Genomic DNA, 72,089 nt, shown 5'->3' with positions numbered 1-72,089 from the left:
GTGTTTCCCACTTCCTCAGACTTTGTTTGTTTGTTTGTTTGTTTTCAGAAAGCTCAGTTCATGTGCTCCACTCACCTGATCCTAGGATCAATGAGATGTCCCTAGGCCAAAGACAATCAGCACATCTCATCCCTCTAACTTCATTTACTTATTAACCTCAGTCAAAGCCAACAAAATACCACACGATTGTTGCTGGGAATGTGCAAACAGGTAGAAAGTGGAAAACCTGAAAGTGGGCTAAGCTGCTCTAGTCATCTTTGCCACCACAAGGAGATGGCCTAGAACTTACAAAGACCACTAGGCAGAGGCTGGGACCTTGGGAACAAACTACATGTAAAAGATTAAGAGAAATCCAGCTAGATGGCATCACTGAAGACCTGAATACAAGTGCCCAAAATCTGTTAAACTTTGCAGTTATTAAGCAGTATGTCACTCTCTATTCTTCCTCTTTATTCCTCCTTCCTCTCTTCCTTCTTCCTTTTATTCTAATCTAAACATATTTGAGCTGGCTTACAAAAAAAGAACAAGTAGATACAACATGAAGCAATATGAGTATTTTGAAAACAGACACTGCATCCTGTTCTTCTCCTTGTTTCTAAATAAGCAAACATGCCCTTATCTGAGGTTCCAAAAATCCATACTCTTCTGAAAATGAAAAATCTCTTCGTAACTCATTTGGTAACAAACAAGACCTGACCTGCATAGACACTAGACTACACTACTGTTCACTTATGCAACTTAATGTCAATATTTTTATGTTTTACTGAAAAGCAATCAATATTTTGATTGGATGCTACACAGACTCTATCGAAAGTGCCATTCTGCAAAAGGTACATAAACTATTACTAAACCTAAAAAAATACATAAACTCTAAAACCCCACCCAAAGGTTTTAGATAAAAGACCAAGGACTTCTAGTCACATTATAAACTGAATGAATAAATTGATTTAATATATAAGTGCTTAATCTCTCAGTAGGCTGGGACCTGAGTTAGCTAATGCCATTGTTGTGAACTACAAGATGAAAGCATCCATCATCCTAAAAATTGTATTGAAAGTAAGATTATGTTTGCATGACAGACAACAGACATGCATCAGATCAAATATCAGCTTGATAAACACCTAAAGTGAAAATTCATAAATTCGGGACAAAAGCAAAAGGAATCCAGAGTGTCAGTGAACAGCAGCAATAAAGAGCTTTGAGAACAGAGAGTGTGGAAGCAGAGAACCCACTGCCTGACTCTATGTGAAGTCATACCACATTCTGCCAACTCTCAGCACTGACTCTCAGATGAGGAAGAATTGTGGTGCCGAGTGCCTGAGTTATGACATTGAGTGTGCCTTGAAATCCATCTTCCATGTCCACTGGGGATTTATTCTAAGCCCTCCTCCCTAGTTTTCATATTATCTATATATTTTTGTTTACTTTTTAGTTAGCTCTGCAACCAGTACTTTTTTCTAATATGCTACACATTATCAGAAAGAGTACTGGAAACTAATTAAACATTATCCAAAAGTAGTAAACTTTGGGGTCATAACTCATCTATTTTCTTCTATCTATCTCTCACCTAAATCAAAGGCTTGTACACAGCATGTATTTCATATGTACTCCATCAATGAGTGAAATAAATGTACTAGGTTCTGATACCTCTGCCATTTGACAACTGACAGAGAAGCAAAACTAAAGAAACTAAAAACTCAGGGGTCGTTGGCTCCACTGATGCAGAAAGGTCCCCCACAGACCTCCCATCAGCTGTAGAAAAAACAAATTTATATCACTTATCCCTGAGAGAGCTGGGGGACGTGGGTCGAGTACAATAGAGCATTTGCCTAGCAAGCATGAAGTCCTGACTTCAAAGCCCCAATACTTCCAAAAAAAATTATCCCTGAGATATCTTTTAGCTCTATGGTTCCATGATGTTTTGCATGCAAAGAAAAAAAAAACACCAAAAAGGGTGCAGAGAGTGTATATAAATTACTTAAAACATGGCTAAGAGAGCATGGCATAATTCCTAAGCTTGAAGAAGGTTCTCCTGAAATTTGAAAGAGAAATACATGTATTATATATGATAGACCTCTCTTTCATATATATGAAAAAATATGCATCAAGTATCATACTATAGCTAAGAAATGGTACAAACCTGAAAAACTGTCCAGCTTAAAATAACCCACATTCAAATCTGAGAACTATTCAGTCCTGTCTTCCCATTAATAAAACTTCCAACGTCCAAACCAGTGGGAAGAGCCCAGCTGGACCTCAGATCTCTCTCCCTGGCCAAATCCAGCATCCAGTCAACTTTTTCTACCTCGGTGACATTGCTCACATCCCACCTACCTTTTTCACAAGAATAGTTCTTACCTGCCTCTCCTCCAGTCTTCTCTGCATGTAATTGCCAGGTTAATGCTCCCAAGGGAAAGCTTTGCTCCCACGGCTCTGTTTCAAACCTTTAATATCTCCCATTACCCCTCAGCAGCATTTTGCAAACATAATTGCAGTGATACCTCATTTTGCTGTTTTCAAGCTACCTCCTTCACTTTTTTTTTTTAATAGTACTGGGGATTCCCCATCACACTCTGCTTATTTATAGAGATGGAGTTCTAGCTAACTTTTTTTTTCCTGGGCTGGCCTTGAATTTTGGATTTCCTAACTCAACCATCCTAGTAGCTAGAATCATAGGCATGAACCCCATGCCTATAAAGGAGCCCAGTCACATGGCTCCTTTTCAATGTCCATTATAGATGCACTATTATCTACCTGTCCTTTAAAATATTAGAATCCCTTAAGCCTTGGTCAAGGTCCCCCTTCTTTTTCTACCATACCCTTAGAAGAAAGTGTTCATTAACACCTGGAAGTCAATGAATATCACTCTCTTTTTTCTTTTTAAGATTGTGGTAAATACACATAAGACAAAATTTACCATTATAAAACATACAGTTCAACAGCATTGAATGTATTCATGAGGTTGTACAACTATCGTCATCTAATCCCAGCACTTCATCATCACCCCTAATGAAAACCATACCAATTAAGCAGCCACTCTCTTTCTCCTCCATACCATGGCATCTGCTAACTACTAATCTGCTTTCTTCTCTGTGGATTTGCCTATCCTGGATATTTCATATAAACAAAATCTTACACTATGGAATCATTTGAGTCTGCCATCTTTCACTTAGCAAAATGTTTTTAAGGTGTAACCATGTTGGGGCATGATCAGGACTTCTTTCCTTTGTATCACTGGATACTATTCCATTATATGGATATTTTATATTTTGTTTATATTTTGCATTCATCTGTTGGCAGACCCTTGAGTCATTTTCACCTTTTAACTATTGTGAATGATGCTGCTATGAATATTAGTGTATAAATTTTTGCCTGAACACAAGTTTTTAATTCTTTGGGGTACATATCCAGAGTTGCATTGGTGGGTCACAATGGCATTTCTGTTTAAATTATTGAGAAATTGACAAATTGTACTCTACAGTGTTTGCACCATTTTACATTCCTACCAGAATATATGAGAGGTACAACTTCTTTGCATCCTTGGTATTTTCTGCTTTGTAAATTATAACTCCCATGTTTTGGAAATGAAGTGTTCCCCCACCCCAAAAGGCTCATGTGTTGAAGATTTCATCCCCAGTCAGTGGTACTGAGAGATGTTGGATCATGAAGGGCTAACTTCACCAGTGGGTTAACCATTATTGAGTTCATAGAGCAGTGTACTATTAGGAGGTGGGTCTAGCTGGAGAAAGTAGGTCGCTGGGGACATGACTTTGAAGGGTGTTGTCTTGTTCCCAGATGCTTCTTCTCACTCTGCTTCCTAGCCAACATGAGGTAAGTAGCTTTCTTCCACCATGCCTTTTGGTCATGATAGTTCTGCCTTGCCACAGGTGGAGCCAGATGGCCATCAACTGAAACCTCTGAGAGCATGTGCCAAAATAAATCTCCCCTCTTTTAAAGTTTTTTTCTCAGGTATTCCATCACAGTGACAAAGAGTGCACAGCACAATAGCCATCCAAGTGTGTGTATAGTGGTATTTCATTGTGGTTTTGATTTTCATTTGCCTAATGACAAATAATGTAGACCATCTTTGCATGTACTTACAGCCATGAGTATGTCTTCTATGGAAAAATTCCTTTTTCAGTCCTTTTCCCATTTTTAAATTATCTTGTTTGTCTTTTTGTTGTTGAGTTGCAAGAGTTGTTTATATATTCTGGATATGAGTCCCTTATCAAATATATTATTTGCAAATATTTTCTCCCTTTCTGCAGGCTGCCTTTTCCCCATTTTGATAGTGACCTTTGATACACAAGATTTTAGCTTGACAAAGTCCAAATTATCCAATGCTTTTTGGGACATTGATAAACCCAAGATTAGGAAGATTTGTTCTTGAGTTTTCTTCTAGAAGTGGAAAAGCTTTAGCTCTTAAATTTAGAGTTTCTGAGTTCCTATTTTGAGTTCATTTTTTTGCAGGACATAAGGCCAGAGTCAAACTTCATTTCTTTGCATGTGGATTTCTACTTGTTCCATCACCAGACAAAGACCGTTAGATGATCCTGTGACACGTGTCACAAATCAGTTTGCCAGAGATGTACAGGAAATGTCATTATGTCTTCCATAGCCTTCTCCTGTGAGCCTAAGACCAAATATGTACCCAGAAAGCCATTCAAGCTCCCCACCCCCACCTCAACACTCTGAAAACAGACCTCCAGGTCTCTAATCTCTCCAAACATGCTCATATCTCATTGTTCTTTCTGAGCACAACCATTCTCCTAGTTATGGATGCAAGACACATCTCCTCTCCCACACTCTCCTTATCCAATTCCTGTCAACTGAGTCTCTATAAAAAATATCTTGAATCTAATTCTGTCAAGTTCCTCTGCCATTCATAGATCGAATCCTTGTTTTCAACTCCCTATACCACTGAAATGCTCTTCCTATGTCAATTCTTGAACTCTTTTACTCTATTCTTCAGGGACTTCATTTGAAAATGACAAATCAGATTGTTCCTGTCTTCTCCACCCCCAATCCCTTCCTCAAGCTCTTGTTTAAAATTCTTCAAGCTGCATGATGGTAATGGTGGTGTGCAAATCTATATAGAACCCGATTCCTTCCTTCTCTGTAGCTCCATCACACACTGCTTTTTACCCTTCACCCAGGTTAACTACTACTAAACCTTCTCTGTAGCTCCATCACACACTGCTTTTTATCCTTCACCCAGGCAACTACTACTAAACCTTCAAGTATTGCCTCAAATGTCAGTGAGTCAACTGATCCCAAATAGTCTCCTTGCTAATTATTATTACTGTACATGGTACATTTCCTTTATAGGGCTCTCCACAATTTGAAATTATATATCTGTAGGATTGTTCTATGTGTGTTTCCCTGTAGTTTCAAATCTCTATGAAGTCTGTATTTTTCTATACTGAAAAATTCAAGATCCTCCATGATGCGACCTTTCTGATCTTATTTATAACTATTCTTCACATTCTCATCCTCAAATTCTAACAAAATCCTGGAAATTCTGTTCATACTGCTACTTAGCTCTTTCCTCTTACTCTGTGTTTCTACTGTTATCACTCTAGCCCATTCTCACTTGTCATTCATTCATTTATATTTAACTTATGGAGTATGTACTATGTACCAAACCCTATACTGGAAGTAAAGAAATAAAGCTACACAGCAGAGTAAGCCTCAGTTCCAGAAACAAAGCAAGCATGGACACAAGTCTATTGATAAGTAGTTATAACTCCAGATAACAGTTGATATTAAAATAACTTGTACTACAAATTGTTATTAGAACACAGAAGGTAATGGACTCTGCCTGAGAATGTCAGCAGTGCTCCAGTACAGAATGGGTGATTTCAGCAAGGTCTGGAAAGATGAGTACGAGTGGAACAAAGGTAAGTCATAATGAAACAAGTCCACAAACCTGACATGTTCCAGAAACAAGTGCTCCAAAGTGTCTGGCGCACAGACCCGGACAGAACGTGAGACTGTAGATGGATCTGTGGTGCCTCCTATAACTAATCCTTTTCCCTGATGTTCACATCCTCCCTTGAGTTTGGGTAGAACGCATGACTTACTACTAGCCAAATCAATATGGCAAATGTGAAGGGATTTTGCTCATGTAATTAAGGCCCTAAATCAGTTGATATGACTAATTAAAATGGAGATGGGGAGAGGACTGATTTGTCCAGCTGAAAGTCCTTGAAAGAGAGACTGGATTCTCCCTGACAAAAGAAGCTCTCCTCACAAGACTGACAAAGAATGTGGCCCGCCAAGTTGGAGAAGTCCATATGATAAGGACTTCAGTCCCCCTCCAGTTGACAGTCAGTGCCCTGGGTCATGTAGCTACAGAGAAAACTCTGCCAATCTTGGACAGTGATTCTTCCCTTGTCAAGCCTCCAAAGGCAAACACAACCTTGACAAATACAGGTCTCAGGGTCTCTGTGAGACCCTGAGCAGAAGACCTAGTGAACCATCCCAGACTTTTGAGCCACAGAAACTGTGCAGTGATAAATGTGAATTGGTTGAAACTGCTAAGTTTTTGGTGATTGGCTGTGCAGAAATAGACAATGAATATAAACTTGAAACTAGGTAAGATGTTTTTATGTTTTTATGGCTGTTGTTACTGTCATGTGTTTTTTAAGTGTTTTTGCAAAAAAATGACTTAATTATATAACCCTTTAGATATCTAACCCTTTAGATATTTCAGTGACAGAACACACTAGTTAGAACAAAATGAAAATGTGTTTCTAGCCAACTCACCAATAATGTAAATTGACAATGGCATGCTTCTACTTGACTGTGCTCTATCTCACAGTAGGATATGTAACTGTCTTTTTGGTTGCTTAGATTCTAATTCTTAGCATTTTCTTTGGCTTTTAATGAACCAGTTGCTCTCAGATGAGGAAAAAACAGTTGTAGAAAATATATCAGCTTTGAGGATCAAAATACAGCCATAAAGAAACAAATGGAAGAGCACATCTATTGCACATGGAACAGTCAATAGTTCTTTATTTTATTTTTTTTGCCATAGTGTGTTCCTTGCCTCTGCTGTTTGAGTCAGTATCTTCTCATATGAATAATCTTATAACAAGGAGTTGATGACCCAGCATCAAATAAGTCATTGCTATGACTGATACAATTTATATATAATAAATGTGAAGAAGGAATTGAGAACCTCTATGATCATTTAAAATGAAAATATTATGCTTTGAGTTGTATTGTTCATCTTGATTATAAAATAAATTTACAAGCAGCATGATAAACAAATATGGTGAAAAATATAACTTTATAACATTCTTTCCATCTAATACACTCATAAACATACATCGTTTAAGATAATTTTAAGCTAACATACCCTCTATACAAAAACCTAGCAAAGATAATTAGAAACCTATATTGCTTATGAAAATAGAATTCAAACTGAAATAAAATAATAAGGAAAAAATGCAACACTATATGAAAAGCTAATATTCTTTGAGCATATAATAAACTACCTCCAAAAAAAAGATAGGTCAGCATTAAAAAATAAATTATAACAACTAATATCTATGAGCTAATAAAAAAGAGGAAAGCTCAAAAGATATCAGGAAGCATCTGTTATTCCTACATATACTTTTAATGCTTAAAACTCTGAACACTAAGGCTAGTGGGATAATTATTCAAAGTGAAAGAGGCTTCTCAAATCAGTAGCTCACCTATATTTAACAGGTACAGGTACAGACACATTCCAGGTTAAATTCACTATTTTTGAGCAAAGTGTTCTTCTTTGGCTTTCTGAACTTTCACTCCAGTCTTTCCATGGTCTGGGCCACCAGCGTTTCTCACATGGGCTGCTGAACACTCTCCCAAAATGCCACCATTGCCCCTGGTTTAATTCCTCTGAAGTCTATTCTCCTCACTGTGGTCAGAATCATCTTTCTAAGTCTGATCATGTCACATGTCTGCTTAAAAACTTTGACTGGTTCCTCTTTGTCCTCAGAAGAAAATTCTAGTGCCCTGGCATGCACTCAAGGCTGTGGGTGATCTGACCTGACTCACTTCTGCAGCCCATATCCTGCCCTGCCTACCTGACTCTTGCAGGTCCTGAGCACACTATTTCTAGGCTTCTGACTGGGAGGCACTTCACCCCACTATCCCTCTTCACCAGGCCAATTTCTACTCCTCTTTAATCCTGATCCCAGGTCCTTCACCTCATATTTTACCTCCTACTGCTTCTAGGAAACCTTTGACCTCATGCTTCCGCTTCTGGTTGCAACAAATGCCTCTCTCCCTGCCTCCATTATGCCCTGTAACTACATCCAACCCCTGGCTCTCAGTATATCATTATTTCATTTATGTATCTTTGCTGCTCAGTGAGTGTGTGCTTCAATATGATCCTAGTGCTTAGCACAATGCATGTGACTACTGCTCCCTGAATAATGAATGAATTAATTAATTAAAATAAAGACAAAGGATCAAAAGCAAGCTTTGTCAGATGGAACAGCTCTACTGAAGTATGGGCTGGGATGGAGTCTTCCCTGTCCATTGCCCAAACCAGAGGAAAATGCTTTAAAATATCACCTACCACTAATCCTGAGAGAAACCCCAACAAAGCCAACCTTCAGATCCACCAGAATCATCTCATGCACACATTCAAAAGGGTGCTGTTCCCTTTTCAAACTTAAAAATCCAGGCCTATTGTACAAAATGAATGTTGGCTATATTTACCCAACAAAGCTGAAGAGGGTAGTGACATGTGAAAGTCTGCACATCTTCTAACAAGGAGGGTGGGCTGGTCAGAGTCAGCCATTCTCCTTTTTCTATAATAGAGAGGCAGGCATCCCTCTATCCCCTGCCTTTTTCTTTTTTAATTGAGACAGGGTCTCACTATGTAGTGCTGACTGGCCTCAAACTCACAATCCTCCTGCCTCAGCATCCCAGGTATGCAGCTCCATGCCTGGCAAACATTCCTCTGCTTATAAGGTAGACTCAAAAGCCTATCCATGTCATGCAAAGACCTCCCTGATCCACTCCACCTACTCTATACACCTACTCCATCAGTTTTTTCTGCACAAGTTCCTTTGGGTGCCCCCCTGTTCCTTTGGGTGCCCTCTGTTCCAGCTGTTCCCTACTATGACATTTAGACAACTTTGTTCTCTGTCAAAGTCAATAACTTTATTATTGAAAGAGAGTTCAATAATTTTTGCAATATTTAGACATCCAGATACTCTTCAGATTCCTTGGCAGATAAAAGTTCAGTGTGATGCTTGTTTTTTTTAATGAGAAATAAAATGTTTTCTCATTTTGCTAGTATTCAAATAATAGAGTAGGTGTCTTTTGACATAAGATGTGCTTCAAAGAAATTTTGAAAAGTTCAACTTGTCTGAATGTAAAATGAAGCATAATTGATTTTTGTCATTTTAATTTTAAGTGAGCTGGTTGTCAGATTTCACTTCAATAGGAGCCACAATATCAACACCAAGGACATGTCAACTGTCTTCAACCATTATTGTCAGTTTTCTATGTTTATAAATCCATCATACTATTATAAAAGCTATTATTTGATATGGGTGAGGGAGAGATTATGGTTAATCAAATTATAAATTTATTGTGAATCTCATAGATATCACATAGGAATTAGTAATCTGTAACAATCCCTCCATATATTCAACATTATTCAATAATCAGAAAACTTAAATACATGTAAGAGATAATACTGAACCCCTATGGAGGTCAAGACACTGTACTAGATATTGCATGTATAGAGACAATTCAAGACAGTTTCTGTCCTAGACACAAATCCTTCTAATTCTGTAATAATAATTATTATTATAGGAAATGAATTTTGGATGCATAGAAGAGAATACGGTTGCCTTTAGGTTAAGGAAAAATATCACATAGAAGATGATTTATAAGAAGTCTTTGAAGGTTTTGTAGAGTTTGACAGGCAGGGGCAACAGTGACTGCAATGGCCCAGGGCCATGAAAAGGCACAGCACTCTCTGGAACCTGAGACAGGGTAGTAAGGAAGCCTACAGAGAAGGACCAGGCTGCCATACTAAGGACCCTTTGCTGCGGACAAACAGATTTCATTTTGATGAAGACAACTCTGGTAGGCATGCACACAATGAACAAGAAGGAAGAGAGGAAGACAGAAAGCCTTGCAAATGTCTCAGTAAGACATGTTGAATGTCTAAACCACAGCATCTGGGATAGAAGTGAGTCAAGAAGTTTTTCTGTTGCTCATAATAAAAAAAATGTCTCTGTGTTATACAGTGGTGTTTGTTCTCAATTGAGCTATTAGGTTAGATTTCAGGGACCACCTTAACTAAGACATCTCTACCACGTATATTTCTCTTCTTCCTTTTGAGGCCAGCAGCAGTGTGTGTGTGTGTGTGTGTGTGTGTGTGTGTGTGTGTGTGTGTGTGTGTGTGTGTGTGTGTGTGTCAGTTTCAATTCATTAAACACATTGTTGCTGAACTGTCTAAAGCAAGCCACCACATGGCCAAACCCAGTCACAGTATGAATAATTTACTTCTTTAGTAGCAAGAACTGTTAAATGGCAAAGGAAAGGACCATAGTTCAGAAGGAGCTTTGGAGACTGCACAGTCTTCCCTTTGGGCCATAGTTACTCATGCCCCTCCCCAAAGCAATATGTAATCATTCTCATCCAAGAACTGACAACAGCCACAGCCAGTCACAGTATCATACAATGTCATAGTAATATTATGAAAATAATTTTGACTCACAGGGAATGTCCCAGAGCTCACTAAGCTCATTTTGAGAAGCACTGATGGAACTTCTCTTCCTTTAAGAGGTTCTAACAACAGTTTTTATAACCACACCTTTGAGTTTTCAAGAAACATGAATTTCAGCATACTATCTCCTAATCTTAATTTCTCTGTAACATAAATTTCATGAATCTGAAATAAGTATATGAAACTTGATAATTTAATACATAGAAAGAATTCTTTACTGGAAATGTTTATTGGGGCCATTAGACTCCTGAATTTTTCAACATTCATTCAATTCTCTAAACATATATCCAGGTCTCAGAAGGAGATCATACACAGTACTAACTTAACCAGAATTCTGTTACCTACAACTGCAAAACTAACATACCTGAACATTAAGGAGGTAAGAAGCATCCCTTTGCAAAGACCTACAGAGTTGGAAAGATAAAAGTTAGAATTCACGATTCACCAAATAAGATAGCCCTGATAAAACCTTAAGAGTTCAGTTGGAACCTTGAAAGTTTACACCTTAAAAATAAGAATAAACTTGTAATCATCTGACTCTCTTACTTGATTAAGGTACTACGTGATTGATCGCTCCCCTACTTAGCTGCCTGTTTCAGTGAAAGTAAATCTTTCATATTATTCCTTCATAATGATATACCTGAGGCTGAATAATTTTATAAATAAAAATGACTTTTCTTCATCTTCTTCCTCCTCCTTCTGCTCCCCCTTCTTCCCCTCCCTCTTCCTCCCCTTCTCTTCCCCTCCTCCTCTTCTTCATTCCTCCTCCTCTTTTCTTCCTCCTTCCCCTTCTCCTCTTCCTCCTTCCTTCTCTTCTTTTTCTTTTCCTCCTCCTTCCTCATCTCTTCTCCTTTTCTTCCTCCTTTCCCTCCTCCTCCTCCCCCTCTTGCTGCTGCCCTCCTTCTTCTCCTGCTTCGCCTCTGCTAGGGATGGAAACCACAACCTTGCACCTGCTAAGCAAACACTCTGTCATGGCTGTACATCAAATTCCCATCTGGATCTTTGAGACAAGGTCTCATTATACATCTCATGCTGGTCCTGACTGGTTGATATAACCATCTATACTTTAGAAAGGATCATTCCTGTAAAACAATGGGGTCAACAAAATCACCCTCCCGAAGGCTTCTTTTCTGAAACTTGGATTGGAAGTTTCACGTTCAAAGCCACATGTCCAGAGAATTTTAGATGCTTTTCCCAACATATTTCTATTAGGAAATTGAAAAAAAATGATTAGTGATATATAATGTATTTCAATAATTGATCAAAATACACTTAGTAATACCATAGTCAGCTTCATAAACTTTTTATAGTCATCATTTTCTCTTAAGAAACCATCCTTCTAGATCAAATATAGAGAGAAAAGGGGTAAAGAAGAATGATGGAGGGGATGAATTCAACTATAATATATTGTAAGAACTTTTGTAAATGTCACAATGTACTCCCAGTACAACAATAATATAATAAGAAAAAGAAAAAAAGATCAAATATAGGTCTAACAGAAAATGATTTTTTTTCACTGGAGATATTTTCTGGATGGAAAAATATCACAACTTATTTGACTAATAGAACTTAATGAAAGTATCTTATCTTTAACAAATATCATTATCTACAATGACATGTATTCAGTAAACGAGAAAAATAAATTTGAGTCAAAGCACTACTTTAATTTCTTGCCTTTACTTCTCTGAAAACTTCACCAAACCACACATAGATTTTACCTTTTGAAGAAATATTACGTGCTAGAAATGTAAAACTAGCCAGGTGTTGTGACATGCCTCTATAATCCCAGTACTCCGGATGCTGGGGCAAGAGATCACGTTTAAGGCAGCCTGGACTACAATAATAAGACCTCATCTTTAAAATAAAAAAAAAGGAAAATAAAATGTAAAACTGTACTTGATTGCTATATTTTTCTCATTAATACTTTTTATTTCTCAAAGAAATTTGCATATTCATACCTTTCAATCACCTGAATTTCATAGGAAAACATATCAACTTCTTTTAAAAATTTATAATTTTCTATATTCAAAACATTCAGCCCACCAAATATTTAAAATATATTCTAGTTAGTGAAAAATATGGTGGCTAAAAGTTGATTAAGTACAGAAATTATTAAATTAGATAAAAGCTATGATAAAATTTTAGTAACTGTAAGCTACAAGCATAAAGTGCTATTCAAAATTCTTCAACCTGAAAAAATGTTTCCACCATTTCACCGTATTTTGAGATCACATCCCATTGGTTTTTTATTTACTATGAAACCAAAGGGCTGGGGGCAGATTTGGGAACATTTAACTAAGTTGTTTGCCCTACAAATTCCACATTCTTATGGTTACTAACGAATAATGATTAAGAGCAGACATGATCTGAATATAATCTTCACAGGCTCAAACTGATGACTCTCCTCTCACACATGAACAGCTATGCATAAAACATGTGGCATCAAAATTATTCTTTCATTTCATATCTAGCTCATATTTTGATATTAGGTGTTATGAAAGGTAGGAAAAATCATTTCAGCATACTGTCATATAAAAAAGTGTACAATCCTGAAATACTTGCATGGATAGTCCCATCACCATAATCAAGAAAACATAGTCATTGCCCACAAAAGTTTTCCTCTTTGTCACCCTTCTTTTCTCATCCTACCCCCACTGCTTCCAGTCCAGGTGAACACTGACTCTCTCTGTCACTATAGTTGAATTTGCATTTTCTAGAATTGAGCAGAACTGGAGCCATATGGCACTAGCTTCTGTTCCTCAGTATAATTATTTTGTGATTCATTTATCTTGCTGTACATTTTGTAGTTTATTCCCTCCATATAGCTGAGTGGTATTCCATTATATAAACTATAATTTGTTTATTCATCCATCTGCTGACAGGTATTTGGATTATTTCCCAATTTTGGCTATTACAAACAGAGTGGTTATGAGCACTCATGTACAAGTCTTGTGTGGATATCTACTTTTATTTCTCTTAAGTATCTGGAGTGGAATGGCTTGGATATATAACTGGTGTTTGTTCAGTGGTTTAAGAAACTGTCAAAATGATTCCCAGGGTGACTGTACCATCTTATATAACTAGTATAAAAATTCCAGTGCTCCATAGCCTCACCAATATATAGTATGGTCATTTTTTAAATTCTCATTACTTTAGTAAATGTGTGATAGCATCTCATTGCGGTGTAGCTGCATTTCCCTAAAGACCGGTGATTATAAGCATCTTTTCAGGTACACATTTCCATCTTCATATTTCTTTGATGAAGTGTTCCTCTAAATCCTTTGCCCATTTAAAAAATTGTATTGTTTTCTTACTGTCTTGAGATTCCTTTATGTGTTCTTTTATGTTCTGGATACAAGATCTTTCTTAGATATGTGATTAGAAAACATTTTCTTATATTGAGTACATTGTTCTCCAATGATCTTAATGGTATCTTTCAAAGACCACATTTCAATTTTGCTGAAATCCATGTCATTATTTTTCACTTTCAGTGATATATATATACATACATACATGTATGTATGTAAGACATCTACCCTACCAGGTATGTTGGTCCACACCTGTAATCCCAGCACTTGGGGGGCAGGGGTAAGAGGATCACGAGGTTCTAGTCTGGTCTCCAGTGAGACCATGAATCCAAAAAAAAAAAAAAAAGAACAAATGAACAAAAATATCTACCCCAAACTCACAATTTCGTCTTATAATGTCTTCTAGAACTTTTTCTTAGGTTTATGTTTTACATAGTATGCACCAGGACTTTCATTTCAAACATAAATATCCACTTACTCTAACAAAACTTTTTTTTTTTAAGTCTATCCTTTTTTTAAAAAAATATCTTCACATGTTTGTCAACACTAAGTTGACTCTGTTTGTGTCCACCTCTGGACTTTACTGTGCTACACTGGTGTGACTATAGTTACACATTGTTTTGATTAGATGACCCTATAACAGATCTAGAAATTAGGAACTATAAGCACTCTAATGTGCTTTTATTTTTCCAAGGTTGTTTTCATTATTCTAGCACTTCTATGTTTCCAAATTTTAGAAGTCGCTCAATAAATTCTACAAAAAAAAAAAAAAAAACCAGATACAAAGCCTAAAATCCTTGCTGGGATTCTGAATACACGTCAGTGTGGGAAGAACTGACATTTTACAACACTGAGCGCTCCAACCCATGAACATATGCACCTCTCCAATTTGTTTACTTTCAGCTGTTTTGTAGAATTCAATGTACAAGTCTTTTACAGCCAAGTATCCCACATTTTATGCTACTGTAAATGGTAGTTTTATTTCATCTCCTCATTTGTTGTTACCAGCGTATAAAAATGCCATTTTTATACATTGACTTTGTATCCTGTAACATCATTAAACTCAGTAGTCTCAGATATTTTTTATTTTCCATAGGAATTTTTAGTCAAATGAATTAAACTTTTTACTTCCTCCTTGTAATCTGGAGGGTTTTTATTTCATTTTTCTTGCCTAATTGCCCAGGCTAGAAACTCCAAAACAATGCTTAATAGAACAGGGCTTTGTCCCTAAAATCATTTGGTTTTTCACATTAAATATGATTCTGGCTGTTGGTTTTCTTTGAATGTTCTTTGTCAGTTTAAGGACAAATACATTTGTTTGAGCTTTGCGGAGTTTTTAATCAGGAATGAGTGCAGGGTTTTGTCAAATGTTCTTTCTGCAACTATGAGATAATCTTGTTTTTCCCATGATAATCTGTTAATTCTGTGAATTATACTTAACTTTCTAAAGGTAGCCCAAATTTACATTCGTGAGATCTTGGTTATGTGTATTTTTTTTTTTTTAATAAATCACAGGATTCAAACTGCCAAAACTTGTAGAGTTTTGCTTCTCAGTTCATGAAAAATATTAGTTTGTGTTTTCTTGTCATGATGCTGCCTTACTTATTAGAGTAATGCTGACCTCAGTGATTTAGGGAATTATCCCTTTCTTTTCCACTTCCTACAAGCAACTGTTCACAATTTGGATGTTTTCCTCTTTAAATATTTTAAATTCATCAGTGTAGCTTTCTCGTATTTGGCATTTTCTTTGTCAGAATTATCTGTAGAGTTGGTAGAGATGTCATTTCTCTCATTCTTGAGATTGGTTATGTCTCTTTCTTATCAGTGTGCTTTATCAATTTTATTGATCTCTAAGAACTAGCTTTCTGTTTTCTCAACGGACCTTTTCCCTATTGCATTCATTCCCCCCCGCCCCTTATTTTGGGACTCACTTATTTTTCTAGCTTAAGGTGGTAGCTGAGGTCATTGATCTAGAAGTCTTTTCTTATACACACATTTAATGCTAAGCATCCCCTTGAAAGTACTGTTCCAGTTGAGGCCCACAAATGTTATCATTTGCAGTTAGTATAGTAGTACTTTATTTCCTTTTTATACTTAAACAATTTGGTTGTTTGTATTTAAAATGGATTTCTTATACTTGATGTGGTTGGATTTTTAAAAAAGATTCAGTCTGATAAGAGTAACTGGTAATTTAATGTAATTAAGGATATGGCTGAATAAATTTACCATCTTAGTGTTTATTTTCTATTGTCTCATCTATTTTTTGTGCCCTTCTTTCTCTGCCTTTTAGTTTTATGGGTACACTATCACCTTTCATCGTTTATTCGTTATTTATAAACTTTTTCTTCTTCTTTTTGTGGGTTTACAGCTTACATTTTTTAACTAATCACTGTCTAATATTATCCCTCACTCAGTTAATCTAAGAACCTTGGAGCAGGACACTTTCATTCTATCTTCCCAACTCTGATGATCGTGGTATATACTAACCAATGTGTTACCCACACAATAACTTATATTTTGCTTTCATTTATTATCTTTGAAATAGCATTTGAAATAAAAATGTCTTTTTTTTGTGGTACTGGGGTTTAAACTCGGGGCTTTGTGCTTGCAAGAAGTAGGTGCTCTGTAGCTGAGCCACACCATCAGCCCTCCTTTTTTTTTTTGGCTCTAGTTATTATCTTGCCCAGGACCATTGCCCTCCTATTTTCATGTTTCCAGCTATAGCCGGGGTAACTGGGTGCCCACTAAGCTCAGCGTTTTTTCTGTTGAGATGGAGTCTTGTTAACTTTTTTGCCTGAGCTGGCCTGGAATGGTGGTCCTCCCAATTTCAGCTTTCCATGTAGTTGGGATGATAGGTATGCCCCACTGCACCCAACTTTTGGTTGAGATGCGGTCTCATGACATTTTGCCTGGGCTGGCCTTGATCCTCCTGATACCAGCCTCACAAGCAGTTAGAATTACAAGTGTGAGCCACCAGCACTTGGCTAAAAAAATGTCTTGTATTTGCTCACATATTACCTTTTTGGTGTTCTTCATTCCTTTGTATAGTTGCAGGTTTCTATGTAGAATCATTTTCTGACTAAGGGCATTCTTTTAACATTTCCTGTAGTTCTTTTTGCTTATGATTAACTCTTATAGCTTCTCTAGTTTTGAAAAAAGATTTTACTTCATTTTTGTTTTCTAAAAATATTTTCATTGGATACAGAATTCTAAATTGAGGGTTTTTTTTTTTTCAGTACTTTAAAGATGTTGCTCCACTGTGACATTCTTATCTTTTTTCTTCTTTGTGTGTTTTCTTTGGCTTCTTCTAAGAATTCTCCCTCATTTTCTGGTTTTAAGAAATTTGGTAAATTTTTCTCATTTCTTATGTTTATGGTTCATTGACTTTCTTAAGTCTCTTTTTTTCCCTTCACTCAAGGATCATTCTGGCTTGGGTTGGCTAATGTCCAAAATGTGATAACTATTTTGCACATTTTGTCTTTTTATTTAAATTTCTAGTGGGAAGGTAAGTTTAATCCCTGTTACTACAATTTGGCCAGAGGCAAAAGTTCAATTTCAGATTTCCTATTTTTCTGAGCATAAAAACTTTATTTTATTTATTGTACTTAACTTTTAGACCCATGATAAAAATGTTTCATTTACATTTATAAAATTACTAAAATTGTCTTATTTTTCAGAATTCTTTAATACACATTATGTACACCTACAGAAGAAGGCAATATAGAAAATATTAATAGATTTAAATACAACATGTAGACAAAACCCACTAATATTTATGTCTTCTCAACCTGCTTGATAGTGACATAAGGAAACTCGTTGCAAGTCATGACGCTTTCATAATCTGCCAAGAAAAGGTCACCATAATCCCTTTATACGCTTTAATACACAGGTGTCCTCAGAGCCATACTGGCTCCTGAGAGTTCTCATTTTTAGAAGCAATTGTTAGTATGTATTTATTAGATGTATCCCATCACTTTGGAAAACCATACAGTTAATATGTAAGCTAAGTTGAATTTTTAAAAAACGCTTTAGTAAGTATTTTCATCCCAGGAACCAAAATTAGGCAGCAGAGCTATATACAAATTTAAACCTTTGGGCAAGGGGCAACAAGAACTTAAACAGGTAAGCAGCCGTCCTGAATTGATACCACCAAAAGTATAGATAGCAGTAGGTAGATGTTTATATCCAATGGCTGCTGAAGAGGTATAAATTCTTTTCATGGTTATTATATAAATAATAATGGTATGGTAAGAAGAATAATGTAAAATATTACTTATAACACACAAAGAACTGGAGAGTTACTGATACAACCACGGGACAAAATAATCCACACTTCCAACTTGAGAAAAAAAAAGGTAATAATACTGTAATATTTAGTATCTAATATGAAATTTTACTGATTTTATGTTGAGCTATGGTGATTAAAACTTTACAGTATGATTGTGCATGTTATTAATTCATGAGACAAACAAAGACATACAGGTCTTAAGTCTTATAAGCCCTTAAAAGTTTTTCTCAGGTAAAGTTAGCTAAAACAGTATCAACCAGAAATAGAGAGCTAACAGAAGTACAATAGGGTAACTAACATAAATGCAAAAGATAACAATGTATCTGTACAATTCAAACTTTCAAAAATTACCACATATACAAATAATAAATAATAGTCATACTGATGTCAAGTTAACAAAATAATTATTAGTCAACTGTTTTATTAGTCAATGGCTTACAAAAAAACAACTGCTATTTTAAAATGACTTTCTCCATAAAAATAGAAGGCACAAATTTTTTAAACCTCAACTACCTAAAAAAATTTGAAGGCAACTTGTCAATCAAAAATATATGTTTAAAAAAGTGACTTAAAAACATATGTAACCTATTCATATGCACAATGTTCTTCTCTTATGAAAAGCGTACTTTGTGTATAGCTAAATCTTTCAGAAAAATAAAGATACTGTTGACTTTCCTATTAGGCAGATGACATGTTGTACAACTTCAATATAAAAATATAAATATTTTTGACAAAGATGAAGAGTACTTGGGGTAAAATCCCATTAGTTTTTTAATTGGAAAAAAAAAGTTTCCCTTTAGAGGCCATTGAAATACTGATTCTATATTGTTCTTTGTTGCCAGAAATTTCTCAAATCACAAAACATTAAAGTATTCACTGAGTTTTCAAAAGTGGGCCCGCAGTCTTTTGTTTTCTTCTCGTAGTCTTTCAATTTCAGCCACTAAACCTTCATTCACTGAGTATCTTTCCAGCAAAGAGTGCATTTCATTCTAGAAAATGAGAGAAAGTCTTTTTAAATAACTGGTTTTTCACATTTATTTAGCAGGCTATGTTTTACATACTTTCAGATATCATTTCTCTCATGTTTAATTAACTAGCTGAATGATATTTCTTGTACTTAACCACAAAGATTACTGGTAAGATTAATATAGCTGGAAGATTTATATTCATACATTTGGAAGGCTTTTTACTTACTTAATGGAGGAGGGTCGAAGGATGGAGAAGCTATGAAAAAGTAGCCTTAACAATCACAGGTTTGAAAGGACATGACCATCTAAAGTCTATTTTACTTATTAAAATTTCTGAAACTTCTTTATCTTAGCAATAAGATGTAACAACTAAGTAAAAAATACACTGCCCTTTAATGAATCTTTTTTGAGATCCACACAATTCTACATTCATTTAAAACATAATTTGTTATACACACCAGTTGCACATGAAACTGTTTAATCATCTCCACTTGCAAATTCACAATGTCCCTATGGCATGCTTCCCTAGGAAAGAATATAAAGTACCTGTTAGAATTTAACAATTAACCAATTCTACTGGCTAATCTTTCTCACTGTTTCAAATTATTGGGTATCAATAACAATTACAATAATAAAATACTAGTTACCTAGCATGTATTTACTAAATGCTAAGCAAAGTTTCTTACACTTTAAAATATAGGTACTCGTTCAATCGTCACAATTAGGAGCAATTATCACTTCCATTTTACTAAAGAAACTGAGTGAAGGAACCCACAGTTATGCAACCAGCAAAGTGTAAAACAGAATGTAAACCTTGTCTACTTCTAGATGTCCTACTGCACTGTATTTTTTTGCATAGAAATAATCATTAAAGACACAGACTTGAAAGAAATACAGAAAATTCATTAGATTTTCATGATCATCTGATTGTCAGTGTTTTAGCTACTGAAAAGATATTTCCAGTAGAGGGCTGATAGAGTGGCTCAAATGGCAGAGAGCCTGCCTAGGCCCTCAGTTCAAACACTAGTGCCACCAGAAAAACAAAAGAAAAAACATTTCCAGTAGAAAGGGGTATATGGGTGATTGTAATGATGATTTCCTTATAAAATGCAATTAATCTATGTCTACAAAAGAACACATGAAAATTAAGTAGTATAATAAAGAAAGGAGGACAATCAACTCATTAGCAAGAGTATTATCACATCATGAGAGCTTCCCACAGCTCCTATCTAATATCACTTAACTCTAGGGAAAAATCTCAAGAAAGTCTCCTAAATTTTTTGGAGCAAAGAAATGCTTTTCTTAAAAAGTACATTTGTGCAACACACAATCTGTAACTACTGTTTTCATTTTGCTTGTTTTGGGGGAATTGCAGAAAGGGTGCCATCACCCTACACAGTGTTTGGGAAATATCATGCTTTCTAGTTTCATAGACTGTGAATCTGTCACTCACTGGTATTTTCATTATTTCAATTATTATTTGAGTGTTTTCAAGTTTTATTACTACCATGTTGTTATAAACAATTCTGTATGTCTTTCAACCCACATATGCCAGTGTCTAAGAAGATATATCCGGGCATAAACCTAGGTATACACCTGTTCACTTTTATAAAATCATGCAAATTGTTTTCATAGTGGTAGTGTCTATAATATGTTTACCATCTATATAATAGCATTCCTCTAGCCCTATCACCCCACCAAGACTTGGTATTACTATATATTTTATATTTTGCAATTTAATTAACATGAAATAGTATCTCACTGTACTTTCCATACTCTGATTATGTTGTTGAACATTTTTCCTCATGATCATATATCATTCCTCTTCTGTGAAATGCCTATTCACGTCTTGTTCTCATTCATCATAAGCATTCTTCACATAATCTGATCCTTCGCTGGTGATGAGTATACTGTAGATGTCACTTTGTTCATAGTGTCTCCTGATTAGAGTTACTAATATGCTCAAACTTACCAACCTAAAGTTACAGTCAAATTTACCAATCTATTTTCATATGTAGTGTATTTCCTTATATTCAATCATTTTACTACAGTGAGTTTATAAGTAAACTCTTATGATGTCTAAAACTTTGCCTTTTGGAACTTAAACTTCTATATAGAATTGATTTTTTTCTAAAGTATGGAATAGGGGTTCATACTTACTTTTTTACATAACTATTAGAACACAATTTATTGATTATTCCATATTTTGCCAACAGTTCTGCAATGTTACCTCTGTAATCTTTAAGTTTCCATACATGCAAAGGTTTCTTTCTTTACTATTTGATTCCTTTGGCTAATTTGTCCACATTGTGCCAATGTTACAGTATCTTAATTTTGCTTCAGTAATTAAGCTAAACCATCTGACAAACAAGTTCCCTTCTGTCTCATTCTTCTCCGAAGTGTTCTGGTTACTCCTGGATTTTTTTCTTCCACATATATTTTGGAATCATTTCACCATCTTCTTCCAAATAATCCGGTTGGGATTTTTATTGGAATTGCATTCAATCTACAGACCAATTTAAATGAACTGAAATCTTCATAAGATATTTTCATTTATTTAGGTGCTAATGCTTTGTAGTACATTTTTTTAAAAAAACTTCTTCTTGAACGAAATGTTATCATTCGCTGGTAAATGGATGGAATTGGAGAACATCATTTTGAGTGAGGTTAGCCTGGCCCAAAAGACCAAAAATCGTATGTTCTCCCTCATATGTGGACATTAGATCAAGGGCAAACACAACAATGGGACTGGACTTTGAGCACATGATAAAAGCGAGAGCACACAAGGGAGGGGTGAGGATAGGTAAGACACCTAAAAAATTAGCTAGCATTTGTTGCCCTTAACACAGAGAAACTAAAGCAGATACCTTAAAAACAACTGAGGCCAATAGGAAAAGGGAACCAGGAACTAGAGAAAAGGTGAGATCAAAAAGAATCAACATAGAAGGTAACACGCATGCACAGGAAATCAATGTGAGTCAATGCCCTGTATAGCTATCCTTATCTCAACCAGCAAAAACCCTTGTTCCTTCCTATTATTGCTTATACTCTCTCTTCAACAAAATTAGAAATAAGGACAAAATAGTTTCTGCTGGGTATTGAGGGGGTGGGGGGGAGAGGGAGGGGGCGGAGTGGGTGGTAAGGGAGGGGTTGGTGGCAGGGGAGAGAAATGACCCAAGCCTTGTATGCACATATGAATAATAAAAGAAAAAAAAAAAACTTCTTCTTTAAAAAAACCTTTTGTATAAGAATCTTCATCGTCTTTGGTTAGATTTATTTCCAAGAACCTTAGTTCTTATCAACTATAAGGTATTTTTTGAAAATTTCTTCAGGCTTTCAGTTATGATAAAAGCTGTATTAAAAACAGAAGGTATCAGAAAGGTTGTGGTGTGGCTCAGTAGCAGAGTACTTGCCTAGTATGCATGGGGACCTGGGTTTGATTCCCAGCACTGCAAATACACACACACAGACACACACACACACATGCAGAAACAACAAAATGGGAGAAGGTATCAGACTACCACCAACATGGCCAAGAGGTGAAGTGTCATGGTCTTACAAAGAAGGCAAATCTACTAGTAAGATTTACCTACATTTACTTCTGCTTTTCCTCTGGGATATATGCTCATTCCACAGCATGAAAAGAAACTGAGATATAGCAGTGGCCTGGAGCTAGAGACAGTCTCACTGGGTAGGGGAATGTTAGAGATGGGAACTACCAAGGCAGTCAAGGTCAGAAGGCCTAAGATTCTAACGAGGGGAGGCCTGCAGCAAAGCAAGCCTAAAATTATGTAATTTCCCCATGAGACATCAGCTGATGCCTAAGAAGTGCATGTATTGGGTTAGATGGCAAGAAACCAAACACAAAAGAGCAGCTGAAAAGCAGAAAGGCATTTTGACAGGCTTGGGATATTATTACAACAGATATGTTAAGGTCCAAGACGCGCCAAGGTAAAAAGACAAGCACGGTAAATACTCCAGACATTCAGCTTATGAGAGGCAAAGACTAAGCCCTAGGAATAAAGGCACAATGAGGAGTACATGAGCTCTACAAAAACGTGATGGCTGGGGGCAAGGTTCAAGTGGTAGAGTGCCTAGCTATCAAGCATGAGCCGCTGAGTTCAAACCCCATCACTGCCCAAGAAAAAAAGAAAGAAAACCTGAAAATCAGCAACTATGAGATCAAGGTGACCTGCTTGCCAAAAGAAACTTAAATCTTCTTCAAAGACAAGAGAAACAGCTGAACAATTCTATTGAGAACAACACTGATAATCTACAAGGTCTTATGTTTTTAAATTCAACTAAAGAGTTGAGAATATAAAGAAATCTAAATAAACTAAAATCTGAGAAATGATGAGTCCTTCCTAGGCAAAAAGAAAAATACATAACATTGTTTTCTTCCTCAATAGAGTAGTGGCAGGAGAAAGTTGTCCTGGAAGGGGTGACAAAAACTAGCTGAAATGTCTAAAGATTTTTAAAGGCCAAGTGAAGACTGGCATGACAGTTTAGAATCCCAAAAAGCCCCAGCAACAACATCTGCATTTATTCACCAACTTTTCCCCACAGGCCTTCACTGAATGCTTACATAAAAAATTAGGGATAGCCAGAGCCACAGCCTTGAGAGATCCCCAATGCACAGAGGCAAAGATCCTGTGAAGTCTTAGGTAAGCAGGGGAGAACTGAGAATGACCCCTGTGAAGCACTCAAGGACCTCATGATGAAGGATGGCAGTCCTTCACTAGGGCAGAAGGAGATCAGCTGAGAGTGTCTCAGCATTCCTGTGTCCCCAATGATAGATGTAGCTATTGAATGTTGAGGACAGAGCAACTAACTTGACAGAAATTCTTAGCCACTCTAGGTCCTAAAATACAAAAAACAAGAAAGTGACTACAGTGAACAAATCAAACTCCAGCAATGCAAAAAGCTAGCAATAAAGCTGAGTTCAGTCACCCCCATACTCAGATCCTCAGGCCAGATGAAGAAAGGTCCTGAGCCCACTGCCCTCAAATCATCTGAAATCAGTGATGGCTGACACTCAAATGTTTGTTGAATAAATAAATAACAAATAGCACTACCACATTATTCCTGTGCTTAAAAACTATAATGACTATTATCTATGTACTAAGGCCTTCATAAATAACTACCTTCTTTGTCTCATGTCTCACCACAGTATCTCCTCTGGAAACAATCCTAGAATTACAATCATATCTCTGTCTATGCTGTTCTACACGCTTCAATATAAAACCAAATCTCTGCAGTGACACCTTTCTAAATTTGCCCCAGAAAATTGCTCCTTTTCTGTGTTTCCAACATCATTTTGGTCACATTATAGCCAGATATATCCAAACAGTTCTGTTATAAGGCCATAAATATTATAAATTATTGAAAAGAAACTCATACTGTTTTAAACTATATATTAAAAATAACAAGGCTCAGTGAAAAAGGACTGAGGCAGTCCATTGAAAACCTGTGCAACTTTGTAACTAGAACACCAAAACATTCTTAATAAAAATATTAACACCATTAAAAAGACATGGTAAAAGTTTAATAGATAAATACTGAGTAAGACACTTTCTCTTAAAAAAAAAAAGTGATGGTCACTTAATGGAAGGGGAAAAGATTGGGGCTGTCAAGTTATGGGGGCAAAAGGAAAATGTCCAGAGATGGGAAATAATCACAAAATAAGTGCTTCTAACTCGTAGCACATGACCACACCTAATGAAGGGAAAGAAAAAGGTGTAAGACATCGACAAGGGGCTTGTTATGGTTAGCTGTGCATTGTGTTCACATGCATTTTATTTTGGCTAGAGTTACATGAACAAATGAAACTTCTCCATCATACTGTCAACACTGTGCCTTTTTATCACAAACAAATTACATCTCATTTAAGATAATGTCACAGCAGGGCACACTCTACCTATGCTAAATAAACTTTTGTAGGCAGATGATTCTTTTCTATATCTTTACTATACTTGTACATACAGTAGATATGCTATAATTGCCAAAATGATGACTTTTCATAAAAATGTTTAATATTTAAAATGTAGTTTTAAATTTTTAAACATTAAAAATAAATATGCACCAATAAAAAAACTGCACATCTTCAATAGTCTTCTCATTATAATCCAAGTAACTATGGCTTATAAAAGGAAAATAAACCATAAAAGATTCTAATAATCAAAAATAGCTTCCAAACTACTGAAGTAAAAGGAAGTAGCATTCTAGAACACATTCTCTGATAATGTTGAAAATTCAAAAGGTAAGAGGAGGATAGGTTAAGGAGAGAATTTCTGTATTTATTACATTCTCATGCATTCTATTTAAAAACAGAATTACTTAAAAAAATCCTTCTATACTTCATGCACATACCATACTTAACAGATAATCTATAAGCATTATATGCAAGAAGTACATTTGAATTCACAAAAATCTGTCTACATTTTGATGATTAAAAATAACCAACAAGGCACTTTAGACTTCCCTGTCTAGTTATCTGATAATTGCTTAGGTTATCTGCCTTTTCTTGGATGACAGTCAATAAAGGCACATAACAAGATCAACAAAACTCATCATGTTTTCTGTGGTTTTATGGTTACCAGAACCTAGACAAAAGAACTGTTTTGGTTTTACACTGAAAGAAAAAAATAAATAAATAAGGTTTAATTTAAGGCAAAAAAAATTAAGGTCTAGATGACGGGTAATTTTTCAATTGTTACCTAAAGTCATCCAATGTTTCTTGAATCATGTTCTGAATAAAACGAATTTGAACAGATGTCAATGGTGCATTTGGCCGATTATTTCCAATGGTATCGACTATTTTTTCTGAGAGCGAACTGGCAACTCCAGCAGCGACAGAGGATGCTATCTTTGGATCTAAAATAAACAATGGAGAAAATATGAATAGACAACTTGGATTAAGATACATCAAACATTTTTAAATAGTATTTGGCATGAGGAAACCTGAAAAAACTCGCAAAGAATAGTATTACTATGACATTTCGAAATATTCACTGGAATACAAATTTTAGAAACTTTCTATGACATTATTTCTAATAGTCATTTATCTATCTATCTATCTATCTAAGCTGTCAACTGTCTAATGTAATAACATGTGACAGGGGATTGATCTTGAAGACTCTCTGAACCATTTCCTCTTATAAAAGATGAATGTGACAAGCTATACCACAAATCGAATAAACCAAGACTGTTTAAAAGAAACAGAAAGATATAGGAGTTAAGAGTAAAGAAATGCTACAGGAAAAGCTCTGGAGTTTAAGCTAATGCAATATACCTACAGGAGCCTTAAAGAAAATACAGATGTCTATGTAATAATAGTTGCTTCTATGTGAAGAGTTCCTTTGTACAGATAACTCTTACAGGTAAACCTAATATTCCTTTAAATACAATTGAGTTTTATGAGTGTGGGATAAATTCTATAGAAGACTTTCATATGAAGAAGGAAAAAAAAAAGATTTATAATTTATAATTTCCCTTTTCAAAGGTTTTTACATTATAATTCTATCAATGCCACACTAAATAGATTAGAATGGAATTCATACCAAAAGAGGATCTATGCTGCTGAATTTAACCATTCATGTACATTTCATTGTTTTCTAGCTAAAAAAAAAAAAAGTCACACTAGAGAAGTCGGTATAAACTTTAAACCCCTTTCACTCTTTTTAAATCTATGACCACTCTATTAAATAATTGGAAGACTTTTCTACTTAACATTTTCAACCTTACTTGGAGTTGAAGATCCATTGACTGGGGGTTCATATATCAACTGGGCTTCAATTTCTTTCTCTGGCTTTTCAAATTTCTCAAGATTTCTTGTTTGGTTATATGACAGAGAGGTATTTACATTTCCAGGTTCGGCACCAGAGGAGATCAACCTTGTAAACTTTGCATTTAAAATAAACAATTACTTTAATATATAATTTGTTTTACTCATATTATGCACAAAATTTTAACTACTTTTCCCTTTTCCTACCAGTAGGGTCAGGGAAATGAAGGAAGAATAGGAAGAGATTTAGAAGGAAAAAAAGATACTAGGACTAGCAGCAAAAAAAAACATGAGGAGGAAAAGCTAATTTACTAAAGCATTTGCTGTTGAGCATAATTTAAAAACGCAAATCCCTGGCAAAAGAATTTAAAAAGGAATATAAAAGATTTTTAAAAACAAACTTTCATGTGTAACTAGACAGAAATGTTTGAAAAATAAATCATTTTTGTATCTCCAGCATAATTTTCATTTCACTGTGAAAAAAAAGAGACTATACACACATAAGACTTGGACTTTCTATATTTGATCAAACTGAACCCTTACATAAAAAATAAAATTCTATATTGAATACTGAAGGTAATAATGATTTGATTCTTAGCACCATTAAATTTGCTTTAAGCCTTAAGAGTAAATAAATTGACCATTGACTTGATGTTTTGTGCTGCAGTGGAAATATATTTTAAAGAAATTCATGTATAAAGTATTCTTAGACAAGACCTATCAAATATCTAGTCTTAGAAAAAATAGTGTACATTAACATCTACTGTTACCTTCAACATATCCAAAGACAGACTTCAAAACTAGTCTTCAGTTATTAACAAGTGACATCAAGATTTAATAATTAGGATACATCCACTGGCAGCAACCCACAGTAGCAAATATAGATTGAGCTCAGTATTGTTTTCAGGCAGATACCTGTTTGAAGGAGTCTTTAGTTTCCGGTTTTCCCAGATGTGTTTTCTTAGACTCAGCTGTCAGATCATGATTTTCATTTTCTTCTTTCCCTGGAGATCCCATAAAGACATTAAGAGGACTAGAATGCAATACCAATGTGCCTGAAGTTACTGGATTTTTTCTTGGAGGAAACACTGAGTTCAATTGTGATAGAAAGTCGAGACCTGAGAAAAGAGGAGGGAAACTGCATTTATATATGGCTCCCAATCTTGGACACTTAGCATCAGCATGACATTACTAGTACTAACACGAGCAGATAAATTTGGCAAAAAACATGGGATTTGAATTCAGAAGACAAGTTTGTATCTCAGCTGTACCTCTGAATTAACTTATGTCTTTGGGCACCATTTTCTAAAAGCTTAAAACTCTATTTCCTGATCTATAAATGTGAATTATGATATCCATCTCCCAGAGTGTTGAGGCTTAAAAATATTATATATGAAAATACTTTGGAAACTACAAAACACAATGAATGTTTTAGTCAATATTAGTTTTTGATAACTGAAGAGAGTTAATTTGATAAATATCTCTGGTTTATATTGTGGCAGGCAGCATATAAGGTAATTCCTACTGATCCCTGTGTTTTGACATCATTCAAGCCCTCCCTTTGAATATGGGTTGACCTGGAAACTTGCTTCTAACAAACAATATGCCAAAAGCGTATGATGTCACTTCAAAATGGCTTCTATCTTCAGTGTCCTCAAACTATGGCTTTTATCTTGAGTGTCCTCCCTCACTTTCTCACTTGTCTGCTTAGGGAGGTGGCTGCTCTGCTGTCAGCTTCCCCAAGGAGATGCTCAACTGGCAAGGAACTAGTATCATCAGCCAAAACCACGAGCTTGGAAGCAGATTCTTGCCCAGTTGAGCCTTGAGTTGAATGCAGCTCTAGCTGATATCCCAAATGATGCATCAAGAAAAGATCTGAAGCCAAAAGCATCCAGCCAAGCCATGCTCAGATTCTTAACCCACAAAAATAATGAGGTAACAAATGTTTGTTCTTTTAAGCCTCCAAGTATAGGGATAACTGGTTACAGAGAAATACATAATACGCAATATCACTTAACTTTCATGAAAATACTTCGTAGTAATTCTTACCATCTCCTTTACCTACAGACTCATCACCTCCCTTGTTAATTACAGCATCTAAAATAAAATTGAATACAATTAAATTTAAAATAAAAATAGTGAAAAATAAGCCATAGCAACTTAGGCTTTCCAACTCTTTCCCAAAATAATTCAGAGACTAAAGATTTTAAAGAAAACATAAGTGAAGTTATAAGCTAGTACTCATTTAAATTTCCCTTTTCATTCTTTTAGCTTCATGCACAGCAGAAAATATGAAGATAATTCTATTATACAGTCATTTAATAAGACAGAACAAGCCCTGAAGCAGGTCCTAGAGATATGAAATCTAGTTTTGCCTGTTCCATTTAATAGCTTTGTGACTTTGGGAAGCCTCTAATGCAACTAAGCTCCAGTTTCTGCATCTTTACAATGGAGATAATGCCTTGATCACCTCACAAGATGGTTTTAAGGATTGATTGAAATAATATAAAAATATTTTGTAAGCAGTACAATCTTATAAAAACCATAAGGCTTTATTAATATGTACTTCAATGAGTAAAACTATTTTAATGCTGCAATATTCGTTTACCAATTCATAACAAAAAAACAGTTTAACTTGATTTTAGCATATTAACAAAAAATGGGCAAGTCATTAACAAATTCACCAGAAATTCAAATGGTCAATAAACACAAGATTATCTCATTAGTAGAAACAGTATCTGCATGTGTATACTGACACACATGACATACTTTTTGAATGTATTATTAATTAGTACTTTTATGAATAGTAGTTATTAGTTTCTTCTTAAAAAAAGCATTTTACTTAAAAGATGAAGAAATTGAGGCACAGAGTAAGCCTTTTTCTTAGAAAGCTGCATCCTTAAGAGTAAGACAAATCCCTTGACAACGAAAATCAGCATTTTATTTACTATGTAGGTTTTTTCTTATTAATAACACAAAGCCCTAACAACTAGGGGAATATGCCTCAAATTCTAATCACATTTGAAAAAACAGCATGGCAGTTAAAGGAAAAACTAATTTATTCATTTCTCTTAAAAAAACATTACAGATCATATGATTAAAGTACATTATATACATGTACAAAATGTCATGATAGAACCCACTAAAAATGTTTGATTTAAAAAAAAAGTCAAAAAGGATTTAATTTAAAACTCAAACACCTGCAAAAGGCCCCGTCCTACATTCTTAAACGCAGAGGCTGCTTGGGGGAGGGAAGGGTGCTTCTCACAAATACAGGCTGCTCCCCAACTCAGTGCTGACCCTAGAAACCGTTCTCAACTCTAGCCCTGTCACCTTTTCATTCTCCACCCACCTCCTTCCTTTCTTTACTTCCTAACTATGTAGTTCAACTTCTCTTCATCCTGAAATAAGATAATCCATCTTTCATTAGGTGGAAGACAGGAGTTTGACTCAGAAGTTTAAGGAGTTATTTTCAGGCAAGGATAATATAGAAAACACTCAGTAAATCTGTACTATCAGGTATGTATTTATTCCTTCTATTATGAAATGAAACGTAGAAAACTTGGGGAAGAGAATTTTCAAGTAAAAAATGAAAATGTATAAGATCATGAGTGGATGTAACAATTTTAAGATCCTACTATTGATACTTTAAATTCTCTCTAGTTTTTCATTACAATAAATATTAAATACACAAATCTTAATGGGATTCTCTGAATATTTTGAGGTAAATTTGTAGAAATTGAATTACCAGGCCAAAAAAGTATGAATAATTTAAATCTGCCAAATTGCCCTCCAGGTTATTTACCCATCCTATTGACAATTATTTCTATCAGCAGTGAGAATATATCCCAATAAGAAAAATAGTACAAACGGGAGTATCGAAAAAAGCACAGCTAAACAATGTCCTAGTTAACATACACAAACAATGGTAAATATTGTGCCCATTTCACAAGCTGGAAAAAGTTTAGTGGTAACACCTACAGGGCAGTGGATGGTATATATATATATATATATATATATATATACATATACATGGTACAAAAAATAAGCACATATATCATGTACTTTCATGCACAGTATAAAAGATAAGGCAATTGATCACCTAACCATATATTTAATAAACACCAATTAAACACTAATAATCTTAAATTTTTCTAAATTAGGAAGATACTTTTTGGATACCAAAACATCCAGGATTTTAAGGAGATTTAATTTGAAGTAAATACAAATAAAAGATTGGCTATGAAGAAATTTTTGGGCTGGGCATGGTGGCTCATGTCTGTAATCCCAACTTCTGAGTAGGCAATGATCAGGAGGGTCCTGGTTCAAAACCAGCCAGGGAAAAAAGTTAGCAAAACACTACACCTCAATAAACAATCTGAGCATGGTGGTACTAATTCCAGCTTGATGGAAGACAAAAAATACCAGACCCTATCTGAAAAATAACTTAAAGCAAAAGGGCTAGAGTTATGCCCCAAGTGGAAGAGCTTTTGTCTAGCAAGCACAAGGCCCTGAGTTCAAATCCCAAACTGACTCCCACCCCCTCCCAAAAAAGAAATTTTTGTGGGGGTTGAGGGTGTAACTCAGTTGTAGAGCACTTGCCCAGCTTATAAAAGGTCCTAGGCTTTTGATCCTCTGCACTGCAAAAAAAAAAAAAGAAAGAAAGAAATTTTTGTGGAAATTAAAATACCAAGAGCTATTTCCATAGTTACCATGTGAAAATTACTAGCATATATTTTAGAATTATAACATTTGAAGTATCAGGGTAAACAAAAAGATACCACCCAGTAATAGATACAATTAGCAAACTGCCATATACTGAGTTAAACTAAAGCTATTCATTACCCACACCTTTTAGCCCGAATGAAAGTGCAATAACCATCACCAAAAGAACAGGATCCATTGATCTGAACATACTTACCATCTCTGACAGGTGAGAACATGTCACCTAAACTACTTTTTCCAGTATCATCAAAGCTGGAGAAATCCTGATTTTTTCCACTGTTTGCTTCCTTAGAGAAAATATCTGTGTTTATGCTTCGTGACAAACCTTAGAAGAATTAGATTTTTAAAAATCAGTGTTACTGTGTCTAAATAAATTTTATCATCAGAAACTATATTGTAAAAAATAATGCATTACCCTCATTGTTGGAATTCTACCACTGAGGGTATCAGGAAAAGCAGAATATGGCAACCATTAGGCTAACCAGCATTTTCATGGAATGAAGGGTTTCTCAAAAGCAAACAGCTTATTTGTTCATTCTGCAACATCTGATTTGAGCCATTTTGATGGAAAACTTCTTAAAATAATTTATATGTTTTGCTTCCCTCTAAAAGTATACTGAACACAAATTTACTTTTGTTACTAACTCTTCTGATCATCTCCAAATGATTTTTTCTTTAAGTCTGCTAGGTATACAGTGTGATGCCTAATAGGACAGGATTCAATTAACTTTAGCTCTCCAGCCTGCAGAGCATGGGTCTTTTTTCCCTTCTCTGTCTTTCCTTTCACTAACAGTTCGAGCTTAGCATTGCCTTAAGCATTATCGATCTCAAGTGACTTCACTAACTTCTGTAAATTACTAGGAATAAGGAAACCAGAATATCAGACTCATAAAGAGTAATACAGTAGACAACTCAGAAGTGGCTGCAGCAGCTTATACTCTCTGGCAGTATATAATACATGGCTTTAGGGCAGGGACTTTGCAAGAGGAACTGTGCAGGCTCAGTGGCCTTCTGCTCATTTCTGGGTTAGGGAATGAGTTCTTGAGATTCAAGAACTTAGATGAAAATCTGGCTTCTGGATTGGCAGCATGTTACTACACATTATGTTTTTAAAAGTGTTTTATTTGGCATCTTGTTCTCAAAACATAAAAACCTGGAATGAAAACAAGAAACAGACAACTACTGTATTTCAAAAAATGTCCAAGCCTGGCTAATGAGATCAACTGTTTAAATGATAACTACTAGAAAGTTAAAATACAACCAAATCATTTGTATGGCACAGTCACTGATTGCACCAAGAGTTAGGCTATTATAAGAAGATATTTTCTCTGCTGTTTTCTAGCTCTTTTACAAGTTTGAGTGCATAATTCTAGTCTCTGGAATGTTACAAAGTAGAAGCTCGGAATCATATAAAACTCTAAAACCTTCTGCTTCCTGTTAAAAATGGGTGCCAACAAGTCAGTAAGGTTTTCAGAACAAAACCAGGATGGTTTAGTAATAAGAAAGAAGTTTATTTTTTTCAAACTTTACATTGGTTTTACAGAAAGGTTAAGGTAATAATAGTAATAGTTAGGTGATGATTACAATGACAACAATGATATTAATAACACCATCATTTACTGAGTGCCTAACATGTCCAGGGAAGAAGTGACAGACCTGAGATTTTAGTGTAATTAATCTCAATGCATCCAAGGGAAAAATGTGTGTATGTATTTGAGAGAAACAGAGAATAAGGAAGCAAATGTGGCAAAACTTATCCACAAAGTAGTGAATTTACTAAAGGGTAAAGCTTAGGAGCTCTTCATACTATTCTTAAGACTTTTCTGTAAGTTGATAATTATTCCAAAATACAATGAACAAATCTCTGTGCGGCACAGAAAGCATTTGTTTTGTCAGAAATCTTGGGACCTGCCAAGAACGATCACAATCAGCATCCCGGCAGACCAGTCCTTTCATTTCCTATTAACGCTGCCACCCTTAAACAAGAGACACCTTACTAAAACTGAATGAGAGTTCAGAGTAAGTAAATACTTTATTTTTAAGTTATGAATAAAATAATAAATTATAGAAGATTTTTTAAATAATGGCAATTTTCATAGCATAGCTAATTCAACATGTTGGCAAATATTACTCAAAGTTGAATTTCAAAAAGAACTTATTCTTTTAAGAGTAAACAGTAACAGTATTTGGCTTTGAGAGTTCTTAAATGAGGACCTAACTATTTTTCTATCTGTAGTAAAATAAGATACTTTTCCATAAGTATCATACATTCATAGGAAATTGATAGTGAATATATTTATTATTTTCAAAAACTGACACTACCAACGTCAACAGATAAAACTTTCAGTACTAACTGTAAATAGTACACTCATACTGAGAAGAGACACCAGTAAATGCTTTTGCACAAGTACTTGTCCTAAAAATTAAAAAAAGACCATACACACATAATTCTATGGAACGCAATGTACAGAACAATACTGGTACACCGTGTAGACTTTGACAGGTATCTGTTGCAGCTGACAGTACACCATAACCTCTTAAAATAAAAACAGAAGTGTTTTCAGGAATTTTACAGAATATGATTTCATCGCGGGAGAAGAATGTTTTCTGTGGTGACGCTTATCATATTACTCCTTCACAAAGCCTAAAGGAATTCCTCTTTCAGAACTGCCTCACCAGTATGTTTATCAGAAGAAATTACTGAAAAGTTACATTTTTATTTAACAAACTACTAATATACTGGTTAATATGTGCCAGGCACTATCCAACACTTAAAAATATTCATTTCATTACCTGACAAATTATTTTCATTCCGAAATATGAAATAAAAGAATCCATTAATGGCTTTTCTTTTCTTTTTTTTAACTACAAGGTCAAATTATAATTGACAGCATCGAAATTTCACATTCTTTACTGGGGACACAATGCAAAGTTGCCTAGGCTGTAGGAGTATTAAAGACAAATGATTTGAGTCGGCATCACTCCATTTTTAAAGTAATCACTATTTTTCGCACTAACTGTAAATAGTACATAGAATAGAATGTACTATAGAATTTCAGCTGCACAGTGCCTTCCTTTCATGGACTTTTAAAACACTTCTAGCAAAAATTAAAAATTTAATTTCTTCAATGCTACCTGCTAAAAGTCTAACTTCAGTACTAAATGAATTTGAGTTCTAGGTTCCTGAAGAAAGGGCTCCTTATATATATTTAGGGAAGAAAACCCTCCAAGTTCTCTCTATTCAAGTAGTATTTACCTGCTTTGTCCTGAACAGCAACCGTTCCTTTCCCCACAGCTGTTGTCACGGATTGTGGTAGAATCGTGGCAATGGAAGTGGTGGGTGCTTCTCTGACAATTCCAGAATTCTGAGCTCCTCCACTAGTAGGGTTCACATTAATGGTTCTTTTGTTCAGTGCAGTGGCCTTATTTGAACAGGCTTTATTTGAACTCGACTAAAATGTAATGGAATATTTAAAAGCTCAGGTTACTAATGTTTCATACTACACATTAATATTTTATAAACACCCTGTTAGCTTAAAAAATATTTTTTTATTTTACAAGTCTTAAGCTTGCTGGTGAATCTGAGTTTGAGCCTTTTAAAATATTTTTGAAGAGTTTTACAAGAGAATTAACTACCAAAAAGTCTTAAAACTATGTATCAAATGGCTTTTTACTAAAATTATTTAAAATGCTATCACATAAAAGTGTATGAAACAATACTACATTGTGTTTGACAACATATTTTTCAAATTGTGTTGGTTTTTAGTAGAATCAAAAATGCTGTATAAAAAATATCTTACCTTAGTGAGAGCAGTGGAATACTGAAATGTTATACACTGCACAGATGTCTTGTGAGCACTGATGGTTTTCACTGGTAATTTCAACATCCTTAAATCATATTGATAGATTTTCCCACGGGAAGATCCAACAGCCAAAGAGGCTCCATCAGGCATGAAATCTACTGCAGTCAGAGGAGTGTCAGTCGCTAAACTTTTCACTAGCCTTTGGTAAAGGGAACCAAGTATATGCAAATATGTTAGTACACACAGGTATATAAGCTTACATGACACAAATGTTTACCAACCAAACAACTGGGTAAATAGCATACACATCCCAAATACTTAGCTAAAGCAGAATTCTAGAATTTGCCTATGACAGTTCTAATAAAATGACACAGAAATGACCGCTGACCATATCATCTTATTTTTCTATTTATGTCCATTTTATTTCATTACCAATAGGGACTTTCTACATCTTACAGAAACAGCATCTACTTCTTTTTTGGCAGTGAATTTAACACAATTCTTGGTGTTCTCCACAAAGAGGCTACACATATCCACTTTCCACTTAGTGATTGACTTAGGTCTCAAAAGGACTATGACCTTTCACAGGGCAACAGCTGCTACTCTGTTCTTAGTTGTGCATCTTCTGACCAAAAAGCTGAAAGGAACATAGTCCATGTGGCTTGATTCTTGGGAAGCTAATACACATGGATAATATCAGCTGAAGTTGAGCTCTTTGCTGGGTATCTGGTATAAGAGAAGATTGGCTAACTAACTCTTAGGGCTCTCCATAAATATTTCAAGAGAAGAGAGTAAAATAAGTAATAATAAAAACTCAACCATAACAACACCTGTGACACGGGGAACCTTCCCTAATAGTAACATTAACATTCTAAGTGATCTTTACAGATTGTTAGTAATCTTGAATACAACTCTAGCATTCTTGCAGAGTGTTGGTTTTTGTATGTTAGGTCTAAATTAATCATACCTACAACCAAAGAAGGCAAATGACAAGAAGATCATTTTTTACCCAACTGGGAACAATTTTGTTCTCTCAGGATATTTTGCAACCTCTAGAGATAGTACAGGCTATCACAACTTGGGAAATGCTACTGGGATTTAGTGGGAAAAGCCAGGGATGCTACTAAATATCCTACAATGCCTAGAACAGTCCCATTCCCACCCCAACAAAGAACTATCCAGCCCAATATCAGTAGTTTGGAAACTGCTCTAGAGAATGAATTAATTTTAAAGCAAATTAAAATACTGGTTTAAAATACATGAATTTTGTTGTACTTTAAAAAAAAGTATGCTAAATAAAGATGTGAAATCAAGATGCATTCTCCAATGTTCATGTTTCAGAAGCAACCTAAGTAATACCCGTGCCCCATTCATTTTTTCTGCACAAGAAGACAAAAAAAAGAAAATTCTTGTTTATTAGATACATCAAGTGTTCAAACACTGGATCTCCTAGACATTAATCAGAGGTCTACATGAGCCACAAATATGTCAGTTAATGAGACTACTGTCTGTTACTAAATTAAGAAGTGGGTGTGTTGCACTTACTTCTTACTTGATGTGTCATAAAGGATGATTCTTTTATCTAAGCCTACGGTTACAAATAGTAATTCATTGACAGGAGAGAAACAGATGCCTGAAGCTGGAGCTTTATGCACGCTATCAAAATTATGGTGGAAACTCTGACTGTTCACATCCCAGAGAGTTACTGTTCCATTATCTGAAACACTGCCCAGTAGTGACTTCTTAAACAAGGAGTACTTCAAGTGCCGAACAGACTATAAAAATAAAAGAATAAATTTTACGTATTTGTAAGCATTCAAAAGGATACTTTATATAAACTGCAAGTAATGGTCAACCATACAGTTCACATGGGGTTTAGGATTTTTCCAATTTAATGAGCAACATATGTTAGCCACGACAACTGTGATCTTATTTAGTGGGCTATAAGATGACCCTGAAACATAACAATATTCTATTAAGTGAATATTAATCATGATTTTATCATCTTGGAGTATAGCTTCCTCAATGTCACCCTTTTCAGTGAACAACTAGGATATACTGAGACTACCTACATTAATCCACTGGGTTAGAACATCCACCATAAATACAGGTCCAGTCATAGTCAAATCACAAACAAGTATAAGGGAACATTGGAAGAGAATAAGAAATATTTCATATTTGTTTCCTATATATATATATATTAGATATTTAGATATATTTGTTTGAACCTGGAAATCTAACACCTGAAGCATAATAAAACATAAAGCCACAAAGGAGGAACTGGCACCACTCTAGACTGGGGATGAACTATATCCATCCTTCAAAAGCATCAGCCTAAGGGCACTACGGCCTTTCTCTAAGCACTAGTCCCTGGGGCAGTGAGGATATTCTCCCTTCTATTTTCCACTGGACCAGAAAAAAACCAAAGATCCACACTAAGTAAACACATCTTGAAAAAAAACTGGTTGAATTTTATCTACTTTTATTAAACAGTTGCTTTTAAACTTGTATTAATATTATTTAGCTACACTGAGAATTAAGTATATTTAAGCTAATTTTCCCTTGCCAATTCATAATCTACTTACTTCTAAGATCTTTTAAAATAATATGCATGTACCTCTAACAATAAAGATGTTTAGGGACAACATAAATTCTGAGGAAACAAAGTATTTGTTACCAAAACCGAAGATAATTACTATGTTCATCCATAACTTTCCTTTTTGTTGAGAAAAAGCATATCCAATTGAATAGACAAATCTTTCTTCTGGATTATATTGAAGAATAAACAAACTATGTGAATCTTTTGTTTCTGTTTTTGAGCCAGGGTCTTGCAAATAGTCCAAGATGATCTTGAACTAGCAATCCTCCTGCCTCAGCCTCCAGAGTGCTGGGATTACAATAATGTTTATAGAATCATATTGCAACCTACCAAAACACGAGGCAAAACTAATTTTCAAGGCTTTCTGTAGCATTTTAAGAGTTCATATAGTTATAATCCTTTAAATTATCTACATTTGGATGAAATGCACAAAGAGAATTTTTTTTAAAAAAATAAAATCACAGAACTGGTAGATTAAAGTTTTTGCAAAGTACTACTCTGTTAAATGAGCATACTGCATAGCAATACAAAATGCCCAGTACCAAGACGGAGTCTAGTAAAATTACTGGACTTTAAAGCAAAGAAAAAATATCCTTTGAACATCTAGGGGAAAAAGAAGTGATTTATAAGGAAAAATAATTAAATTATCAGCAGACATGTGAGACCAAAGCTAACAGAGTAACACACTTTAGCTTCTCATGGAAAGAAAATGGAACCTGCAACTGAATTACAGGGAAAGAGAATTTGCACTCTGAAAGAAAGTAAAAATCAGGAAAAATGTACTTATGAAAACAATTTTAACATATGGTCCTTGTGATTATAATTATTTGGAAAAATTCTTAAATTGAGGAATGTTGAACAATAAAATAAATGCAATTGTTAAAAATTAGTTATGAAGACTAATATGAGCATGCCTGGAATAAATCACTAATGAGGGGGAAAAAGCAGAAAACAAGATTAGACAAAGAGAATAATTTTGGAAGGAAGGTAACACTTTTCAAGTACTTTCTCATGAAAGAAAGTTTGGAAGAGAAAATATATAGGAAAAAAATCAGTCTTTAAAAAGAAACAGATTTAGATATAAACTATTGTTTTATTTTATGCCCACATTATCAATTTTAAGATTGTTCAAGCACATAATATACAGGCTAGACAAGGACATACAAAGAGAACCAAAGATATATTATCATGCAAACATTTTGACTATAAATTACTCTAATGCTCCTATATAACTTAAAGAATATCACAATTCCAGATATAAAGCTTCATAGTCACTAAAACTTAATCAACCACATAAACCAAATTAGAATTAAATAAATTCCTTTTTTTCTTCAGTGTTAGAAATTGAACACAGGGCCTTCACACATGCTAGTCAAGGGCTCTACCACTTAGTTATATCCCTAGCACTAAATTCATTCTTGCTAAAATAATAATTATTTTTAGCCAGGTGTGGTGATTTAATGTCTGTAATCCCAACTACTCAGGAGACAAGAGATGAGAAGAATTCACTTTGAAATAGGCTGGGCAAAAATGTTAGCAAGGCCCTTCCCAATCAATATGTCAGGCATGGTAGCACATGGGAGGCATACACAGTAGGCTCACCATCCTGAGGCTGGCCCAGGCAAAACCAGGAGTCCCTATTTAAAAATTGGCTATGGCAAAAAAAAGAAAAAGTAAAGGAGGGAGGAGGGCTAAGCATGGTTCGCCTAGCCGGCACAAGACCCTTACTTCAAACTTTGGTACTGACAAAATAAAATAAATAAATAAAATGATAAGTAAAAAGATTTTTAAATGCAATTAGTCTTTGTATTTACCAGAATCTCGGTACTCAAGCAGCCTATTAATACTTATAAAACCTATACTTTAAACTTCAGTACTGCCAAAATAAAATAAATTAAATAAATTAATAAAATAATTTTAAATGCAATTAATATTTACATTTATCAGAATCTCTGTACTCAGTCTATTAATACTTATAAAACCTATATATAAAACATCAAAAATTTAATTGAAAAATAAATGTATGCAATATGTTATGTTTAAAGATCTCATAGAGTCAATCTGCCTCATCTAAAGTTCACTTTTAATTGAAGAAATCAGTAAAATAGACCTACATGTTTAACTGCTTTGAAAAGGCTGCCCAGGTTAACCTATTTGTGAGCCTAAGCTACTGAACGTGCCAAGCACTGACACACCATTTCACCTAAGAAGTCTGTCAGCCTGGCAGTTCTGCAGAAGCAGCAAGGCTCTTTTTCCCTAGAAAAACATTGTGATCCACACAAAACAAATAGTTTCAATTCAGCTCAGACATTTCAAAGTAAGATTCTAAATATATTCAGGCAATCTCATTTCTGATACAAAATTCAGTCTGACATAGACTCAATGAGATGCCAAGGATTTGTCACTTTGACTAAGAAACCAATTTGATAATTATTAAAGAGTTCAAATCCTATATTGTGCATAGAAACTAAAAGAATAAAAATTTCAATTTAATTATAGATGTGTCTTACCTACTTTTTTTTTCAAAAATCCAGACCCTATCTATAGTAAAATCAGTGATCATAGAAATTGGGCTTGAGTAATAGTATATTTGAAGTTTAAAAATGTTAGCTTTCGACAGACTAGAAATTTTTATGAATGTAATTTAAATTTGAGAATGTATCTGAAATCTTCAATGAATTCTGAGAAATCTTAAATTTTTAAATGAAGGATCTACTAACAATTCTGTGCTTTTGATAAGCTATAACTCAATTGTTTTCAGAAAAAAAAATACTCCAAATATTTCGATAATTTAAAAGGAAAGCTTAAATATACAGAATCATAAAACCTGTGACTTCCCTCACTAAGATAACTGGAACCATATCCCGACTCCTATTTCCTAGCCCATGAATTTTGCTATAATAGTATATAGTTAATTGGAAGAAAATGAAATAATACACTTTACAAAAAATACATAACCATTTGTCCCAGGGAAGGAGAAAAAATAATGCACTACAATTTCTTCACCTTTTTTAATGTTCTCAAGTCAGCCTAATACAAAAATTATGATTACTGAGGCTAAATTAAAACTGGTAAATCAGCAGGTTAGATATTCAAACCAGTTTGGAGAATAAATCACAAAAGTGACTTTAATGGATTGATATAATTATATACTGAAAGCTAATAATAGCAACTAAGATGCATTAATTTCTTCCTAAAGGAGGGACTGTGATATATATACATACCAGCATCTCAGTTAGCCATAAAAAGGAATTCTGTTGGAAGTATGTTATCATCTTGACTTGAGAGATAATCAAAAAGGAGAAGATTAAGAGTTAAGTGACTTGCTCAAGTTCACCCAGTTAGCTAAGTGCTTTACCACTAGTGTTCTCCAAACAAATATGAGACCTACCATGAACAGCCACACCAAAAGATCCTACAGAAATGCAGACTGCCCAAATGCACATGACAATCTCAAATTCAGGCTTTTTTGATCTTGGACAAAAGACAAGCTATGAGCATTACTGTTTTCCTAAACTAGAAGATAAAACTCAGTTCAGTTTTCCCATACAAAGTAGTCAATGAAAATCCTTCGAAAATCAACAATGCATCAGCCTATCACCCAGAATTTTAAGAATATTTCTTTAAATGTGACAAAGAGATACGAATAAACACTAGACTCCTGCACAAAGTGACAAGAGAAAGTGTAAAGTTCTCAGAAGCTTTGGATCCTCAGGTTCTCACACAGTCACAGCTGTCCCTGAGTTAGAAAGAGATCTGAAAAGAAGCAAAGCTACTACTATAGAAAACTTGATCTTCAGAAAGTCATAGTTATGTGATAACTGGAACAAAAAGACACACAGACCAATGGAATAAAAGATCAAGAAATAAGCCCACATCATTACAGCCATCTGATTCTTGACGAAGGCACCAAAAACATACATTGTAAAAAAAACAGCCTCTTTAACAAGCAGTGCTGGAATAGCCACATGCAGATGGAAAACAGAACCCTATCTCTCACCATCTACAAAAATCAATTCCAAATGGATCAGAGATCTTACTGTAAGACCTGAAACTTTGAAACTAGAGAAAAATGTTGGGGAAACACGTCAAGATATAGGCATAGGCAATGACTTTCTGAATAGGACTCCAATAGCTCAGAAAATAAGAAGAATTGACAAATAGAACTGTATCAAATGAAAAAGGCTCTGCACGGCAAAAGAAACAATCAACAGGATGAACAGCCTATAGAATGAAAGAAAATACCTGTTAGATATTCATCTAACAGATTAACATAGAGAATACAGAAAGAACTCAAAACATTAGCTGGGCACCAGTAGCTCACGCCTGTAATCCTAGCTACTTAGGAGGCAGAGATCAGGAGGATCGTGGTTCAAAGCCACCCCGGGCAAATATTTCTCGAGACCCTAACTGGAAAAAAACATCACAAAAAGGGCTAGTGGAGTGGCTCAATGTGTAGGCTCTGCATTCCAACTCCAATACTGCAAAAAAAAAAAAATTACAAATAATTATAAATAAATGAGTGAATGAACTGAACACTTTTCAAATAAAGAAGTACAAATAGCCAACAAAAATTAAAAAAAAAAAAAGGCTCAACATCTTTAACTACCAGAGAAATGCAAAAACAACACTGAGATTCCACCTCACCCTAGTCAGAATTGCCATCACCAGGAAAACAAATAATGACAAATGCTGTTTGAAGATGCAGAAGACTGCAGGTGGAAGTGAGACAACACTAGGGAAAAGGGGGACAATTCACAGCTGATGGGAATGTAAATTAGTCCAGCCACTATGGAAATCAGTATGGAGGTTCCTCAGGAAGAAGGTAGAACTCTCATTTTATCTAGTCATACTACTTCTGAGTATATACCCAAAAGAATCAAAGCCAGCTTACTCGAGAGAAACCTATGCACTTTCACTGAAGCACTATTCATAAACCAAACTGGAACCAGCCTTGGTGCAAAACAATGGATAAAGAAAATATAATACATTTATACAATGAAGTTTTAGTCAGCCTTAAAGAGGAATTATTATGTTGTTCACTGGAAAATGGATAGAACTAGAGATCATCATGTTAAGTGAAACAAACCAGTGCCATGAAGAAAAGTATCATGTTTTCACTCCCTTGTGGAAGCTAGGGGAAAACAAAACAAATCAACCATGGTCATGAAAGTAAAAGGGAAGTTACTAAGAAAGTGAAAGGAAAAGGGGAAGGAGGAGGGGGAAAGAGTAATAAAGGGGTTAATATGATCAAAGTATAGTATACACACGTATGGAAATGTCACTATGGAACCCCTTCCTATATACAATTTAATACATAACAATTAAAAAAGACTGACGTGAACTAAAAGTCCTGGAATCTCTTTTTCTCAGTTATAAAATGAGAATAACATACAATCCACAAAATAGTAGCAAAGATTAAATAGGAATGAAATATAAATTGATGATCACAGTGCTTAAAATGTAAAAACTGATAGCTAATAAAACTAGCAAGACACAATAAAAACCAAAGTATAAGAACATACATGGTAGTATATTAGATAAGTTAAATGTTACTAAAAAGCCAGTACAAAATTTATAAATGTCATGCTCCTAATATACAAAGAATTAATCACTAGATATGATTTTTTCACAATTAATTCTAAACTCAATGAACTTAAGACTGTCTTCACTAATAAAACACAAATTTTAAAAAACACAAAGAAGAAAACAACTTGTTTTTTGACAATATTAATACAGTCTAAAAAACACGTCTTGTGAAAAAATTTACTTCTCCTCCCTAAAAATGCGGAAAGTGGCATTATCTCTAACAGGGTTTTTGTTGTTCAAGATTCTATGATTCTCCCATTTAATAAACTAAAAATTGTTTTCCCTAAATGCCTTCAAAAAGAGAAGTCAAATCTTGTATCCAGCACTCAAACTCTTACATCAACACTATAATCATACTTACCTTTCCAATCTTTTCTTAATCAGGCCCTATATAGAATCTATACACTTTCCTTTCTTCTTACTTTTATTTATGTGATTCCTCCATATAAAATATCCCTTTCCACCGTGCGTGGTGTTACATACCTGTAATCCCAGCACTTGAGAGGCTGAGACAAAAGGACTGCAAGTTCAAGCCCAGCCTGAGCTACATAGCAAGACCCTGCCTCAGATTTTTTTTATTTATTCTTTTATTCATAGGTGCATACATTGTTTGAGCCATTTCTCCCCCCTCCCCCCACACACTCTCCCTCTACGCCCTCTAGCTTCCAGGCAAAACCTGTTCTGCCCTCTTCTCCAATTTTGTTGAAGACATAACCAATAATAAGAAAGACATAGCGTTTTTTCTAGTTTGAGATAAGGATAGCTATACAGAGAGATTCCTAGCATTGCTTCCATGCACATGTGTATTACAACCCAAACTGATTCATCTCTACCAGATCTCTACACTACTTCCCAGTCACCTTCCCACAGTGACCTCTGTTGTTTTAAGGTTACTGAATTAGTTACTCTGCAGTGGAGACATCAAGCACTTTCAAGTTTGGGGTTTCCTACCTTTCCCTATTCCTCCTGTATGTATTCTCCCCTTAGCATGTGACCCATGTCCAATAGTATTACATTTATTTTAGATCTAAAGTTCACATATGAGGGAGACCATATGATTTTTGGACTTCTGAACCTAGCTAACTTCGCTTAAGATGATGTTCTCCGGTTCCATCCATTTACTTGCAAATGACAAGATTTCATTCTTCATGGCTGAGTAAAATTCCATTGTGTATAAATACCACATTTTCTTAATCCGTTTGTCAGTAATGGGGCATCTTGGCTGTTTCCCTACTTGGCTATTGTGAATAGTGCTGCAATAAATATGGGTGTGCAGATGCTTATGGAGTACTGAGTCGTACTCCTTTGGGTATATCCCTAGAAGTGGGATTGCTGGATCATATGGCAGAACTATGCTTAGTTTTTTAAGAAGCCTCCAGACTGTTTTCCAAAGTGGTTGTACTAGCTTGCATTCCCACCAGCAGTGAATGAGGGTATGAGGGTTCCTTTTCCCCACATCCTCGCCAACATTTGTTGTTGCTGGTGTTTTTGATGATAGCTATTCTAACGGATGAGGTGGAATCTTAGTGTGGTTTTGATTTTCATTTCCTTTATGGTCAGAGATGGTGAGCATTTTTTCATGTGTTTTTTGGCCATATGGATTTCTTCTTTTGAAAAAGTTCTGTTAGTTCAGTTGTCCACTTCTTTATTGGTTCATTGATTTTGGGGGAGTTTAGTTGTTTAAGCTCCCTGTGTATTCTGGTTATCAATCTGATGTATAGCTAGTAGCAAAAATTTTCTCCCACTCTGTGGGTGGTCTCTTCAGTTTAGAGACCATTTCTTTTATTGTGCAGAAACTTTTTAATTTCATATAATCCCATTTGTGCATCCTTTCTCTTAGTTGCTGAGCTGCTGGAGTTCTACTGAGGAAGTCCTTGCCTATACTTATTGCTTCCAGAGTATTTCCTGCTCCTTTCTGTACTAGTGTCAGATTGGGGCCTGATATTAAGGTCCTTGATCCATTTTGAGTTGATACTAGTACATGGTGATAGACATTGATCTACTTTCGGTTTTCTGCAGGCAGATAACCGCTTTTCCCAGCAACATTTGTTGAAGAGGCTATTTTCCATTGTAAGTTTTTGGCGTCTTTGTCAAAGATAAGGTGGGCAGAGCTGTATGGATTCATATCTGGGTCCTCTATTCTGTTCCACTGGTCTTGATACCAGTTTTTGTGCCAGTACCATGCTGTTTTTATTGCTATTGCTTTGTAATATAGTTTGAAATTGGGTATTGTGAAATCTCCAGCATTGCTCTTTTTGCTAAGAACTGCCTTGGCTATTTGAGGTCTCTTATGTTTCCAAATGAAGTTTAGGGTAGATTTTTCAATCTCTGTAAATGTCACTGGGAGTTTGATGGGAATTGCATTAAACATGTAGATTGCTTTTGGTACTACAGCCATTTTTAGTATGTTGATTCTACCAATCCATGAGCTTGGAAGATCTTTCTACCTTCTGTAGTCTTCCTCAATCTCTTTCTTCAGAGGTTTGTAATTCTCCTTGTAGAGGTCATTCACATCCTCTGTTAAGTTTACTCCTAGGTATTCAGTTTCTTTTGAGGCTATTGTAAATGGAATTGTTTTCATACATTCTTTCTCAATTTGTTCATTGTTGATGTATAGAAAAGCTAATGATTTTTTAAGTTGATTTTGTGTCCTGTCCCATTGCTGAAGCTGTTTATGGTGTCTTGAGTAAGACCCTGTCTCTAAATAAATAAATAATAGGTCTGGGGATGTAAATCAATGGTAGAGCACATGCCTGACACGCACAAGGCCCCAGGTTCAATCCCCAGCACCACAGGGAAACAAAAATAAGTGAATACAATAACAAAATATCCCTTCTCAAAGTTCTATATTGGCCTTTTAAAAGCTTTGTTGACTAAATGTATTCATATATTTACATATTTATGGAGCATCTTTTTCAAGTAAGGCACAAAGCTGGACAATAGATTAAAGACAAAGAAGTAAGCCATGGTTCCAACTATGGACATGTAAAGAACTAACCCTCGTACAACTTAGCATCAAATAATTGGCAAAAAGGCTAGTTTATATTGTCATAGTAAAAATAAACAAGAGTCAATTAAGCCTTAACCCACCTGAAATACTCCCTCCTTCAATATTCAGTTGGGTAGTTTTCTTTCAACTGTTCTGAATCACCATGACTGTTTTACAATAATCACTCACAATAACACTATGTCCTTTATTCCTAATCTACATGAAACTTGGAAAAAGCTTTTTTCCTATACGCTTTTAATAGCTGTTAAATTTTCTTTAAACTTTATGTTATTCAAATAATGATATAAAAAGTTTTCCAACAATGAAGATTTCTCATATTTTTGAAAAACTTCTCATACTTATGGCCAAAGTGATTACCAAAAAAGAGAAGAAGCAGTTCACAGAGATACACTTCTTACTCTTTCTTATATCACTGAACAGCAAGAGTTTATCCTAAAAGAAGATGCACTTTTATTGGAAATTCTGGTAAAGAATTTTGTGGAAAGTTAGATAAGAATTAGATTTCTTAAGAAGCTTCTTACTGTTTTAAGAAAAATGTTAATAGACTAATTTTTTACAAAGAAAATTTTTAATTTTTCTTCGTATGTTTACTGTACCAACCCAAAATATATGAATAACCTTTGATTCTTTAACTATCATATACTTAAAATAACATAAACACAAAACTCAATTACCCTCTGTATAAACATTCTTAATTATCCATATCCACTAAAAAGTATTATGAACATAAGTTTGTCTCATAGCTGATAGTCTGAAGTACACAACACTTCTGTAATAAAAATGCCACAGAAAGATTAATATCCATCTTCCAGGTTTACCCTATTACCAACCAGCTGCATTTTATTAAAAATATAGTTATATTCTAGGAGGATACAACTATTCATTTACAAACCTGAATTCATGTAAGCACCCTAATCTAATATGTACTAAACTTACTTTAACATTTTTAAACATGACCATTAAAAACTAGCCAGAAGTTTTAAGTTTTTCCAGCAAGCAAAATACAAATTTAAAACAATCTAAAAAAATTTTTACTTAAATTCACTGTCTTATGTAAAATAACTAAAAATCTTATCAACTTTATTTTTAAAAAGTCCAAACTGTACCTGATTACCACCATGGCCAAAAGGAGTACCAGACAGATTAGTGGTTACACTGTGCAAAATAATTTCACCACTCAGAGATCCAGAAGCAATGTAGCAATCATTCCAATTGTATGTTACACAAGTTACTTCATCCTTATGATCCTGGAGGAGAGAAATCCAAGTAACAACAGTTGCCCATAATCTTTAAACGGCCCATTTTCTATTTCATGTTTGTCAATCTAATATTCACATTAACATTTTCCTGAATAGCTTTTAAAAATTACTCATATGATTAAGAAACTATAGTAAACACCGAAAAAATTACTCGAGTGACTAAGAAACTATATAATTGATACCAAGACTTTTTGGGAAACAGATTTATTTTTATGAGACAGTATGGAAAGGTAATTTGCTAAATATCCACCTTAAAGAATTGACTCCCATTGACAAATAACATTTATCACAAATTCACTATCAGAAGAGTTTACCCTTGAGTATTACCTTCAACTGAGAAGACAAAACATTTAAATTAACACAAAATGATAAAGCAAATGCCAAGCAGTAGAGGCAAAGTGTCTCTGTATCACTGTAAACTGAATTAACAGAGGAAAGCAAAGCTAGAGTTCAACCCTAAAGAAGGAATAAGGCCCAGATATGGTGGTACATACCTGTAATCCCAGCACTCAGCTGAGGATCACAAGTTCAAAGCCAACAAGGACTATGTAGTGAGACCCTATCTCAAAAACAAAAAAAATAAGTAAGAGATAGGTTAGTGAAACAGGAAAAGAATCAGGTTTTGCAAAATGGGAGGGGAAAGAACAAGCAAGCCATGTTTGGGAGATCATATAGCAGCTACTTACATTTGCTGAGCACTTTCTAGTGCTAGGAGCTTTGTATATTACTATTTAATCCTAAGAAAAATCCCAAAAGATAAGGTCATTTTGCCCATATAAAGATAAGGGTACATGGGGCACAAAAAAGTTAAGAAACCAGTGAGTGGCAAGCTCACAAAACTATCAAGTGATAGAGCCAGGATCCAATTCTAGGTCAAACTCCAAAGCCTATGTTCTTCCCCTATACCAGATTTGTCTCTCAGATTCAATTGGAAAGTCACTTTGAGTAAATCGAAGTGTGAAGTTCACATCTGTTTCTAAACATCAAATTAGAGATGTCTAGCAGGAACACAGAAAGCTAATTAGGGTTAGGGTAGTTTTTAGTAGTTTGGTGGCATATCTTAATTAAGATAAACTATGCTTAGAACCTAGAAACTCATGTAATATCAAGAATAGTAGCTATTATATCGTATATACATTACAACTTTTTCAAATGGTTCTTAGGCATTTTTCAGATATTTCTTTACATTTTCTTCCTTTCCTATCAAAGACACAATTGCCTGAGAAAAAACTGTCTTATGAGGGGAATAACAGACATTTTTGTACATTGTTTCCATTTGGGAAATTAAGACTATGGGGTCCAACAGAATTTCTATAACTTTGTAAAGGGACAGGTACCTTCCTTATTTCAACTGCAGAAAATAAGTCATTCAGTAAACATTTACTAAGCACCAACCAAGTGCCAGAAATTGTGTTATGTCAGGAGAGAGAAGACTATAGAAAAGGGATTCAAAAGATAAGGCTTCTCACTATCACCACTGGTCAAACACTTCTTAACTGAGTGAGTGAGGAAACAAAGGGTTCTAAGAATTTCAAGCAATAAGAAGGAAAAAAACTTTGTACAGTAGCTGAGAAAGTTGAGAATGGAAAAATGAGCAGACTTTGTCAAGCAAGGAAGCTCCTAAAGTATGTGACAAAATCAGCCACAGACTCTAATCTAACTTTGTAAGACACTATTCAAAATAGGCACAGCCTTCTAAGTAGCTCTAATTGAAATATTTCATAATTTACAAGACTAAGCAATAAACAGTATCTGCATTTGCATCCTATCAATTACCATTTTTTCCAAAACAGATTTTAGAGTAAAGACTCTAAAAGTTTAGCTATATCTAAAATAATGAACTTCCAAAGTCTTTAAAACAGCAGTTATAGAATTACATATTGATTTAGCTAAGAGAAAACCACTGTTCAATATACCACTTCTTGGTAAGAATTCTCTGAATGACATGAAGGCATGTAACAAAATGATGCTGAGTATTTGCTACACAATAATCTGGAGAGAAGGATCAAAACAGGCAAGAACACAGATAAAACAACATTGCTCATAAGCTGATGGACACTGATGTCAGATGATGGGAACATGGGTAATAAGTCAAAGGAACTTCTATCTCTATGTGTGGACATACATATAGGTACATAAACAACTTTAAACATTTTGCACATTAAAACTTTTTTTAAAACAAAAAACTTTAAAGATCAACTTCTAAATAATAAAAGGGCAACACAATGAAAAATAAAATTTCAAAAATTTATCATAACCACAGATATACTACAGAACTAAGAATGCAAATACCAATTCTGGTAACTGGATTGAACATCATCATCCCAGAACCACTCTCATTTTGCCAAAGTACCTTTAAAAAAAATCCCTGATGACAAAAACCATCCTCCTGAAAAAAAAATGAAGGAAGCAGTCCACTCAAGACTAGAATGAAGCAGAAAGTTTTAAACATGGACAACATGCATTAATAATATATATGAAGGAAAAAAAGACAAAAAAACAGCACCTACATTTCCCCTAACCAATCTCTCACTTTGATTTTAAAGCATTTTAATTTTATCATTAAAGCTCAAATTTAAAGAAAAGTTTGGTAACTAAACATATTGTGTGATATCCATTCTGTAAAGATTTAAAAGAGAATTGCTTACCTTAAGAGACCGATGAACTCTTTTTGATTTTAAATCCCAAATATTAACAGTGTTATTTAGTCCTCCACTTGCCAAGTACATAGATGTGGAATTTAAATCTACACATGTCTGCTTTTGCTATTTAAAAAACAAAAACAAACAATTAGCTTGACAGATCCCAGAGCTATGAAGTCTCATTCAACAGTAAGCATGATAAATATGTTGAATTACATGATATAAAGATGCTAATACTTATAACTAAAAACGCACCTCTCATTATCTATCTTACGTGTGCATGGGCTTGAAGGAGTTTCAAGAAGACTTCAAGGAAATCAAGCAGATTAGCATTCTCCTCCACTGAAGGGTGGTGACAGATGAGACTTAAGAAACACCAGCAGGGCTTATTTGCACTTAGTATCTCCCCTTAGTAAAAGCTGCTCTTGTAGCTCCACAGAATGTCTTAAATTAAAATCAATCCCCAGCTCAGAAAATGATAAAGAGAAGGGCTTTTAAAGAGTTTCTAGTTTACACCCCTCCTTTTATAGCTGAGAAAGTTTTTTACACAGGTCAGAATACTTGCTGTTAATCTCCCAGCAAATCTCACCCTCAGGAGCCCAAGTCTCAAACATGTCATCAAAACCTGACCTCAGTATTTGCCTAGCAAGTATTAAATCCCAAACAATACCAAAAAAAAAATTTTTTTTAATTTGACCTCACATTCTTCCTCATATAAGTACATCATACAGTTTTTTTCAAGATAAAAATACTAAATAAGCCTTAATTCCTTATTCTCCTCCCCCCCCCCCAATATATCAGTAAGTTCTATAAACTTTAACCCTAAAATAAACTCCACATGGACTTCCCTTTATCCACAGCAAATCCAAATCTTGCCAAACTATGACAGTGGTCTCCTAAATAGTTTCCCTATTTCCACTCTTGCTTCCCTATATTCTATCTTCCCTAAGTAGAATGGACTTTAAAATATGTAAACCGGAGCAAGTCCTAAACTGTTTAAAAAATCCTCAATGACTTCCAATTACACCTAGAATAAACTCCAAATCCATTAACCTGCCTCCCAGAGCCCTACTCATCTGGTTCCTGCCTACCTCATGTCTTGTCATTTTCTTTTCTCACCCATGACTTCTCTGGTTCTACTGACCTTCCATTCCTTAAACACAGTATTTCCCTCAAGACTTTATCCATATAGCTTCCTTTCTTGCCTGGAAAGCTGTTCCCTGAAGTTTGTCTGGATGATGTTTTCTGGTCAACAGATACTAACTTACATGCCACCTTTTCGGGAAACCTCCCTTGGCCAACTCATGTAACTTACTATCACAACATCTTATTTTAGTTCTCTGCATAACAACTTATCAATACCCAGATATTTTTGCTTATAGGTTATTTCATATTCAGTAAGTATTTATAGAGTAAATGGCTAAAAATAGGTTACCAAGTTCTTCTCAAAATGAATATCTGAGTGTCACCTACCCAGTGGTATCATCAATCCCCATGCTACACAGTAGAGTGCAAATATTAATCCTACAAAAGTGCTAAGAAGTTATGCCAATTGTTCTTACCTCAAGTTGAATGCCATGGGAAAAAAAATAGAGAAATGAAGTCCAAAGGGGATATTTCATGACTTAGTTAAAAGGCAAGCTATGCAGGTTTAGGCAAGTCACCTCACGTTTCAGAGTCTAAGTTTCTACATCTGAGAAACAAAAGGTAAGGACTAGATCTACTGTTCATGGGTATCCATGCTTCCCCAAAACATTCTCTGCTCCAAAGATTCGTACAACAGTCCCTTTTCCCCCCATTCCTTCTGGACTACTCAAGCTTTCTTTTACCTCTTGACCAAGAGTATCAGCTATCACATACAAAAATAACAGGATGCACATTACATCAGTGTTTTAATATAGTTGCTGTAATTCTCTTGTAGGTACCACTCCAGGAAATGACTTTGGTCTAAAGATACTAAGAAGATTTAGAATCTGATTGTCACTGTAAATCTGGGCAGTTTGCTAAGAACCACCAAAATAACCTTTAAAGAAAAGAGGCAATGATGGTATCTACCAATGACTGGTGTAAGATGCCAATGGCCACAACTATAATTATTAAAGTTCAGAATAAAACACATTTATAACTGGAAGATCTCTTTATGTTAATGTATTATTAATGTAGCTAATGAACTTTAATAATTAATAGAAATTGTATGGCTATTAACAGAATCCTGTAACCCCCAAGACACAAAATAAAGACATAATTTTTAAAATTTAAAAATAACAGATGGTCAAATTTCTAGGTTATTTAGTAGCCTAATGTATCCATCACACTGCTAATGCCATTCTATCTACTTTAGAGGCAAAATAGAAAATCAAAAAAAAAAATTGACTTAAAGTCCCACTCTAAAAATAATTTTAAAATAAGCAGAATGGAATCTTATTTTCACAAGTAGAAAAAAACCTAAAACCTCAAATAGTACATGAATGAATGGTCTTGTACCCCATAAAAATAATAAAAATAAATTGTCAATAAACTAGTATGTTACAAGAAATTCTAATAAAGGCTAAGGCACCGATGTTTGTGAAATGTTTTTGTAAGTAAAGAAATATAGATTTAAAACTAGAATAATGATGATCTCACTTTTATCTACCCACATTATATCTTAAATGTGGGAAAGAAACCTAAGAATTAAAGCAACTAACTGAAATATTCACAAAACCCTTAGAATTGTGTCACACTTGTGAATATCATCTGTTAATTTAAAGTATAAAATAAGATTTAAAATGCAAAAGTATAAAGAAGAAAAATACTTTAAAAATAAAAAGACCCAGGCACTGATTCACTAATTCTAAAACAATGCATAAAACCATATATATATATATATATATATATATAGCAGTAAAAGTAGAAAAAATTGTTTTGAAATTGACAATAAATTCAACAAATGTTTGTTAACCATGTTTGATAGGATCCAAAGGTGACTAGGTTATTTTGCCTGCTCTTGAAAAGTGCTTATTAACCAGATTCATTCTCTGCCTCAATTTTACTAAGCTTCATTTGAATACATAGAGTGCCTCAAACTCCATTTCTACCCTTAGGAGACATTCTTTCCTCCCAAGCATCCATGTGTGAGTTGGAAGGGACACTGAGGCTATGAAAACTATGAAACTAAGAATGAGCAACCAACTATTTATACTGTTTTATTTATACCTTATCCTACTTCAAAAAAAAAAATAGCTTTCAAGTAGTTTGTATGAACAGAAATGAGGAAGCCAATATTATCCTAAGAGGGATTAATTTACAAAACAAAAGGATAAAGAAACAATATGCAATGAGAGCTGTACTTATGTACTGTGGAACCAAACCTCACTTTGACAAAGCCATCCTGTTCAAGGAGAGGTTGAGAGAGGCTTGGACTGACTGTCAATCCAAAACAAACAGAATCAGAAGCAGAGGGCTACCATCAGATATGGTCGTTTGCTGATGGTCATGGGTCCACAGTAAGGACAGTTACATCCTGAAGGTTCCTATAGTCAGGCCACCTTAGTGACCTAGCTGAGACATAAGCCTAAACTAGACATTGACCAGGACCCAATAACAGAGAGTGAGTACCTACTTAATGAAATCCAAAACCTCAATTATTCCCCTAGGTTTCAATATTATTTTACCTACAGACATTTCAGTAAGCTGAATTAATTTAGGCCAAGAATGATGCTTTAAATACCTTACATTTAGCTGCAAGCACTATAGTAAGTAAGCCATTGCTACTAAAAGAAAACTAAGATTTTTAACTGAAATAGAAAACATTTTTTAAATCACTTACCCCTTCAGCAATCTCCAAAAGAGGAACAGGTTTACATTTGCAACTTGAAACAACTATTTTGTCACCACTGGAAGATGCTGTCACTAGAAAGTTATCTAAATGAAGAGTTATGGAGCATCAAACAATCCATGAACATCTATAACACTAGGCTATTACTATAAGAATGCAATCATGCCTGGTGTCGGTGGCTCCCACCTGTAATCCTAGCTACTCAGGAGGCAGAGATCAGGGGGATCACAGTTCAAAGCCAGCCCAAGCCAATGAGAATGAGACTCTATCTTGGGGGGAAAAAAAAAAACCTTCACAAAAAGGGCTGGTGGAGTGATGCCAGGTATAGGCTCTGAGTTCAAACCCCAGTACTGCAAAAAAAAAAAAAAAATGCAAACGAGTAGAGGAATATAATTTACATATTAGCTTTCAAAAATAGCTCTGCTTACTAATTAGTAATCTCTTTTCTACTACTGTAGGGAACAACTATCCCTTCTGGCTATGCTATCACTTGAAAGCTATTTAACCCATGTGAAATACTACTCCCTCTTTAGGATAGACCAGAGGTCTAATTTTATCCTTTCAGAATGAGAGCATGATAAAAAACAGCACCAGAAAACATCAATCAGCATTTTCATCTACAATACTTACTTATTAAGCCACGTGCTTGGCACAACTTCAGCTGAGAAGTTTCTACCACTCTCCTAATTTTTCCAGTAAGAAAATGAAGACTGGTATTTTCTCAGGACTGGAATTGTGATAGAATGTTTTAATCTTAAATGTATTAGGAATGAATATTACAGTAATTGCAGTAAATATAAATAAGTGTGGTTAAATAATAAATGTTTATATTATGGAAGAGTTTTAACTTTAAATATAACTTAATTTAAATTACAATTACCTCATTTTACATAAATTATACATGAATTAGTGAATGCAAAACAATTATTTTAAAACTAAAGTGATACAATAATATAACCAAGTGTATGATTTTTCAGTGATAAATTAAAATGTCAGTTTATGCTGATTTAAATTTATGCTTTTTAGCAAGTAAAGTATATGTATAGAACCAATGGAGAAAAACTAAACAATTCTAACTACACTACTTTTGGGTAGTTTTCATAACATTCAGGTATGTTGTGACTAAGCAATAGATTGCAATTTTATTACATGATTCAAATAAAATCTTTTTTTAATGGCAAAGTAGTTAATCTAGTTTTATTCACATTTAACTCCACTGGAGTCAGGGATCAAGTGTCATCTTCTATTTCAAGAACGAAGTCTTCAGGTAATGTCTCAGGTTCTATCTGAACTAACTGGTCATTATAAAAACATAGAGTCCATAATTCCTCCAATTTCTGGAATCATTTCTTTTTTTTCTGGAACCATCAAATAAATCACTATGGTACCAAAATCCACCTAGGTCCAGTCATCAATGGCCTGCCATTGGATCCTAACATGCAACTTGCCTTTACATTTTAGGTACCTGTACATTTTCACTATGCAGCAGACCATGGCATGAGGAGCATTAACTTCACTACTAATTACAAAGTAATCTTTGTATCTCATTATAAGGAAACAAAGTCTTTCCTACAAACATAGTACAACATTGAGAAAAAGAAACCACTTTCTTTTCCTTGACTTTTTCCTGTTTACCACTTCTTTACTCCTTAGAATACAGAAAATGAAGAGCTAAAAGAAGGTAATATCAGAGAATAACGTAGTTAGTCTTAAAATTTCTCTTACAGTTTTAGAAATCAAAAATGAGGAACATAACCTAAGGGAGGGAAGAATTTGAGAAAGGGAGAGAGAGAGAGAGAGAAGGGAAATTAACCTCCCTGCCATCTCACATTAATCCTCTTCTTGGAGTCTATGCTGTGGTACCCCAAGTTGCTGGATCTCAGAACTCTTTGTTCTTTAGTAACTAACCTCCATGGAAGAAATCAAAGTCTTATTAGGAATATAACTACACGAAGGCTTTCAGTATACATCCACTATTACTAGAAAACTATACAGAAATAAGACCATTGTCCAAAAGTCACATGCCACTAACTTCATGGCCACATCGGTTTCTTGACAGACCATAAGTAGTGTATCAGTAAATGCCAGTCCTTAGTAAAAACTGCTTGAAACAAAAATTAAAAATAATCTTACTAAGAATTTTTTTTTTGCAGTACTGTGGATTGAACCCAGAACCTGGAACTTGCTAGGCAAGAACCCCTACCACTTGAGCCAGCTTCCAGCCCTTTTGTTTGTTTTTCAGATAGGGTCTCCAGCTATCTTCTGGCTCGGCTGGTCTCACACCAAGATCCTCATATCTCCACCTTAGAATTGTTTCTTTTCTCTTAGGCTCTAAACATAATGAAAATCTAAAACTGGACAGGAACAACTTCATACATTTACCACTCTCTTTAAAACATTTTTTCCACTACACATTAGAGGGTCCTTCAAAAATGTAGTCACTTTATCACAGGTTTGGTTAATAGAACACCCAAGTAATTTATTTTACTACTTTAATAGAAAATCAAGGAATGATAAAGAGATAAATTCAATGAGTAAATTTGTCATTCTTGTTATATATTTGCAAGAATAGATGTTGAACATGAAAAATTCTAATATTTTTGTTCATGAATCAGTCATATTTTAAATCTTTTGATATTTTCCATCAGGAAGTAGAATATTAATGCTTTAGTATTGATAAGATCAGACAACTCTTAAAACTTAACAGTTCTTAAAAAACAGTGCATGTTTCACAAAAGAGTAATTCTAGCATAGCAATGATACAGAATATTTTCAAAGACAAGTGATAAGTGTACTTTGTTTACAGCAGTGGTCCTCAACTGAGAGTGATTCTATCAATGTGGAGACCTTTTTGGTTGTCACAACCGGGGGTTACTGGCATCTAGTGAGTAAAGGCCAGAAAAGCTTCCAAATATCCTACATCACATAGGAGAACGCCCCCCAAACAAAGAATTATCAGACCCAAAATATCAACATTATAAAGCTGAGAAACCCTAGTTTACAGACTTTGCTCCCTCAATTATTATACCCATATATAAGAGCTTCCCAACACAGGAAAGTCTCAACCCAGAAGAGTTTAGGAAAATTCAATCTAGACAATTTAAATATGTATGAGTATGTTATTTTCATCACAGAAACAAAGAGAAATACAAATAGACTATCAGTAACATAGGAACATTAGACAATTTATTTCCTCCCCTTCTTCCTTCAAGTTCTGTCATTAACGTCCAGCTCACATTCATAAATATCCAAATGTAGACACAAAAAGTCATTCTAAAACCTTTTGGAAGTTTTCCCGCCAACACCTACCTTATTCCATTCAGTTAAATAATAAACTGCTAATAACACAACTAAATCTGTAGCCAAGATTACAGACTAACATACATTTTTTAATTGCAATGTTTCTGAAGTGTGTTGCAACTAAAATTTTTCAAAATAAAACAGAGAAAAATCAAGAGTTCTTTCACATGTACTGTTTTTTAAAAACTATTATTTCACTTTATCTATGGTAGTCACACAAAATATACTTCTCATTATGAATCATATGCCAAAGTTTTGTTGATATTAATTATGAACCCTAATAAAAAGTAGTTTCTTAAAAACAACAATAACAAAAGGATACTATTGCTGCTCCAACACAAGGAACTTATTCCATGTGGTGATGTGTGGGGGTTGAATTTATCCACCAACGTCATAGATGAAGCATCCCATATTTTAACATCATCTCCAGATGAAGCAAACCTGAGGTTTTCCTGCATGGCTGAACCTACAAAAAGTTTACAACAACATATTTCAAAAGCAATTAAGGATATGCAAAATTTTTCAAAGTTGAACTAAAGCATCTAATCTGAAGTGACTCTATTTGTCCATTTTTATTCCAAACAGTATATTCACAACAAAGCAGATGGAGTGATCTTTCTGAAACATAAATCGGATCACATATTTTCAGTTCACACTTCCCACAGTTCCCTACAGCAATTATAATAAAATCCAACCTCTTTACTCTGCTGTACACAACAGATTATTACATTCCCTATGTAACTCTCCTACCTCTTTTCCCGAAGCCAACAGCCTCTGACCTTGTTTCTATCTCATGCAACAAGGCCAAGTCATTCTCACCTTAGTGTCTTCATTTGCTCCCTCCACCTGAGCAGTTCCTCAGACTGCCCAAGGCCATCTCCCCCACATCACTCAGGTCTCAGCTCAGGCCATGCCCCACCACTGTGACTAAAGGAGCCCTCTGCCAGTTACCCTATGTTCCATTAGCCAATTTCATTTTTTTCATGGCACTTACTACTATCTGAAATTCTTATTTGTTCTCAGAATAATGTCTGCCTCCTCACACTATAAGGACTAAACCAAGAATTGTAAAAAAGCAACCTTCTCATCTTTTTTTAAGTATATGATAGACCTGCATTCCTGTAAGTCTGAATTCTGTCATCTCAAGCTTTCCAAATAACTCAAAATAAGTACTATGGCCAAAGGAGATGCCACTATGACCCTATACCAATTTTTGGTCTATGATGCATTCACTTTTAGTATATACTCACAGCATGTTGCTTAAACACACAATTCTAACTAGGTGATTTCACAAACCATAGCAGTCAAAAAGATAGAAGGCAAGGAAGCTACTCTAGGTAGTCACTTTAAAGAGTAGCACGTATATAATGACAGGTGAGGAAAAAATGTATCCTCAAAAGTACATGGGAGAGAAGTGGACATATGAATATACTTCTCACTCCAGCCAAGTATGGACAATACAAAAGTGCTGCACAGAAATAATGGTCACAGTCATCCACAAAATACCATATTTATGACTAATATACTCCAATTTAGAGGACAAACTAAAGGCTTAGTAAACTGCAGAAAGTTTTGTCAAAAAAAAAAAAAGCTTTGTATGTTTATAGTAAGGCCAAAATTTTAATCAGAAAACACACTCGTGTGCTTCATTATGCCCCTTTATCAAATGAACACAGTGCTACTACAAGCAATGGGTCACCTGTTGAATTATAAAGTGTTTCAATTTGGTGACTTAAACATGTGTAACAGAAGCCCTCTCGGTTCCCTACTCCAGGAACAATGCAAGTGCTGGAAAGCCCATCTCTAAGCGCAGTGACACAACTGCAAGCTGCTGCTGCCTCTCGGTCCTACACGATGCCTACTGGGCAATGTGGGGCAGTGGACAGATCGTTGAGGCCGAGTTCAGAAAACCTGGCTTCAAACGATCTGCCCTAACTTAGGTGATTAACTTTGGCAGAGTCATTTCATTTCCAGTCTCTGAACGCAGATCGAGGGGCGGGACCATCTGCACATCTGTTTGTCCCCTGCTATCTGCGCACATAAATAGGGAGGGGCATTACATCAGTCCCTAAAAGAAGATCCCACAGAGCTGTCAAGACACGACCGGACAAGTTTAAGGAGCGCAGCTGCGAGAGATGACCTGCCACACACTGGTCTGAAATAAAAGTTCTCCAACTTTCCTTCTCCAGGATGCGTTCCATTGGAGAGCCGCTCCGCTGGGGCCACCTAGTACCACGCACTCCAGAGCTGGCCCAGAGTCGTATTCGGGGCTTACAAAGAGGGAGACGGGCTTGTGCAGGAGAGGCAAACTTTCGGGGGACAGCAACACCCGCGGCCGCCGCCAACCCACCCTGGTTGACCTGGGCCGCCTGACGGCCTGGGGGTGCAGCGGTGGCGGGCGGGGTGCGCGACCCCTGCCTGCGGCCCCCGGGACACTTCCGCGCCCAACACGCCGCCGCTCCCCGACGGCGTGCGGGGCCCGCCCGACCCGTGAGGGGGCTGGAGGGCGGCCGGGGATTAAGAGGACACTCGGATGCGAGCAGCGGTGGCCGCCTGACCCCGGGCCCTCCGGAACCTCACCTCTACGCGGCGGCACAAGAGGGGGCCACGGCGCAACCCGCTCAGCGCTGGGCTTCCGGCTCCCGCCTGGACTGTTAAACTTGGGCGGCCGGAAGTCCCGCCCCGGTGACGTCGGAGGCGAAGCTCCGCCCTCAGCGGCGGCTCCCTTGGGCAGGGCTGTGGTGGGGGCGGGACTGGGCATCTAAAAGGACGACGTCCCCCTCAGGGCGAAAACTTGGCGGCGCCCTGCAAGTCCCCGCGATGCGGCCGCTGGCAGCTGCTCCTTGGTCATTCATTTATTCGCCGTCTACCGTGTGCCAGGCCCCAAGTTAGACTCTGAGTGTCCCGTAGTAAGTGTAAGCCTAGGGGGACAGGAGCGCAGGGAACTCTGGGCCCTGGCCTGGCAGAGCTGACGGTCCGGGACAGGAGGCCGATGTTAATAAATAATTACATACTTAATGAAAACGGAGCGGCAGACTGAGGCCTGCACAACAGTCTCACAAAAAAGACGTCGGGGAAGGGGGGGACTGTGACAGTTGCTACAAAAGAAAGGTACAAGATGTCTGGAAGTCCATAATAAGGGGAATTAACATGCCTGTGAGTTTGGAAAGTTACTCTGTAGAGGAAGCCACGGAACTTACAAGCCAGGCAACACCCACAGGCTAAAGGACTTCCATTTAGAAGTCGGTCCCTAAGCCTGTATGTTCCAGTGTATTCCCTACTTCCTGTAGTTGTTTCAAAGTTTCAGGCCTTATATTAAGGTCTTTGATCCACTTAGAGTTGATACTGATACAGGGTGAGAGACGAGAATCTAGTTTCAGTCTTCTACAGATGGATATCCAGTTTTCAGCAACTTTTGTTTGTACACAAATGTATAGAAACAGTTAAAGCATGATGGCTGGGGTTATGGCACAGTGAGTTCAATTCAAAGCACCAGCAAAACAAAAAAAAAAGGAAAAGAGGAAGGAAGGGAGGGACGGAAGGAGAGGAAGAAAAAAGGAAAGAAAGAAAGATGGTTGAAGCACTAATTAGAGGGAATAGATTCAAATGTATATATCATGCAAAACTGATCCAAAAACAGTGATAAATGCTGTGTAGTAAGTAATCTAGTAAAAGAAGGCAAAGTGAAACACAGGGTAAAGAAATTTCAATTTGTAATCAAAACATTGTTAATAACAACAAGGGGATTGGACTTTGAGCACATGATAAAAGCGAGAGCACACAAGGGAGGAGTGAGGATAGGTAAGACACCTAAAAAATTAGCATTTGTTGCCCTCAACGCAGAGAAACTAAAGCAGATACCTTAAAAGCAGCTGAGGCCAATAGGAGAAGGGGACCAGGAACTAGAGAAAAGGTTAGATAAAAAAGAATTAACCTAGAAGGTAACACACATGGACAGGAAATTAATGTGAGTCAACTCCCTGTATAGCTATCCTTATCTCAACCAGCAAAAACCCTTGTTCCTTCCTATTATTGCTTATACTCTCTCTTCAACAAAATTAGAGATAAGGGCAAAATAGTTTCTTCCAGGTATTGAGGGGATGGGGGAAAGAGGGAGGGGGCGGAGTGGGTGGTAAGGGAGGGGGTGGGGGCAGGGGGGAGAAATGACCCAAGTCTTGTATGCACATATGAATAATAAAACAATAAAAAAAAGAACCACTGGGATATTAAAATGTTTTCAGATATTAAAATCAAACAGTACAAAAATGTCTTTAAAAAAAAAACATTGTTAATAAAGGACAAAGTCAGACGATCAACATCTAATATTAATCAATTTACATTTAACACTGACTAACCCATAGTGACAGAGAGCAGTAAACCACTTGCCTGGCTAAGGGAAAGATGGGCCCCAAAGGAGTCAAGGTGAAGATGGGTAATGCTGAAAATGTGACTGACTGTCATGGAGAAGCCAAGGTGGTTTCCAAATTTATTGACATGCCTATTTTATGTTTCAAATGATGCAGTTTATTTTCAAGTATCAATACATTTTATACATTTTCAAAAAATCTCAGGAACTAAGAGCTCCTGATCAGTAAGAAATAAAGTAATGTCCTTCACTTATAAAAGAATAACAGGTGTTTTTCATACTTAGTATGTTTTTCATACTAAGGTTTGAACGCAGGGCCTATACCTTGAGCCACTCCACCAGCCATTTTTTTGTGAAGGGTCTTTCAAGATAGTGTCTCACAAACTACTTGAACTTTGAATCTCCTGATCTCTGCTTCCTGAGTAGCTAGGATTACAGACATGAGCCACCAGCACTCAGGACAAAGTTAGTTCTTAAAAAGAATGACACACAAAAATACATCCCTGTCCAATTTCAGAACACTGAATTGGAAGAAAAGACTTTAAACATTCCCAAAAATCGGAGAGGAAATGTGTTACTGAACAAGTTCCAAGAACCCAAATGGTGTTTGTGTTCTTAATGGTAAATGAGCATTTACGAGACCATGGAACAAAGCATCTATAATTCCTCCAAGCACAATGAACGCCACCTAGAACTATCTGGCCTTGTTATCACTCAAGGAATAAAAATTTTCAGACATGTAAAGTATGAACACACGTCCCATGAAACTGATCAAGAATCTACTTCAAGTTGGGCGTGGTGGCATAGGCCTAAAATCCCAGCACTTAGGAGGCTGAGGTAGGAGTTCAAGAGCAGGATGGAGAGTTCAAGGCCAATCTGGCCTACATAAGTGAGACAATATCTGAAAAAAAACAAAAGAAAAAAAAAAGAAATTCACTAAAACAAACGAATAAAAGAAAAAAGAAGATGGTGTGCAGCCTGAGAAGGGTAAAGTGAGTCCCCAGGATCTGGGGAATCACCCATAGTGACAGACAGCAGTAAACCACTTGCCTGGCTAAGGGAAAGATGGGCCCCAAAGGACTCAAGGTGAAGATGGGTAATGCTGAAAATGTGACTGACTGTCATGGAGAAGCCAAGGTGGTTTCAAAATTCATTGACAAGCCTATTTTATGCTTCAAATGATGCAGTTTATTTTCAAGTATCAATACATTTTATACATTCCTGGGGAAGGGAAACCCCAGGATCACAAGAGAGCACTAGGGCTAAAGAGCAACCAGTCCAGACAGCAGGTCAAAACACCACAGAAGAGGCTAGCAGAGTGGCTCAAGTGGGAAAGCATCTGCCTAGCAAGTGTGAGGCCCTGAGTTCAAACCCCACTACCACTGGGGATAAAAAAAACCTACATAAGAGGTATGGTCAAAAACACTAAAGCACAAGTGCACACACACACACACACACACACACGTTTAACTATATTGATAAGAGATTTGCAAAGCTGGAAGATTAGGGGCTTAATTCATGAGGGAATCCATAGCAAACTAGAAAACCAATCAACTTACCAAACAACTAAAGAACAACCATCACTAGGAAAACAAAAAGTTGTACAAGAAAGGAAAAAATGACAATAGAAACCATAACATTCAATGTATCCTGCTGTCAATGATATTACATAGTCATAAAAGCATCCCTATAAGCCAGCCACCAGTGGCTCACATCTGTAATTCTACCTACTTGGGAGGCTGAGATGAGGAGGATCACCATTCGAGGCAAAAAGCCCAGGCAAAAAATTCATTAGACTCTTATCTCAACCAATAGGGTGCAGTGGTGCACACCTGTCATCCCAGCCTCAGAATAAAGTATAAAATAGGAGGATTCTGGTCAGCCTGGGCAAAAAGTGAAAGTCCATCTCCAAAATAACTAGAGCAAAAAGGACTGGAGGTGTGGCTCAAGAGGTAGAGAGCCTGCATAGCAAGCACAAAACCCTGAGTTCAAAACCCACCAAAAAAAAAAGTGTGCATATAAAATGTTAATTTAAGCCGAGCACAGTGGCTCAGGTCTGTAATCCTAGCTACTCAGGAGGCAGAGATCAGGAGAATCATGGTTTGAAGCCAGCCCCAGGCAAACAGATCGTGAGACCCTATCTCAAAAAACCCTTCTCAAAAAAGGGCTGGTGGGGTGGCTCAAGATGAAGGCCCTGAGTTCAAATTCCAGCACCACAAAATAAATCAAATAATAAAATGTTAATTTAACCAAATTCAGGATGCAGCTGTACTGGGTCAATAGGAAGATAGGAAATGTACATGTGTGTAGGTCGGGTAGAAGAGAATGTTGAGAAAATTCATTCACGTTCTATAGTGCAAAGTCAATGAGTCTAATTTTTTTTAATTGTAGGTTATTATTCCTAGAGAGAGAGATGAATACCAAAAAGACATTAAAGAGAAGCACATAAAACTACAGGGCTTTAAAATATACCAAATTTTAAAGCATAGTCCCATCTTCCTGCTCAGTACCACCCACTTACCACTTCCCCAGAGGCAAGCTTTACCTTTGGTCTGTCATGCTGTCATTATTGCTTTGTCACCACACATTTGTGGGCTCTCTAAGCTCCTAGCAAACCATGTTAGGTACTGCAATCACCAAGACAAACAAAATTACTGCCTTAGAGAAGTTCAGTGTGTACCAAGGTAACAAATACTAGTGATACAAATATTTATTAGACGCTGGGGAGTCATAATGGAGGAATGAGTACTGCCTGGAGTGCTAGGGATTTTGGAAGGAAGCAAGATGACCTACACTCAAGAAACAGAATAGTCCCACTAGCAGAGTGGCTTAAGCAGTAAGAGTACTTAGCTAGCAAGAGTGAGGCCCTGAAGTTCAAATCCAGTGCCACCAAAAAAAAAAAAAAAAAAAAATACTTGGAACTTGGCTCAAGTGGTAGAGTGTCTAGCAAGCACAAGGTCCTGAGTTCAATCCCCAGTTCTGAAAAAAAATCGCACTAGACCACACACACACACTTATCTGCAAGGGATATGGTCCAAGACCTCCAGTGAATATCTGAAACCATATCTGTATACCTTACTTTTTCCTAAACATACACACCTATGAAAAAGTTTAATTCATAAATTAGGCATTATAAAAGACCAATAACAGTAATCATAAATTAGAATAATTATTTTAAAATTCTGTAATAAAGTTATGTCATTGTGGTGTCTCTCTCTCTCAAAATATCTTATTGTACTTTACCTACCCTTCTTGTGATGTTTGAGAAAATACTTACAAGAAACACTACTATGAATTTCTTTGGCATGTTTGAATTGCCATTATCACTACTCCTGTACTTGGGGTTATTATTAAGTAAATAAAGGTTGCTTGAACATGAATAGTGCAGTACTGCAACAGCCCATCTGGTGACTGAGATGACTACTGTGTGACTAGTAAGTGGGTAGCATATACAGGGTGGACAAGATGGAGAGAGGAAAACAAGATTTCATCATGCTACTCAGCATGACACACAACTTCAAACTTTTGTATTGCTTATTTCTGGAATTTTCCCCTTCAGTATTTTCAGACTACAGTTAAGGGAACTATAGAAAATGAAAATACAGACATTGGGGGCTACTGTGAAGTAGGGGCACCGTGAGAGACCCTACTATGTGAAAATGTGCATCTCTTCTTCTTCTCCTTCCTACAGTTTCTACCAACCATCCCTCAGGAGGCCTCCTACCTCACCTGGTTCTTCCTTGTGTAATCTGCCCTTGAACTTTCCTGTGGCTCCCTCTGGGCATTTCATTTGGGTCTGTGTCCAAATATTACCTCTTCAAAGATGCTTCTCCTTGGACTACCTCATCTAAAATGTCCCACACTCTACTATACTCTGTCTCCTCACCCTGCTTTTTCTTCAAAGCAGCTATATGCCTGACATTAACTTGTGGTTTGGCTGGTTTAGTCTCTTCACGGGAATGCAAGTGCTATGGGAACAGGTAGTTTGTCTGTTTTCCGCTGTCATGTAGTGGCATTCAATACTTCTTTGTTCAATCAGTAAATTGATAAAGAATGAAGACCCCAGTCCAAACCTCTCACCCCACATTCCCAATGGCCAACTGTCTTCTTTCTGCCAAAACATTCCCCCTTCCATAGCTCACATAGTTCCCAAGGCATCACAAATATATCAGATGTTTGTGAGTCAATCCTGAATTCCCCTATTCCTTCCCACTAACACCCAAATAGACAAATCACTAGGCCCAGTCAATTTATTGCTCAGTATTTCTCAAATCTGTCCACTTCTCCCCATCACTACTATTATTACCTTAATTTGCATCACCCTCCACTCTTTTTCTTTTTTTCTTTTTTTTTTTTTTTGGCAGTACTGGGGTTTGAACTCTAGGCTGCACATTTGCTAAGCAGATGCTGTACCACCTGAGCCATACCCCCAAACCTCCACTCTTGACTAGATTGTTGAAACAATCTCCTTCCCCAGACTTTCATCCCTTCCACTACCCTCCAAAATTCCAACAAAACTCTTCGTAAAATATGATCACATTACTGCTCATCTTAAAACCTGCCCCTTCAAAATAAAATCCAAATTCTGTGACATGGTTCCTAGGCCCTTCATCATTGCCTCATGCGGGTTTTCCTAAATCTTCTCTGGCCACCAGGCCAATCTTCCTGACCAAATACACCATGCACCACTCTGTCTAGCCTTTGACTCTTCTGCTGCCTCTGCTTACATTTGCCCTGGCTCTTCACCTGGCTCTCCCCATCTGGATCAGACAGTAAGGACTCCAAGAAACTTTTCTTCCCTGCTGCATGCTGCCATGGCATCCTCTGCCCACCCTCATGGACTCATTGACCCCCCGCACTGGACTTTAGGCTCCAGGAATATAGAGCCTGCCTAGGAAAACTAAGTCTTTGTGTCCCCAGTTCCTAGCATGACTCCTGACACAAAGATAGACCTAATGAATGTTTGATGAATGGATGAATGCATGCATGAATCTGTTGTTTGGAATCTGTTTTTAGAATTTAGCAATAAAGTGGAAAAATGGATTGCCAGTGGGGAGTCTGAAAGCATGCAGGCTAGTTAAGAGCTAATTGACATATTCCAGACAAGATGAAGAGGGTCCGGACTCAGGCAGAGGCAATGGGAATGGAAATAAGGAGTCAGAATTAAGAGACTTTTGTTCCAAAAAAAACAAAAGCTATTTTATGAGCAAATGCAATTGATTGAGCACTGTGTTTTTTCTGAAGGATGGCTTTAGTGTTTTAAATTTAGACAAAGGGCTAGAAAGTCAGACATACCCCATGAGAAGCAATCAATCAACAAACTTCATGAAAGTGAGAAGAGGTGATTGAAGTAGACAAAGAGGTTATGAAGGCACACAGATACAGAAATAAAAGAGAATGTTTTAACTGCCTAAGGATCAAGAGGCTGACAGGAAAGTGAAGATTTTAGTGCAAAGGATGCAATAACTGGAAAAGTTTGCTTTTGTCTTTAATATAGTAATAAAATTTACAGAAAGTCTACCATATTACAATGACTAGGAAGTTACACATTATATAAGCTGCCTTCCATTTTGATAGAATAGACAAAACTAAACAAGCAATGTTCTGGGATCTATTGGGGAAGATAACTAACTTCCAGAGAAGCATCAGTGCAGGTTCATCCTATTTACATTTGACATCTCTAGAACCATGACATGGTAGTGACACTTAAGGTATTCCTGAAACATGGGAGGATTCTGTTACAACACCTGCTCTTTTAGCTAAAGTTCGGGAAAAGAAAGAGGAACATATTTCCTAAGAGCCTACTCAGTGTAGGATATCTTGGTTCACATACATCTGTGGCCTACCTCCACTTAAAAAGTGAACATAAATTATTATGCTGTCATAATCGACCTTGGGAAATGCCTTTTTTGTTGTTGTTATTTTGGGGCTTTTTTGAAACAAGATCTCGCTATGTAGTCCAGGCTGGCCTTGAACTGGAGATCCTACTGCCTCAGCCTCCCTAGTTCTGGGATTACAGAGATGTGTTATCATGCCTAGTAGTGGAGAATTCTTTCTGAGCATTGTTTTCTTCAAAAACAATAAAAATCTGTTAGTAATTTTTTCCTGAATAAGTAATGAATACATATTGGAAAATATTTAATCAAATCAAAAAGTTAGAATTAAAAATATACCTGTGTGCACCCAATAGTGAATCACAAGTTCCTCTCCCTGGGACAATAACTAAGCACAAGTTCTTCCACATCCTTCCAGGAATATTCTATACATGAGCACAATATTGCATAATGCATTTAAATTCTGTTCCATATACACTGAACACAATAATTATCTTACTATACATCTATTCTGTGCTTTATTTTTTTTTCATTTAACAATAAATAATGAAGAGCTCCTTATCTGAGCACTTATTGGCTACATTCCTTCTGTTCACATCATATTCTGCTCCGTAAAAAAATACTGTTTTGTTTGGCAAAGCCTCTATTGATGAATATTAAAGATGCTTTCCAGATAGTCTTTGTACTTAAGTAATTTCTCATATATGCAAATAGAACTGTATATTCTAGCACTGAGCAATACTAATTTGATATGAACAACATAAGTAATTTTAAATGTTCTAGCAGGCCAGATTAAATTTAAAAATATGTTATATTTAACCCATTATGTTCAAAATACAATCATGCCAATAAGAACTCAATGTAAAAAAATTAATAATGAGATAATTACTGTTACCATTACTCACCTTTCTCACAAAGCTTTATGCCAAATGACAACTTCAAAACTGTAATCTGTCCTTAAAAAATACAGATTTCAGTGGAATACTTGCTTAGCAAGCACAAAGCCTTAAGTTCAAATCCCTATACTACCAAAAAAAAGAAAAAAACAGACCTGGATTTTTACCCTTTCAAGCTCTGAGGCAAATTCAAAATTCAACATATGCAAATTAATAGAGGTAATGCTGCATATAACACAATGAAGGATAAAAGTCACATGATCATCTCAATAGCTGCAGAAAAAAGCCTTTGACAAAATTCAACATCCTTTCATGATAAAAGAAACTAGGAATAGGCTATATGTATTGAATCTATGGCTAGCATCATACTAAATGGGGAAAAGTTGAAACCATTTCCTCTAAAGTCAGGAATGAGACAAGGGTGTCCATTTTCCCCACCTTACTCCATATAGTGCTTGAATTCCTAACCAGAGCAATAAGGCAAGAGAAAGAAATAAAGGGGATACAAACAGAAAAGGATAGGATCTTATACTTAAAAGGACATAAAGACTTCTCCAAAAAATAAATCCTAGATCTGATGAACACTGCTGGCAAAGTTGCAGGATACAAAATCAGCATACAAAACCCAGGAGCTTTCCTATATAGCAAACAATGAGCAGGCTGAGAAAGAAATCAGGAAAATAATAACAACTTCAAAAAAAATTAAATACCTTGGGATAAATTTAACTGAGGAGGTGAAAGACCTTTACAACAAAAACTATAAAACACTAAAAAAAGAAACTGAAGAATATGCTAGAAGATTTGGAAAGACTTCCCATGTTCATGTATCAGCAGAATTAATCTTGTGAAAATGGCTATACTACCAAAAGCAATCTACAGAGTCAATGCAAACCCCATCAAAATCCCAGTGTCATTCTTCATAGATAGAGAAAAATCCATCCTAACGTTCACACAGAAAAATAAAAGTCTCCAACCAAGTTATGGAAACAGCCAAGATGCCCCACTACTGACGAATGGATTAAGAAAATGTGGTATCTATACACAATGGAATTTTATGCAGCCATGAAGAAGAACGAAATGTTATCATTCGCTGGTAAATGGATGGAATTGGAGAACATCATTCTGAGTGAGGTTAGCCTGGCCCAAAAGACCAAAAATCATATGTTCTCCCTCATATATGGACATTAGATCAAAGGCAAACACAACAAGGGGATTGGACTTTGAGCACATGATAAAAGCTTTAGCAGACAAGGGACGGGTGAGGATAGGTAAGACACCTAAAACATTAGCTAGCATTTGTTGCCCTTAATGCCGAGAAACTAAAGCAGATACCTTAAAAGCAACTGAGGCCAATAGGAAAAGGGGACCAGGAACTAGAGAAAAGGTTAGATCAAAAAGAATTAACCTAGAAGGTAACACCCACACACAGGAAATTAATGTGAGTCAACTCCCTGTATAGCTATCCTTATCTCAGCCAGCAAAAACCCTTGTTCCTTCTTATTATGGCTTATACTCTCTCTACGACAAAATTAGAAATAAGGGCAAAATAGTTTCTGCTGGGTATTGAGGGGGTGGGGGGGAGAGGGAGGGGGCACAGTGGGTGGTAAGGGAGGGGGTCGGGGCAGTGGGGAGAAATGACCCAAGCCTTGTATGCACATATGAATAATAAAAGAAAAAAAAAGGTCTCCAAGTAGCAGAAGTAACCTGAGCAAAAAGAGCAATCCTGGAGATATCACAGTACTGGATTTCAAATTATACTATAGAGCTATAGTATCAAAACAGCATGGTATTGACACAAAAAATAGAGACCAATGGAATAATGAAAACCCAGAAATAAATACACACAGCTACAGCCATCTGATTTTTTTCAAAGGAGCCAAAAAAATATGTTGGGAAAAGAAGTCTCTTCAACAAATGGTGCTGGAAAACTGATTATTTATATGTAAAAGACAGAAGCTAGATCTCTCTCACCCTGTACAAAAATCAACTCAAACTGGATCAAAGACCCAAATGTAAGACTTGAAACCTTGAAACTACTACAGGAAAACATGAGGAAACATTTGTAGATACAGGCATAAGCAACTATTTTCTGACTAGGACTCTAATTGCCCAGGAAATAAGAGCAAGAATTGACAAATGGGATTGCATCAAATTAAAAAACTTCTGCACATCAAAGGAAACAATCCTACAGAATGGAAGAAATCTCTGCCAGCTATTTCTCAAATATCCAGAATACACAAAGAGCTCAAAAAATTAATGCCAAGAGAACAAATAATCCAATTAATAAGTGGGCAAATGAACTTAACGGTTCTCAGAAGAAGAAGTACATGAAGAAATGCTCAGCACCCTTACTGATAAAGGAAATGCAGATCAAAACTACACTGAGATTCCATTTAACCTCAGTCAGATTGGCAATCATTGAGAAAACAACAAATGCAGGTGAGGATGGGGGGTGGGGTGGAAGGAAGAACCCTTATATATTGTTGGCAGGAATTGTAAATTACTTCAGCCACTATGGAAAACAGTATGGAGGTTCTTCAAAAGCTAAAAGTAAAACTATCTTATGACCCTGCTATACCACTCTCAGGCATAGATCTGTAGGAGTGTAAATCAACATACAATAGAGATGCCCATTGTACAAAACATGTACACGCACGGTTATAGCAGCATTATACACAACAGCCAAGCTGTGGAATCAGCCTTGGTGCCCAACAACCAGTGAATGGATAAAGAAAATGTGGTATACATACAAAATGGAGTTTTATTCAGCCATAAAGAAGAATGAAATTATGCTGTTTGAAGGAAAATCGATGGAACAAGACATCATCATGTTGAGTGAGATAACCCAAATTCAAAAAGCCAAATATCACATGCTTTTACTCATGATGGAATCTAGGTCTAAAATGATAATAATAATAATAATAATAATAATAATAATAATGGGACATTAAGCATAAAAGGGGGAGTCTCTGGAGGGAGAACCAGCAGTAGAGGAGAGGAGAAAAGGAGAAGGTACTGACTGGGGGGATGAACATGACTGAACTACTCTTTTTTTGGAGGTAGTGGGGTTTGATCTTAGGGCCTTGCACTTCCTGGGTAGGTGCTCTATCACTTGAACCATGCCCCAACCCTTTTTTTGCTTTAGTTATTTTTCAGGT

General features: G+C 35.9%; 1 protein-coding gene across 2 annotated transcripts; it reads right to left on the bottom strand.

Moving 5' to 3' along the window:
• Window positions 1–18,424: 18,424 nt before the first annotated feature.
• Nedd1 (NEDD1 gamma-tubulin ring complex targeting factor) lies at window positions 18,425–60,540 on the bottom strand. 2 transcript variants are annotated; one of them, XM_020186911.2, is made up of 15 exons: window positions 60,416–60,540; window positions 58,158–58,301; window positions 54,527–54,621; window positions 50,725–50,841; window positions 47,924–48,064; window positions 37,165–37,394; window positions 35,617–35,818; window positions 35,073–35,268; window positions 32,013–32,141; window positions 29,141–29,188; window positions 28,007–28,209; window positions 27,052–27,208; window positions 26,025–26,181; window positions 19,767–19,833; window positions 18,425–19,329 (listed from the first exon to the last, which is right to left on the bottom strand). In XM_020186911.2, exons 2-15 carry the CDS (start codon window positions 58,291–58,293, stop codon window positions 19,225–19,227), a joined length of 1,983 nt encoding a protein of 660 aa, XP_020042500.2. In that variant the 5' UTR covers window positions 58,294–58,301; window positions 60,416–60,540; the 3' UTR covers window positions 18,425–19,224. The 2 variants fall into 2 exon arrangements, with proteins under 2 accessions (XP_020042500.2, XP_020042501.2); XM_020186912.2 differs by lacking the exons at window positions 54,527–54,621; window positions 58,158–58,301; window positions 60,416–60,540 and adding an exon at window positions 52,281–53,170.
• Between the last annotated feature and the right edge of the window lie 11,549 nt (window positions 60,541–72,089).

This window comes from Castor canadensis, chromosome 8, assembly GCF_047511655.1.
Source record: "Castor canadensis chromosome 8, mCasCan1.hap1v2, whole genome shotgun sequence".
Classification (NCBI taxonomy): domain Eukaryota; kingdom Metazoa; phylum Chordata; class Mammalia; order Rodentia; family Castoridae; genus Castor; species Castor canadensis.
The sequence above is the reverse complement of the archived record's forward strand: the minus strand, read 5'-3'. Positions and strand labels throughout refer to the sequence as shown.

What these genes read in the sequence shown, in the direction of transcription:
- Nedd1 (XM_020186911.2), bottom strand. Translation starts at nt 58,293, where the DNA reads ATGCAGGAAAACCTCAGGTTTGCTTCATCTGGAGATGATGTTAAAATA. An exon ending in GAGTTCATCGGTCTCTTAAG is followed by an intron (nt 48,065 to 50,724) that starts GTAAGCAATTCT and finishes TCTCTCCTCCAG; the next exon opens with GATCATAAGGATGAAGTAAC. An exon ending in AACAGTTTCATGTGCAACTG is followed by an intron (nt 19,330 to 19,766) that starts GTGTGTATAACA and finishes CTCATTTTCTAG; the next exon opens with AATGAAATGCACTCTTTGCT.